Source organism: Elaeis guineensis, chromosome 4, assembly GCF_000442705.2.
Source record: "Elaeis guineensis isolate ETL-2024a chromosome 4, EG11, whole genome shotgun sequence".
NCBI lineage: Eukaryota > Viridiplantae > Streptophyta > Magnoliopsida > Arecales > Arecaceae > Elaeis > Elaeis guineensis.
This window is the reverse complement of record NC_025996.2, coordinates 130,789,668-130,850,615: the sequence shown is the minus strand read 5'-3', so window position 1 is coordinate 130,850,615 and position 60,948 is coordinate 130,789,668. Positions and strand designations below refer to the sequence as shown.

Sequence of the window (60,948 nt, the reverse complement as noted above, 5' to 3'; positions counted from 1 at the left end):
TATTTTGAAAATTTGATTTCATATTATCGATAATCTGATTGTCATACCAATATATCACTTAAGATTCTCAGTAATTTTACTGTAACATTATCTGTGACAATCTATCTTGAAAGTAATTCATAATCTTTCAAAATTGTCTGGTGATGCACCAAACATAATCTTAAAATCATGATTTTATTGAATAAATACAAAGTCTGTGATGGATACCAAATTAAGACTTTAAAACAATTTTCATGACATAACAATCTGATAGAGATTAGTTCCACTTGAATAAAACTTTGAAAGAATTACACATCACCCACCAAAAGCATCTACTAGGCACACCTGACATGGTTCTGACATACGACACCGTCAGAAAAGAGTATTAGGGTCGGTAGGAGCCCACTTTACAGTGAACTTCGGGCTTTTTTTTCTTCAATTTCTCCAAGTATCTATTTTAAATTGGTGTAAGGGAGAACTAAACTGATGACGCCGCTGGTAAGAGGGGTCTTTGCCTTTTTTTTTTTTTTTTTTTTTTTTTAAGATAGGAACTAAAAGGAAATATAGCACAACAAGAAGCCAGCCTCATATTTCTCCCTGATGCCTACCCCATATAATTTTTGTTCCTAAAAGGAGAATTAGGTTGGTAGATTTTCAATGTTTTTAGAGAATATTTATGGATTATTATTATGGCCATGTATTCTTGTAAACTCTTTAAAAAGATATGAATTTAAGATATATTTGGTTGGAGAAAGCTACGATCTGAAATAATAATAGAAATAAATGACTCCTATTCCAACCGTTTGATTAAGAAAAATTTCATTTTAATTCTGATTTCGCAATAGAATGGGATAGCCCAATTTTCTTAAAATATAATCCCAACTCATCTTCAAAATTTAAATTTTCATTCCGATTCCGATTCCGATTATGATCACAAATTTAGGAGGTATTTGGTTGGAAGAAATGGGAGTCTAGAATCGAAATCGAAATGGATGACTCCTATTCCAATCGTTTGATTGGGAAGAGTTCCATTACGATTTCGAGGTAGAATGGAAATGGCTCAATCTATATAGAACTCGATCTCTATTCTCCTCCATGGATTCAACTTTTTATTTCAATTTCGATTCCGATTTCGATTCCGGTCACGAACCAAACACTTCGGAGGATTTGACCATTTCGATTCCAAACCATTCTGATTTTCATTTCCATTCTGATTTCGATTGCGAAACAAATACCCCCAAAATATTTGGTTCGTAACCGGAATCAAAATCGGAATCAAAATTTGAATGAAAATTTGAATCCATAGAAGAGAGTATGGATTGAATTCTATATAGATTGAGCCATTCCCATTCCACCTCGAAATCGGAATGGAACTCCTCCCAACCAAACGGTTGGAATAGGAATCCACCATTCCGATTCCGATTTCCATTCTCTCCAACTAAACATCTCCTTAATATTTTGAAAGATATGGCTATTTTAATTTCTATTCCAATTCTGATTTCAGTTGCGGACCAAATATCTCCATAATTCATTCATAGGTCCCTACTCAAAAGCAACTTGATCATTACCACAGACACACATGCATTTGTATCAATTACATGTTTAATTCACCAGCTACCCAAAACCTTTTACGGATGACCAGCACTTGCACGACCGCTCCATGATCAAAACCATCCAATGATTCTGGGAAAAAAGCGCTTCAACGAACGAATAAAGCTTGCTGTGACGTGGGTAAGCTACATGTTGAATGGTGTGGAATGACAATTTGGTACCCCCACAAATGACAAAGTCTCATAATATCTTGCCAAGGAAATTTCCGGTTCGAATATTACCCATTTAGAAGCTAAAAAGAATTTAAATGCAAAACTTATTCCTGTGAAGTGTGTGAAGCTGACAGCACGTGTTGCTCAACATAGAGCAAGCCTGTAAGTTGAGAAAGAATATGAACAAACTGATAAAAGGATTTGCTATCTACAACTCCAGATTCAGAGGACAATGTTGCAGACCCGGAGGTAAGGGTTGTCAAGGTTTACATACTTGGTCCAGTGGTGCCTGTACTTGGTCATAGCAAGATCCAGCCAGGGCTTATAATTCCCATTGTAGTGAATGACAGCTGCCTTCTCAATGTCCGAGGGGCTGATTTGAGGATTGTAGCCCAAACCAAGAACATGCCAACTCCGATCAAGCGCATATGTCAGGCCATAAAATGATACCAGACCTGCAGGCAGTGTCCCAAGCTTCCACAGATTTCGATCTTTGTTCTATAGTGAAAAAAGAAACTTCTGATCAGTGGGGGTACCATATAAATTTCAGCACAAGTGATATCAACATTTAGGGCAAAGCTTAATATAACATGAAGAAAGCGATGAGGCACAACTGATTGTTTCAAGATACAAGTTTAGGCAGATCATGGACACCTACACACAGATGTAAATTTGTGTATTGTCTTCAACAATTTGCCAGTTAATGTCTGAGAGCACTCCGTAGTGCCATTTATACTAACACCATGTCGCAACATACAGAAACAAATTTAAATGAGGTTCTTCAAAATAAGACTCAATAATTATAATCATCAGAGAGACAACAAAAGTGACAATCACAGCACTGAGGAAATAGGTAGAAATTTAATATGCATATTTTCATGATGTTGCGGTGTAGAGTGGAGGGCTTCATTAGTCCCACATTTGATTATGAGTGACTCTAGCTTATATAGGAAGGGACCATTCTTCCTACGTGAGGCGCCTTTTAAAGAATAAAACCGTGAGGCCCATAGATCAGAGCGAACAATATCTCACGTGCTGAGCCATGAGCTCTTGACCGCAATATTGACGCCCACCATAGGGCTGATGCACCTCCTTTGGATCGTGGGACTCCTCCCATCCACACAACAATCTATGGTAAAAATAAGGAGTGTATCTCCCATCCATATACAGACTCCAGAGGCCGTGATAAAAATAAGGAGGAAGACATCTCCCGTCCATACATAGACCCCCCCAAGGGGTTATGGTAAAAATAAACAGGAGGGCAACTCCTGTCCATACACAGACTCCCCTTTGACGGGGGGCTATGTTGTAGTGTAGAGTGGGGGGGCTTCATTAGTCCCACATTTGGTTGTAAGTTAAAAGGGACTCTGGCTTATATAGGAGGGGACCATTTTTCCCATGTGAGGCACCTTTCAAAGGGTAAAACCATAATATCCATGGGCCAAAGCGGATAATACCTCACATGCTGAGCCAGGAGCCCTTGACCGCAACATATGACAATTGGAAAAAACAAACATTTTCTAAATTTATGTTTGATTATATATCACTGCATATTCAAAATCCACTGACTTTAATGTTTAGTTGATTTGACATTTTTGTGGATTCTGCATCAAATGCCTTGTTTTTCTTCTCAAGAGGCAATCATAGTTCATTTTTTTTACATGTGAAATTGCTTTCAAATAGTGAATTATACACTTTAAATAGTGATAATAACCCAGCAACATGAAAATTACCTTAAATTTCAGGAAAAAATATAATCAGAATCATGGGTAATTGAAAATTGTAACTAGAAGAACTCTAGGAATGATATCATACACAAAACTGGAAAAAAAACATCCTTACCAAGTTTTGCCAGTAGTGATATATTCCTGTGATATCTCGTTTCTTCCATTCTTTCAAGTCAAGGATGTTCATTCCAAATGCCCATCCACAGCCTTTTGGGTCAAAGTTATCAGCGATCACTGGGTCTGAGAAGTTGAGATAACCGTTGAACTGATGAAAGCTCCCCTTGCAGGTCTCTACAGCACCATTCACCATCCCCTTCATATCTATAGACCAAAGTGGTGTTAAATCCTTTTGAACAATGACATCATCATCAAGAAACAGTATCTTATCCAGCTTTGGAAATATTTCTGGCATGTAGAACCTTAGATGGTTGAGCATAGACAAGTACTTGGGATTCTTGTACTTGAGATTTTCATCCCCAGCAGAAAGAGTAGAAGGGTGATCTGCTCTGAAGTAGTATTGTTTAAGATTCTCAGATTTAATCTGGTGAAGAACTGGACAGTAAGATGAATTAATCCACTTGAATTCATCAAAGTTCTCCACATGTACTGTCGCATCCAAAGGAGGATGGGCAATGAACCACATCTTCATAGCTGCAAAGTTCATCCTGTCTGTGACAATGTGAAAGATATGTTTTCCTGGTTCCTTCACATGTAGTATGGTAGAGTTGACGACAACTGCTGTGGCAAGAACATTATCAGAGAAGATTGCATAATGGTAGAGGGACGGATCTTCAAGTTTGGCCTTATCTGCTAATTCTTTGCTTGTATGATCTTGTTGGAAGTAATCAGTAGTGAGCTGCAAAGGAAGGCAGTGTAGGGGTGTAGGGATTATCTTTGTTGTAGTGAACTGCATCAAGAACTGGTTTTTCTTCTGTTGTGCAATTATTGTTTCCTCCAAGGACTGTGCCATGGCTCGTAATTTTCTTGCCACCAAAGAACAATCATATAAGTGCTCTTTTGCAAATGATAGAACCCGAGCCATTGCTTCTACATATTCAAGAGCACTGGAAGATATGAGAAAAAAGGGTTTCCACATCAGAGTGAGATTTTTAAATCGAACAGCATTATACAGAAATAGTTGAGAAATGGAATACCCTTTTTGCAGTTCAGCATCTGAGTTTGCTTCTCTAATAGCATTTTGATTTTCTTTAATCCGGTTCATCAAGTACCCAAAAAGATCAAGATTTTTCATGGAACGAGCAATGCTAGCATATACCTTAGCCATTATGATCTGATCTTTCATTAATTTCAAAGTGGAATCTCGGTCATGGTTACGATGGTCTCTCCTCCATATGCTGTAATGTCGCCTGAGTGTGTTGTTGAAATGCAATGAGTGATCCACGGTTGCTATTTTCATCCGTAATTCAGCATCTTTGCTTAGTTGAATCAGCTCTGCAGTTCTTTTTTGCTTCCTTTTTTGACGCAGTTCCTGCAACAAAAGAACCATAAAAGTTCTGACCAACTATGCAGAAGTTTAGATAAAAAATTAGAAAGAAATATGATAATCACCAAACGCTTTAGCTTCTCTGAGCTAATTGAGTGAGCTTGTTGATGTTGATCAGCAGAAGGCTGGTCCTTCTCTCGCGATTCACTTAATTGTGGCTTAAATGACCCTTCTTTCCACTGTCAGTTGTGGGAGATGAACTAATTATCAGGGCATTGTCATCCAACAATGAAGTAAGATTGTTCACTGACACAGGACATGCTAACAAGCTTGAAAAGAAGTATAGGATATAACTAAGAGGCATGCTAACAAGCTAGCTTCTCAACATTGAAATGTATCACTGGTGTTTTTTTTCTCCTTTCTAGCTTCTGATACTCTGAGTTTGTCTTATTTTAAGAGACGTTTCTTTATATTCGGTATTCTCTCAAACTTAATGTCATTCAATATAAATTATTCTCACTTTAAGAAGATCACATTTGTTTCTTTCAAACACAGCACGTGAAGTCAGCAAAGTACCAGTCCACCCATTGGATTTACAGGGATTTCATCATTATTATTCTTCCACATCCAAGAAGCAGATAAATCCTTCGAGTTTACTTTATGCACTTTTAGAGAACCAGAAGCATCTGCATACATAATAGTTATCTCAACATCCTGCACAAAAAATAATGTCATAAAGACAAAGAGGTAAGTCCACTCGCATGAATAGAATGTATTTTGACACTTAACTAATTTGCTGATGGGAGCAGTCCAAATGAATCATCTGTCTAGCGATCATTCTTCTTTTTGGCCAATATTCAGTCATACCAAACAAGAGTATATGAAGGATCATAAAACTTATGACAAAATGCTATGCTCTGTAATAGATTCTAAGGATGCTGCCACTCTAGACAAGACAACAACGAACAATTTTTAAGTTGAAAAATTAACAGATGAAGTATGCAGTATTTCTGTTTTCTTAAGATAAATATTGCTAGTTATGCTTGCTTTTCATCTCTAGATGCTATATTCTTTACCCATCTTGTTCCACTACATTCAACCTGATCTAGGTATCTCCTACCATCTATATGGTTTTTGACCTCCACTGAGGAGTTATGAACTTGTTTTACTTCTCATTTGCCCTCTTCTTTGTAAAATTTAGCGCACTTCTAGTGTTTGGTCCTTTCACCACTTGCTTGCTTTGGAGACTGCTTTGCTCATGGAAACATCTAGGTGGTTCAGCTAAGTGTATCAGACTCCACTTTGACATCATGTTTTAGTGATTGAAGTTGAATAGCTTCGAGAATTTGCCCATATGTGATATTTCAAAACCATCATGCATTCTCATATTCCCAACTAAAAACAATTTAGGAGATTAAAAGCTAATTATTTTATCCTTTTATGAAGTCAAGTATGGTTCATTAGTGGTAGATAGTTTGTGACTGCCAGTCTGCACAGGAGGATGAACAATCAGAAGCTCTTCACTCTAATATCCAGGTTTCGACATGAGATAGGGACTGTAGAGTTATCCTTCCTTACTACTGCTTCATGACCATAAGAAGATTTTTCAGCTTTTCACACTTCTCTTTACTATGAGTCCGTTCAGCAATAGTTATGTGAATGTCGTCCTCTATTTCTAATTATATCAGCTGTTACTAAGCTTGCATTGTAGCAAAGGAGAATTACCTTTAATTTTCTCACAACCTGAGAGGCTCAAACTAAAGAAATGAAAGCAGTAGGCTAAATCAAAATTTTCTCACAATCTGAATAAGCTACAGATTCCTGTAATTTTTTTAAAAATCAATTTTCTAGGAGAAAAACAATTTTCGATGTTTTAAAAGATGGCCAAAGTATATCTGATAGTATAGGATAAACCAGAAACTAACCAACAAAAATTCTAAAAAGAATGCCTCACAATCCTTTAATGGAAGCCAAAAACAGTGGCAATAATCACTTAAGAAACATTAGAACAATATACGTTGTGGAAGAAAACTCAGAAGGAAAGCTCAAAACCTTTCCAGGCATGCAGTGCGGACAACCCTGCAGACGCCTATAGCCTTTGCCATCTCTCTGGCTGTAAAAGATACGTTAATGACATTCAAGTGGGGCTAAAGAAAAGCATTTCTCTCATAAAATTGAACCTAAAAGCCTCCACCAAGGCAACATATACGTACCAAATAATTATCATATACAAATGATATCTTAAGAACCCTTGAGCTATGAGAAAGTGCCATTTTCTACACTAGCATTGGCTGAATACATTGTAAGCCACAAGCAATAATGTAAATATTACCATACAAACCCAAAAACTGATCCTGGTAGATACTTAAAGCTAGTTATGCTATCTTTAGCACAAGCATGTCATGTCATAGCTACACACAATGGTATCATTGCAACAAATAAGACCAAAAAAAAGGAGTTTGTTTGTGTGTATACCCTCCTAAATATTCGAATTTACATGAATATCCTTTCAAAATTGATATTTGCATATATACCCTCATAAAATACTTGTTTTGCAAATATATCTTCTTTTTCCTTGTTTTTTATCATATATACCCACATTATCTAATGCCGTTAAAAAATTAACGGTTTAAAATCTAAATGACCAAAATGCCCTTATGGGTAGATATAAAAAAAAATTTATAAGGATATATATACATGCAAATAGTAATTTTACAAGGGTATTCATGCAAATTTGAATGTTTAGAAGGATATACACGCAAAAGTTTCTAATTTAATTTTTATCTATTTCATATAGATGGATTCGGGCCCTCTTACTCCATAATATAGTAACATATTACATAAGATAACAACATGATAACGATATTATATAATATTTTATCTATTAAAATACTATATTATATTTTATTTTTAGGTAAGATGGGACAATTATATCCATCTTAGAACAACATAATATACCTTATACATTTCACAAAGACATTTTCGATAAAAATTTTTAAAATAAAATATAATAAGATTATAAATTCTCATTGTTACATATGCCCAAACTTACAACTATACTATTCTGTGCAAATGTACAAGCTATCCATCTAATATTAAGTTTAGATAATTTTCTCATAAGCATGTTATTATACATTAGAGGAAACACGGATGGTTATGATCTTGTCTATTTTCTAGATAAAATAATTTTGACCTATCATTTGATAAAAAGATCTTTTTATTGATGTAAGTCAATAAATTAAGTATATTCGTTATTTTAGTTGTGCATGTTAATTTTTCTTCATTAGAATAAGGAAAGAATTAACAAATCAAGAGAGGTGTATTACATGCAAAAGATTATAATTTAGATTTTTTGCATGTATACCCTTTTAAATATTCAAATTTGCATGAATACCCTCATAAAATTTTTATTTGCATATATACCTTTATAAATTTTTCTTTTTGCCTATCTACCCATAAAAATATTTTAGTCAGTTTAATTTTAAACCATTAATTTTTAACAACATTAGATAATGTGGGTCCATATGCAAAAAAAAAATATTTTCTGGGGGTATACATGCAGATATTAATTTTAAAAGGATATTCATACAAATTTTTGATCAAGTATGTCACTAAATGTATGACAGCTAATAAAAAGGAATCAGGCATATCCCAGCAATAATAAGATAAAAACAGAAATACAGGAATCACTACAATGCAAAAAAGAAATTTCAATCTAACTTGATCAGTGACTTGAACCTTAAGATAATAAGTGAACAAAAATATTATTTATTTAACTAGAATCATAGACAGCATCTCAGAAAGGTAAGACAAATGATCAAGTTAGCCACATTTCAATTGAAAATCTTACCCTGTTGAATCATCAGGCACCACTATGGAAACCATTTCTGAAGTCTCTGATCTGACTGCACAGGCAAAGTTCCAAACCTGGAAAATTGCAAAAAGAACATAAAGTTCGAGCTAATAACTTTTTCAGGAAATCAATTTCAGTTTGATCAACTTATTTTCAACTTCTAAAGTACATGAGTATTTGATTTATTTAGAAAATTAACAAGAAATAGCCAAACAGCTCATGTAAATATATAGAACCAACAAATAAGTTAATAATGAACTAAAGGTATTCCCTGTCATTTTCATTTACCAAAATTAACATAAAACTCAACACTATATTTGAATACGAATAATAAATTTCTTAACTAGATATTCATGAACAATATGTTAGTTGGTCATGTCTATTATCCTGGATGGTGATGAGGAAGGTGTCTTAAGAACTAGAGATAACAAATATATACCATATAGATGGTAAAACAGACATATAGTCATTATGATGTGCTTTTACCAACAAAATGATGATCTGGTTGCTTCTTGCAATTTGCATTTAGGAGAGACCCTAGGGGAATTAAAAGCAAAATGTAGCAATTGGATAACCAGCGGCCATCAAATCCGCCATGTCCACTAAACCAAACTCAGGAATTCCACAATATGTGGTGCAAAACTATGCAAAGAATGGATTTTGATTGCAAAGGGACTAAAAGGTCATGACAAACACATGCACCAGCAGATGACATAATCACCATTTATGAACATACGCGTGTATCCTACAGATCTACATACATATGTATGACCATACACACATACACAAATAAATGCACGCATATACATATAAACACACACACACACACACACACACACAATAGTTTTTGGCAATTTTGATGTGGATGCTTTCTTTGAAAAGGGCCTATTTTCCAAGAAGAAGGATTGTTAAACTGTCAAATGAAAAACCCATCCAAGGGTAGGAAAGGCTTCAGAGTTCAGTATCATGCTAGACTCTGGGGGTTTCTCATTATAATATGACTATGTACATATGCATGCATGAATCTGTGCATGTACGTATATTATATATATATGATTTAGCATTCACAATGAGGCCACACAACATAATTAATGATCTCAAAGATTTAAATTGCCTCGAAGCTATAAGTCCAATCTTTATGCATTAGCATTTTAATGGGATTTTAATTTGTCAATATTATAATACTGATATATGATAAAGTTCCATTACACATTGCAAATGACAAAACAACAACCAACAACAACAACAACAACAACAATAATAATAATACAGTAACATTCCTTCTCACAAAAATAACAAAAATTTCCTGTCTGCCAGCAATCCTTAATGCTCTACATCTCTGCAAATCATCTCTCTATTGAAATGAGAAGAAGAAAATCTCGAAATTCAGATAAACTGAAATCTCCTAATAAACTCACACTTTAACATGCATCGTTTCCCAAGAAAACATATCCAATGCTGAAATTAATGCATGGGAACCTGAGTCCAAGAAAAAGCTGATACTTAATAAGAAAAAAGATCCATAAGCAGCCATTACAAAGAAACAAGGAGCTCAATCAGATAAAAACTATGAACCGGTCAAAACTAAACAACAAAATCATGAGCACAAGACAATCCGAATCCTCATCCAGCATCATTACATCCCATCAACACCTCAAGAATCAAGAAACATACAACCCTAAACGCGGGGCCGTTCTTCATCAAAGCAATTCAAACCCTAAGACGCCAAAACAAGAACATAATCAAGAAAAGGACATCCGACCCAATCATCGTTCCCACACACTCCAAATCAAACCATCTCCTCACAATGTGCCCCCGGATATGCGGAAAAGAAACCAAAAGAGCGACACAGAGGTCATGGACGAAGAATCTGGCGATCAAGAAATCCAAGGCATCGAACAAGACTACGAAAGAACGGGAGAACCTCGAAAGAGGAGGAGAAGAAGAGTTGTTCTTGCCTCGAAGCACCAGAGGAGGAGAAGAAATCCGCAGCTGGAGAAGCATCGGTCTCCACGGCACGCCATCTGGGCGAGAAGAGAAGGGAGCGAGAGAGGGGGAGGGAGAGACGAAGAGGGGAAGGGAGAAGAAATGAAGAAGGCAGGTGGAGGACTCGAGCGGAATATTTATAGGTGCTGTCTTGCTTCACTCCGGCGCTGCTTGGGAGGACCGCAAGGATGGGCCGGGCGGGAATCACCGTATCAAATACAAATAGTTGTGAATGGATGGTCGAGATTGGAAGATAGATGAGGTGGGTGAGGTTCTGGGTATGATTGCGGGGAATTTTTTATCAAATTAATATTAATTTTAAAAAAATTATTAAAATAATATTATTTTAAAATTATTTATAAAAATATTATTTAATATAAAATCGTTCTATGATAGAGCTATTTTTCATGCTTAGTCAACCGTCATATCGCCAGCTGAGGAAGAGGTGGACGACAGTATGAGTCATCCTATCCTAAGGCGCCTATATGAGTTGCTTTATGATAGAGCGACTCTATAAGTCACCCTATCATAGGACTACTTTGATACGTCCTGTTGCTCATGATACAGCGGCAATTTGACACAGGTCGACCCATGGGTCGACTCCTGCTGTGCTATAAATCAAAACAAAAAGTTTATTTTCATAGATATAGCAAAGATCAACCCATGGGTCACCTCCGACATATGGATTGTCCCATCTTAAAACATGCCATCCTTAAAACATCCATACCAACATGCCATCCAAAAAGGAACGACCTAATAGTCGCCTCTTCATATCCAAAATTGATTTTCTCCCAATTTAATTTTTGAAACTTTCAAAAAATATTATTTACATCTCCAACACGATGAAATGTTAATTTTGGCATTCTCCAAGCATTTTTATCTATTCAAAAATTTTTGATTTTCCTGAGATGCAAATTTAAATTTTTTCAACCTTATTTATAATTAACATGATAGGACATTTAAAAATAATAGACAATTCCAAACTCCAACAATATAATCTGTATCAAGCTCAACAATTAATTTTTTGCACAATCAAGAAAAATTGTAACATGTGCATTCATATTAAAAAAATTTGTAACATTAATTTTAGAATAATATAATTCAATAGTTGATGATTACAAAATTTTTTAGTAAAAAAAATATATACAAATATCACAACTATCGAGAGGTGTATATATCAAGATACTGGGACCTCTTCCATGTCTGCCTCTCATAAATGCGTGTCACCTCTGGCTGCTTCGTGATCATTTAGACATGGTATCGATGGGTGGGGAGGTGTTGGCATGCTCAGCCTATCAACATGTATCTGGTATCTATCTTGAAAAACTCTCAGTCGATCCTTGCCTCTGGCCTTCCAATGCTGATCGACGCGCTGTTTATCGGGTCAGTACGACGTATCTACTGGCTCGCTCATCCTCTATGATATAGATGCATCATCTATGGGGAGGTCGAAGTTTGAGAAGTCAGGTATGAGATGTGCTGGGCATATGATGAGGTACTCGGATCATCTGCCGCTGGTGCAGTTTGAAGTCGTCTATCCTCTGAGATGACTCGCATAGTATCGATAAGATCATCCATAACATTGGCAAGTGCTCGATCCTTTCATCCAACAGTGACAAAATGGAAGCCGCTCCTTACCCGATGGTATAGCGATGTGATCCTTTGAAAGTGTCAATATGAAAAGAAAAACAAATATTACTCGTAAGTATAACAATAACAATATAACAAAGTAGGGCAAAAGTAAAATGTACTTACCACAATATCCATCACGCTGTCTGAAGGATGGAACTTCATCTCGAGCTGCTAGCTCATCAATGATGAGATGAATCGTCTAGTGATGCTCTTGTACCACATCAGATATGGATCATAATAATCCATCATGGGGAGCATGGGTGGGCCATCCATGCTCACATACTATTCACTATCAACCGAAACTCCTACTGCTACTGGCTCGATAAAAATTTTAACTGTCAGAAAAGTCTTTTGTGATGGGATGTCTAAGATGGTATACGTTGTCTAATCATCTTCAATAGATACAGCTAAATATTGTCCAACCATATGAATTGAAAATCTATACATTAGGAAAACTCCACATTGATTGGGGTCTCATTTAGTGACAGCATAGCAGATCCGCACAAGTTCTTGATATGTGGCATTATGATTTACCATGACCATCTAGGTCCTTCTACCATCATAATAAGCACTGTTAGCATCATGACTGATTCTTCTATCCTAATGAAAGATAATAGTGATAAATTTTGGATCCATTTTTTGAAAATAATTGTGAGAAGTAATTGCATAAACATATAAACATATGTTTACTAGGAGGAAGTATTTAACACCGATATTATGATTGGGATCAAATTCTTTGCATATATTGAATAAAAGATATTGATTAGAGCCAAAATCTATTATTGAATTGCTCATTCAACGAGCATTCTCAATATTATGCCTTGAAAAGGATCCGAACCTCCACACTCTTTAGTATGAGATTTTAAGTCTCACGTATCTACCATTTCACTACCAAGACATCTTGAAAATGAATAATATCCATACTATTCATAAATATTTATTTTTATATTTATTTTGATATCATTTATATTATCATGAGAATAAAATCCATAATTTATAAATTTTTATTGATAAAGAAGCATCTTTTTGATAAAAAATCTCTAAAACCCAAATCCTAAGACTATGCCATGCTTCTAGCAAGAATAAGCTCTCAAAACCTCAAAGAACCCACACACACCATAGGAGCTCTCCTTCCCCACATCTTAAAAAAAAAGAAAATAAAAAGAATAAGAAGCATACTACCACAAAATAAATGATTAATCTATGTGGATAAAGATCTTACCTTCTAATCAACGCATGGAGAGGAGCTGAAAGAGGCTGCCCATGGATCAGAGATGGGGGAGCTGAGAGAGAGGGAGAGAGATAGAGAGAGAGGGTGAGACCAAGCACCCTTTTGCCCACACGAGAGAGAGAGAGAGGGATAGAGACAGAGAGAGAGAGGGAGAGACGGCCGTCCACCCGCACAAGAGAGAGAGGGAGAGATGCCCTTCCATCGGCATTAGAGAAAAAGAGGGAGAGATGCCCTTCCACCCACACGAGAGAGGGAGAGGGAGAGACCAAGCGACTGTCACAGGGTTTTGGAGAGATAGGGCCGTAGGGTTTTGGAGAAAGAAACCAAGAGCGAGCGACTCTCGGGTGTTGGGTCTCTGAGTAAGTCACCCTATCAGAGAGAGGGAGAGATCGAACGATTGTTGCAGGATTTTGGAGAGACAGGGCCATGCGGTTTTGGAGAAAGAAATCAAGAGCGAGCGACTCTCGGGTGTTGGGTCTCTGAGTAAGTTGCCTTATGATAGGGCAACTTACAAAGTTGCCTAATGGTAAGCCGATAGGGCTGTAGGGTTTTGGAGAAAGAAATTGAGAGCGAGGAACTCTCGGGTTGGGGGGGTCTCTGAGTAAATTGCCCTATTATAGGGCGACTTTGTAAGTCACCTAATACTAAGGTGACCCATAGAGTCACCTTATGGTAAAGAGAATTAGATAGGTGATTTTCATGTTGTCATCCATGTTGCCCGAGCTGGCTAAGTCAGCACAGAAAGTCGCTTTATGATAGGATGACTTTTTGTATGAGCAGTAATTCCGTAGATACTTTAGGAGGAGCATTATTTTGGTAATTTATTTTATAATAGGCATCATTTTGGTAAAATTACTGATTGTGGGAATTTCTCAATCAGCAGTATCAAATCTTGACTATTTACCTAAATAATGTTAATTTAAAAAAATTATGAAAATAATGATCTTTTCAAAATATTTATCAAAATACTATCCAAAATAAAATTGTCCTATGATAGGATGACTTTATGTGCTGATTTACCATAATTCACATCATGTGGAAGATAGAGTCAGCAACTAGTAAGTCATCCTAAAATAGAATGACTCTATAAGTCGTCCTATCATAGAGTGACTTATAGAGTCGTCTTACGATAGAGCGACTTATAAGTGGGGAAGGCGATATGGATGGTTGGATCATGGAGGTTGTGGTTGGAAAAATAATAAAGTCGTTCTATCATAGGGTGACTTACTAGTTACTAACTCCACCTTCCACATGACATGAATAGTGGTGAGTCAGCATATAAAGTCACCCTATTATAGGACAATTTTATTTTGGACAGTATTTTGATAAATATTTTAGAAAGAATATTATTTTAGTAATTTTTTTTAAAATTAGTATTATTTAGATAAAATTGTCATCAAATCCCGATTAATATACTCTAGAAAGAAGCATGTACACATTTTAAGAATAAATTTACCAAAATAATGTTAATTTTAAAAAAAATTATAAAAATAATGCCCATTAGAAAACTTTTAACAAAATACTGTCCAAACAAAGTTGCCCTTTCAAAGGACGACTTTGTTTGTCCACTCAACGCTCAGTCACTGACTGATTTAGCAAGGGGGATGGCCACGCAATGAGTCTCCCTAGTCGCCCTTTCAAAGGGTGACTTTTTGAGATGACCATTTTTCTCGAGGCTTCCTGAGAGCAAACAAGAGACCCACCTTATGATACGGCGACTCTCTACCATAGGGCAACTTAGTGCTCAGAACTTAAAACACAAACCCTCCCTCCCCACTAACCCTCCCTCTCCTCCCTCCCCTCTCGGTCACTTAGAAAAAAAAAGAACCTAAACCCCCCTCTCCCCTCTCTCCCAAAGTCATCCCTCCCTCCCCTTTCTCTGATTCTCGATCCCCGCTGCCCCTCCCTTATGTACTTAATTATAAACTTTTTCCTTGTTTCAACACTCGTCCTCATCTCTGGTCAGCTCTGAAATGGATCAGCAAGAAGGATTACATACATGCAGAGATACATTTCTATCTTAACTTTCATGGGACTCTTAAATGGCAGGTCCACCAGGATCTGGCAAGGGGACCCAGTCACCAATAATTAAGAATGAATATTGCTTATGCCATTTGGTCACAAGCGATATGTTAAGGGCTGCTATTGCTGCCAAGACCCCTCTTAGGCTCAAAGCAAAAGAGGCCATGGATAAGGTATTATTGAGTAATAATAAGGATAATAATAGAAGATGCTTGATCGCTATCGTAGGTGGTCAAAAAAAATAAAAAATCAACTCAAACTATATAGATAGGGTGAGTCGGGTCATTTCGAGATCTAGAATAATTATTTTTTTTTTAAAAAGTAATAAAAGAGAATTGATTGTGAAAAAATTTAAAAATAAAACAGCAAGAATTAAATTACAAGTGTAAAATAATTTATGAATGAAAAAAAGTCAAAGAGATAACTCAAAAATTTTGAATCCACCATGCAAAATAGATTTTATTTTCTTCTTTTTTTAATGTTGTAATATTAAACTTGTGATTAGGGTATTAGTATAGTTTATCTCTAAAGGGTAAGAACTATATCCTAAGATCACAGCTCATCCGTTTGGAGTATAAACTATCTAAATCTAATTATAAGATATAAAATTTAATTTAACATACAACAATCTATCTCTCCTAGGTATGCACCGTATCCGGAGATCATGGCACATCTATGGAGGGTATGGAGGGTATAGGTTGTGTAAGCTAGATCAATACCTCAGAAAAATAAAAAGATATGAAATATAAGCATAATTTTATTGCATAAAAATTAAATATAAAAAATAAAAATTTATTTATAGGCTTCATCGTATTTCTGAGTTGAAGGTGTCTAGCCATGCATAGGGATCTCCAGCTCTTCCTCCATATTTTTTTCTTTCTCCCAAAGCCTAAAATAATTAACTAGAAAAGAAAAGAAAAGCTCTACTCCCGCTCTCTATTTTCTGTGGCCTGCTTCTGCTCTCTCTGTTTGGATGCCCCTTCTTTGTATGCTTGGGGTCCCTTAAATAGGTGTTAGGAGGGAGGGGGTCCTGTGATTTCACCGATGTGGGACTAAGAGAATAGTGCTAGAATGACATATCCCGTGAAGAAGAGCAATTCTATTGATTTTGGTTTTTGAATCTCGATCAAAATCTATGTTTGGATGGCTTTAAAACACTTAAAACGGCCTGAAACCCACTTCCGCGACCCACAAACCTGCAATGCAGCAGACCAAACCCGCTTCCGCACATGTGAGCTGTGATAAAAAACCACCGGCACTGTACCGATGGACCGCGCATGGACCGAGTGCACATTGGTCTATGGATCACTGTAAACCGTGCCACTATAGCTGTGGATTGCCATGGACTAGATAGCTTAATGGGCTGGGCTTCTTCTGATTTTTGGATCATTTTAAGCTGATTTTTGGGGATACTTTGAATCTCCTTTCAAGATCTATTTTGAGTCCGATTTGCTCTCAATTTTTTTTTTAATCTACAAATCGAGCTTTTTGTATTGGTGATCATCTTTTCTGCAAAACACAAGCAAAAGTATCAATTCTTAAAAAATAAAGATCAATTATTACATACTTTGATGCTTTTATCGGGATATTTATTATGCTTATCGATGCTCGAGTATGTTTTTACAATTTTTTGTTTGTTTTGCTCTTTCCTTTTTAGGGAGAACTTATCTTTGATGACTTGGTGGTTGGAATAATTGATGAAGCCATGAAGAAACCATCATGCCAAAAGGGCTTCATTTTTGATGGATTCCTAATGACTATTGTCCAAACACCCAACCACAGGAATGTATCATAGATGCCCTATGGTAGTGAGTCGCCCTACTATAGGGTGGGTCTCTTGTTTGCTCCCCCACAACATGAACATGTCAGCCCTCAAGAAGCCTTTTGGGAAAAATGGGTGTCTCAGACAGTCACCCTTTGAAAGGGTGACTCACTACGTGGCCATCCCGGCTCGCTAAATTGGTTGGTGACTAGATGCTGAGTGGACAAACAAAGTCACCCTTTGAAAGAGTGACTTTGTTTGGGTAGTATTTTGGTAAAAAAATTTTAATGGACATTATTTTCATATTTTTTTTAAATTAATATTATTTTGATAAATTTACCCATTCTAAGACTACTCATTTACTTCTTATTTTTGTTCATCTTTCAATTGAAGAGACTACACATTTTATAATATTATTAGAAATTTTTTCTTGATTCTTGTTGATATGTGCCCCTAAAAGGTTCTCGGTCCCAAGGTTGCCTCATTTTATTGAGAATGCTTAAATTTGGATAAGTAAACCTCAAATTTGATGCATATACACATCAAATCATATGTGTAAACATGCATACGTATATCAAATTAAATCTTAAGTGTGTATATATATATACACATGGATATACATACATATATACATGTATACATGTATAAATTATACATAAACATAGATACATCCATATATGCATACTTATATATATTTGTGTACATACATATTGTTGCCGCAGATTTTTGGCTTGGGTCGGCTTAGCTGGAGTTGGACGGCAATTGTAGGATTGCAATAGCTAGACTTGTAAAATAAGTCCTTGGTCGGAGTTGGCACAGGTGGGACCTGCTGATGCTCTAGTCAAAAATTTGGAATGGATGGAAAAGAGTGAGTGAGAGGGAGAGATTGCATCCCTGATATCCCCTGTAAACCTCTATTTATAGATAGAGGTGAGAGCCATGAGAGGGCAAAGGTGCGGAAGGTCTCCCCAACCATTTCAGACGCATTGCCTGTGATATTTCTAACCTGATTTTTCGAGATCTGATGGTTATCTATTGCCTTATCTACTTCATTGCCGGTTGTTTTTGATGATTGTGGGATTTAAAAATCCATGCGGGAGCCTAAGGTCAAGCCTTCCCATTATATCGGATAAGGTCGGCTAGAGCATTATGGATCTACAAAAATCAAAGTCAGTCGAAGCTAGGGTCAGTAGTGACTGAGGTAGCTCGCATCTCCAGCCTAGGAGGTAGGATTTTCTATCCATATCACATGCCTCCTACTCCTGAGTTCGGACCAAGATTGGGTTGGATGAAGAGAGTATGGCAAGCTGGCTTTGCAGATCCAACCGATGACATATGCCGTAATTGTATTCCTTTAGGAAGAATAGCATGTTTGCATCCCTTTGACTCGGCAAAGCATGGCATCCAACGGTCAGCACAGTTAACCAAAAGTCATCAGGCAATGGGCATTAATGAGCACATCTATTCCAAAGTGTCGCACGTACCATTCAAAATGCCTTCATAAATCTATCATCCGGCATGTTCGATTTGACCAATTGGGTGATGCTATGTGGCTACTATCTGATGGTTCTAGTCGAATCAATGCTTGATCCAAACTATTCGAGGACTTTATAAATAGGGCTCCACCTCTTCACATTTCTACCTTTACCATTGCATCATCAGAGCTTTGCGGCGGCATTATTCTATAAAGAACCTCCTAGTCCCTCTTGGAAATTTCCAACAACCTTTTCGGTTGCTCTCATCAATCGTGTCAGTCAAAGGTCGGTCCCTCTGATTTCTTTATTCTTTTATTTCCCTATTTTCTGATTCTGAGTCCTTTTTCTTCCATTCTTCATTTGTCTTCTGATTGGCTTTCTGCTTCTCTCTTTTTCTCCCTTTCCATTGCTTGCAGTCCTTTAGCCTTAAGATGGGTGAATCGGGGAACACAGTAGGGGGCTGGTCCTCAGATTCAGCTTTTTTTGGGTACAGTCTGAATGAGTCGGATGTCGGGCATAAGATAGAAGAGTCCTTTGTACCTAGACATTTTCCATTGGAACTGGACTTAGACGACCTAAGTCTAATTCGAGCCCAGTTCAGGATTTCGATCGAGTATGAGCTAAAACTTTCAAGGCTAAGTGGTCAGATCTATGACCCTTTGCCAGATTGACTTGGACTATAGAAGGAGTCATTTAGAGCTGGGCTTAGACTTCCTCTTCATCCTTTTATCATATAGCTCTTCAAGTTCTTAGATATATCCTTGAGTTCGATTGTGCTGAACTTTTAGTGCTTTGTCTGTGGCTTCCTCTTGCTTGCTTCTTGACTGAGGTTCGACTGATAATTTTTTTATTCAAGACTTTCTTTCCTATCAAAAGGCATCCTTATACTAGTGACTAGTGGTACATCTCCCCATGAAAGGAGATTACTCTTTTGATCAAGGGCATTCCTTCCTCTATTCATAATTGGAAGGGGCACTTTCCATTTCTTGTTCTTTGATCAAGAATTGGGGATTTGCGTATTGGGGCTGACTGAAGAAGTCGGTCTGCTAGATTCTTGTACCAAGAGACAAAGATACTCAATGCTTCAAGATTTTGCATGAGTATAAGGTTTTGGCATTGAGACAGTTGCTATCGGAGGAGACACTCTTCAATGTTAGTCTTAACCTAGCCAACCTCCAAGGTGAGCGTTGGTTCGATAGGTTTATTTTTTTTGGAACTAACTTGTCTCAGCTTGGTGCAGATATGAAGCTTGAAGTGCTTGAGCAGCTGAAGAAGAACACCTAAAAGAAGAGGAAAGCTTCGGCTATGGCCGAGGCTCAAAAGAAGTAGAGAGCTGCCGCGGTTAAGCAATCATCAGGACAGCTTGCCTACGGGGGTCCATCCACCTCAATCGGGATAGTTCTCGCTTCTCTAGTATAGGCTTGTTTACTAGAGCCCCGACCTCTGACCCCCACTTCTGCCCCCCAAACTAAGGGGCTTTGTCAACTATCTTCTCAAGTCGAATAGGTCAACTCTGCCTTGCTCCAATCGAGCAAGGATCAGATACCTCTTCAAGTTCACCATCCAATTGCACCCTAGAAAACTAGAGGGTTGCTCATGATCTGCTCTAGAGGATTTTCCTCCCAGAGGACCTCTTAGAGCTTGAACCTTCAACAGAGAGACATGATAAATTTCTTCATTCGAGTAAGTCTTCCCTCAACTCATTCTTTGTGCGTGCTTGCCATAATTAGCTTACTTTTTCTTATGTGCACAGTTAGGCCACTATATTATAATTTTTACAAACTCAATAAGGTTGGCTCGGTTGGACGCCGTCGATGCATGTGCCCATGCCAAGGCACTCCAGTGAAAATATGAAGAGGTAGACTTGGCTACAGCAAAGGCTGGATCAGCAGCAGAGAAGGTCGAGGTTGAAGTGAAGCACCTCAAGGAAGCGCTAGTGAAGGCTGAGGCATCATGAGAGGAGGTCATGGCATCGAGGGTAAAGACTGAGGCAGAAATTACTTTGGAAAAGAAGAGGTGTCGAGCGGCATGGGAGAAGATTGCCAAGATGGAGAAGAAGGTGAAGGCCAAATCATCGAGGCCGGTCATCTGGTGGTGGAAACCTTTTGTGCATCACAAGAGTTTTCGAATGAGAAGATCAAGTTCAGCAAGGAAGCCTTCATCATCGAATAAGAAGGGTGCTGCCAGAAGATATCAGGCCTCTTCCTCAACTAGATCTATCTTTCTTGGATGATGAAGAAGAGACTGATGAAATCATCCTCAACCAGAGTCCACGGCCACTAAAGGGCAACTACAGTCAGAGCCTGCGACTACTGAAGGGCAACCATGGCCAGATCCTATGGTCATCGGGAAGCAGCCTTCGCCAATGCTAGTGCCCACCGAGGAGACTGCTCAGCCAGCCATCGATGCTCCTATGGATTCCTCGATCGATTCTCAGCTTGAGGTTGTTGATGCCTTGACTGAGGTCAGAATCTTGTGTAATCTTTTACTTCATCTTAGCCTATCAACCCATGTAAAGATGAATTTTTGTTTAATGAAAAAGTTTTACCTTAGAAGCTCTCACTATCTCTTCTCTAATATCCCTGTGCCTTCATTTATCTTCACATAGTCGGGCCATTATGGATTTTGTGGATGCTCGATTATCCATGATTGTGTTGAGTCATTACTGAAGAGCATGGCTTGGTTAATTGGCATTCAGGTGAAGTTTTTAAGGGAGACGCTTGTAAAGCAAAGAAGAGGGCCTTTAAAATAAAGCAAAGAGTCTTGGAAAAGGAAAGGGCTTGCATTGAGGCCTTTGTAGAGGTGAAGCACCTAAAGGAGGAGTTAAGAAAAGTTGACAGAAGATCTACTTTAGAGAGAGCTTGGTTAGTCGAAACTTGTGTGAGGTCGGCCAAGGCAGCTGAAGAGGGGAAGAGAGGCACTGTGGAGAGGGTTGCACAACTTCGGAATGAGCTCCATGCGGCTAGGGAAAGGATTGCTGCCTTGGAGTGGTTGGTTAGTCAGGGAAGGTCAGTGGTGATGGAGCTTACACAGAAGGTGTCGACTAGTGTCGCTGAGGATATGATCAAACAAATGAAAGCCAGAGTCGCTGTCAATTAGATCAAAGTCATACTCGGAATGGTAAAAACCTTAGTTATGACTTATAGGGTCGGCTTTAGGAAATACAAAGCCTTAGTTAAGCAATTTTTTTCTGAAATCGATGCTGGTCTTCTTGAGGTTCCCTTTCCAGATGAACTTGAGGTACTCAAGATAAAAAATGCACCGGATTCCACCATTGAAGATCCCACTTAGGCCAAAGGTGGTCCTGCTCTAGAAGCTTAGGATTTTGTCATGTAGATGTGTACTCTTTTTCTCATGTTCTCTCTTTCTTTTTGGCCACCCATTATTCATCGAACGAGTATTGTAGTTGGTTCATCCGACATTGATGAAATGAGAATTCTAAAATATTTTGTTGATGCTGCTGTTTGTTAACTTTGTTAGGAAGCTTTAGGCTATTGTTCTCGATGCTCATGGTTAGGCATTCCATGATTTCGTGGGGTAGCCATTGGTAGTTTTAGGGTTGCATCATCCATATTGGTACTCAGTCAGCCTGGGTGGCTTTTTTTTTTTTGAGTGACCTTGGTTGATCATCGTCCGAAGGATGGTTCAGGGGCTTTGAGGGTTCTTTTGGATTAATCCTTACTTTCCGAACATATGGTCTTTCTTCAGCTTGGCTTACTTATGAGCATGGGGCCTTTGAGGCTCTTTATAGGTTAGCCCTCACCTCCTGCATGATCAAGATTTTTTTCGGCTTAGCTCCTTTAGGTTAGCTCTCGCTTTTTGGTCATCCAAGATCTTCGAAGTGAGTGACTTGAATTTGAGAGCTTCGAGGGTCCTATATAGTTAGGCCTCGCTTCTCGCACGATTAAGATTTTCTTCAGCTCAACTCGCTTAGGAGCGAGGGGCCTTTAGGTTAGCCTTTGCTTCTTGACAACTCAAGATCTTCGGTCTGAGTGACTTGGATTTGAGGGCTCCGAGAGTTATATATGGTTAGTCCTCACTTCTCCCATGATCAAAGTTTTCTTCAGCTTAGCTCACTTTAGGAGTGAGGGGCCTTCAAGTGTTCTTTAAGATAGCCCTCGCTTCTTAGCTGTTTGAGATCTTTGGCCCAAGTGACTTAGATTTGAGGGCTTCGAGGGTCCTATATGTTAGCCTTCACTTCTTGCACGAATAAATTTTCTTTGACTTAGTTTGCTTTAGGAGCGAGGGGCCTTTGAGGGTCCTTTAGGTTAGCCCTCACTTTTAGCCATCAAGGTCTTCGGCCCGAGTATTGTCACAAGAAGAACGAGGTTTATGATTATTTACCAAATTTGTGGATTAGAAAGAAAAATCTGCTTTTTATTGAAAGAGTGGTTGTTACACTATTGGTAGCACGTCCCTAGGTTGTCTGAGTTCTAGGGTCGTTATAGTGGTGTTCCATCTAGCTGCTTTAAGTAGTAGGTCCCGGATCTGATGACCTCATCCACTTGATAAAGGCCTTTCCAGTTGGAAGATAGCTTTCTTTGTTCACTTGGTTGAGATACCTCGGCTTGACATAGAATCAAGTCGTCGATCTGGAATATCTTGTCTCGGGCTCAGGAGCTGTAGTATTTTATGATCTTGTGTTGATAGGCTGCCATCCTTACTCAAACTCTTTCTTTGACTTCTTCAAGCAAATCCAAGTTTGCTCGGAGCCATTCAAAATTATTTGGTTTGTTGTACTTCTCAACCCATAATGAGGAAATCCTGACTTTGACTAGAATGATCGCTTCCATCTTGAAGGTGAGGCTCTTCGATGGATATTCTTTGTATGGTTTGGTAAGCCCAAAACATATGATTAAGCTCATCAGCCCATGAGCCTTTAGCACGATCCAACTTGGATTTCAAGCCCTGTAGAAGAGTCTGATTAGTTACCTTAGCTTCCTTATTAGCTTGGGGATGGCCTATCAATGTAACATCATGTGAGATACCCAAATCTCAACAAAACTTGACAAATCAAGCATCGATGAATGGGCGGCCATTGTCTGAGATCAATACTCGAGGAAGGTCAAATCGGCATATGATGGACTTTCAGATGAAGTCCTTTATCTTGGCTTTAGTGATGCGAGCCAGTGGTTCGACCTCCACCCATTTGGTGAGGTAATCTATGATGACGAGTAAAAATTTCTATTGGTCTAGTGCTCGAGAAAATGGAATGAAGATATCCATTTCCCACTGCATGAAGGGTCAGGGCATATTGATGGGGGTTAATGGTATGGCAGGTCAGCACTGAATATTCACATTCCACTAGCACCGATCGCACTGTCTGACCAGGTTGGTCATGTCCTACCATATAGTGGGCTAGTAATATCTATATCGAAGTACCTTGTAGGCTAGTGATATGGCTCTTTGGTGGTTTTTGCATATCCTTTCGTGTACCTCTCATGGAGCATAATCAGTTTCGGAGGGACATAGGTGTTAGATGTATCCCTAAAAGTAAATCTGGCTGACACATTTACTCTTTCTAAGATATAATTTTATACTTGATTTTATCATTCATTAATAAAATAGATACTTTATTTTCATTCATGTTGTGTATGTATCCATAAATCATCTAGAAAATTAATAAGATGATGATATATATTCTCAAGAGTTGAGAATTTGAGATATATATCATTGATGATTAATTTCTAAATTGATCTCAATCGATGGATTATCATAGGGATGGTGATTGATCCGATAAAATTGATGCACGGATCGCTTTTCTTAAGGTAGACAAGTCTTGAGTTTATGGTATGGGAATACTGAAGTAAGAGTGTTGGTGGTTGTTAGAGATTAAGGATATCAAGCGTGACCAACATGAGAAGTCACTTAAATGTCTACTCACTTGTCAGTGACTTTCTTGATGTTGTAGTAGTGTGACTGATTTTTTAACTTGTAGTGCCTCGACTACTCACAATAGAGTTACTATATTTTGACTGTGCATACACTTGATCCCTAGCTGTTCAGATCCTTGCAGTGTAGATTGGCTGCAGTAGGTTTATTGTAAAAGTAGAATGTACATCTAGATGAAATCTAACGATTTTGGTAGATAAGAAGTGATCCTATGTGAGTTATGAGATTAAGTTCTAAAGATCATGGCCATGATAGAGTGAATAATAATAAAAAAATTTCATAAGATTTTACATAATGAATTCAAATCGAATAAATCTTACATATAATAGATAGGATTTGATAAATTTTTTATAACCTTTATCTTATTGAAACTTACGATAGAAGAACTGTATCATATGGTAACTATACCTAAAGGTTCATTCTTTCCGTTCTACTGGATTGCCACTATATACTGCTAGGTGTCACTGATGGATTATGAGACCAACGAGAATTATTTTGATGGTCAATAATTCTCATTGGCTGAATTAAAATTATTTCAATCCATTAAAAGAAGTTTCAATGATATTATTGATGGTAATCACAATATATCTTACTACCAGATAGAATAGAGCTTACAGAATCACACACATAAGAAAATTGGTCTAAGATTTGACATTGGGCTTTGGAAGTTTTAATTGGATTAGGATTTATGAGAAATCCTAAAGGGTTTAGGTTCTCTATGCTAGCACATGATTAAACTCTAATTTTTTATTAGACTTGGACTTCTTATAAGATAGATGTTGTGCGCTGATACCACTTGTTGGGCGAGAAAGAAAGAAAAAAAAGAGAGAAAAATACCACAAATAAATCAAGATAATGTGGATTGGCCTCAAGCCTACCTCTACGGGATGTGCAACCTTCATTATGAGAGAGAAAATTAAATAAATATAAGAGAAACTCATCACTCAATCTTTGTACAAAGATCTCTCAACAAGAAGTCCCAAAACCATCACAAAAGCTTTTTGAAATCTCTCTTGAAGTCTTTTTGCACTATCAAAATGTCACCAGCTATCTAACGCAATAAATAACTCATCAATCAGAGCTATAGAGGCTCAAAAATCATCAAAACTATATTTTTCTAGAATACTAAGCTCAAATCAAGTCCTAAAATCTTTTTGGACTGTCCGATCATGACGGATTCAAACTAGAGCTGTCTGATCATGCAACTGGCTCCATTAACTCTTGATCAAACCCAAAAGTGATCTGGACCATCTAATCATGATCGATAGCTCTCTGGACCATCAGATCATACACCATCCATGCATGACCTATGAGCCATGACAAAGCATGGTCCACCATGTACAATAAAGGATAAATGGGCCTGGGCGCCTGTGCTAGGCCAGGGCCACACCCGCATGTGCCCGCACACCTATAGTTGGCCCGCACATGCCTACGTGTGCTTGGACTGGCCCATGTAGCCGCCTCCTGTGCCGGCTCGTGGGTCCCTCCGATAGCCTGTGGGTCGTACCAGCCTACTGTTGGCCTTCTCTCGCACGTATCTCCTCCATTTGGATTCTGTTTAGGTTGTTTTTGAGCTCATTGGATTTTATTCGTCATCCTGGACTTCATTCTAGGCTTATTATAGACTGAATCTTGAGATATTTTTCTCAATAATCTCCATCTCGACTTGGTATTCGGCCTCCATCTATCTTTAAGAGCCTGTGATCTATCTTGCCCCCATGCCCTGGGGCATGCCTACTGTCTCATGGATGGAAAAATGTAGGAGTCGAGCCAAGCCACTCGATCCCACCTCTATCATGGGCTGTGTCCACTCTGACCAAAGATACGCTCGGAGAAGTCTCCTACGATAATAGGAACTTCACTCTGCGATGTCGTCTCACGTCCTCCCAAGTCTCGCATCTCATGTCCGATCCTCCTCCACTTGGAGCTCTGTCTCACGTTGGGCTCCCCTGGCTCCCGAAGCTCTACTTCGTATTGGACTCTCCGTCAGATAGTAATATCTTCTTGTCCTCTTTTTTTTCTTCAGAATAATCCTATCGTCATGCATAACCTTCAGGATTCCATCACCAGCTACCCACCTATAGTCATTTGAATCCAGTTTGCTTAGTGAGATAAGATTCTATCTAAAATTGGGTATGTATCGGATCTCGTCCAATCTCCTCACTGCACCATCATGTGTTCTCCAGCTGACTGTCTCGATATCTTTGATCATATTGCTCGATCCATCTGACAGATGAACAGTGCCCTCGCTGTTCTCTATGGAGTCAAACAGCTTCTCTCTGTAACATAAATGATAGGTGCATGTAGAATCTAAAATTTATTACTGAAAAAAATAGATATCTTGTCAGATATCAACAGGACATCATTCTTTGACTCGCTACTAGCCATCGTTGCAGTAGCCCTTATCCGATCTTTGAGTTGAGGGCAATCTCTGACATGATGCCCCAACTCATTATATCGGTTGCATTTGATCTTGTCGGGATCTCTCATCTTAGACCTGGATCATCCTCCTCACGATCTTCTATCTCTCCGTCTGCTGTCACCTGCTTCAGAAACTATCAAAGCTAAGTTGCCGCCATCTGAGCTCAAAGTTTGATTCTCCCATCTGAGAATCTCATTCTGAAAAATTACCGAGATGATCTCATCCATCTTGATGGTGCTCTCTCTCATTAAAAGAGCAATCATCAAGGACTCATACGGAGAGAGCAAAACTTGCAAGACTAATACCCTGGTGTTCTTCTCACCTACATTAAGAAGATCGATGAGAATTGTTTAGAAGTGACTGAGATGCTCTTGCACGCTCTGTCCCTTATCCATCCATAGTTGGTAGAACTATCTCCAAAGAAAGAGAGTGTTGGTGAGGGACTTCATCATGTATAACTTCTCGAGCTTCGACCATAGTACCGTCGAAAAAATCTTATCAAGTACATAAATCACCACCTCATCTATCAGGTATAGGCAGATGGTACTCACCATCTACATCTATAGCCCCTTCCAGATCTTCTTTTCTATGGTGGCTGGATTCTTCTCATACAAGAGAGCATCGATCAACCCATGTTGGATGAGCACATCCTTCACCCTCGTTTGCCACAAGAAGAAATTATTCTTCCTATCGAATCGGTTGATCTCTACCTTGATTGTGTTTGTCTTCTCCATCTTTTATCTCGATCAACACCATTTTTGTTTGGATCATCTGGTACCACTTGTCCATGATAACCAGGCTCTGATACCAATTATTGCCATACCACCTTGCTTTGATGCCAATTATTATGCTCTGATATCACTTGCTGGGGAAGAAAGAGAGAGAACAACATCATAAATAAATTAAGATAATGTGGATTAACCTCAAGCCTACCTCTATGAGGTATGCAAGCTTCACAATGAGAGAAAGAAAATCAAACAAATATAAGAAAAACTCACCACTTAACCCTTGTACGAAGATCTCTCAATAAGAAGTTTCAAAACTCTTATAAAAGCTCTCTAAAACCTCTCTTGAAGCCTTTTTGCACCATCAGGACATCACCAGCTATCTAACGCAATGAATGACTCATCAATCAAAGCTATATAGGCTCCAGAATTATCAAAATTGTGTTTCTCTGAGATACCAAGCTCCAATCAAACTCTAAAAATCTTCTAAACCGTCCGATCATGATTGGCTCAAACCAGAGTCATCCGATCATGCAATCAGGCCCTCTTAACTTTTGATCAAATATGAAAGTGATCCGAGTCATCTGATCATGATTGATGGCTCTTTGGGCCATCAGATCGTGCATCGATCTATATGCGGCCTGTGAGCCACGACAGAGCGCAGTCCACCATGGATTGTGAAGGACAAATGGGCCTAGGTGCCCACACTGGGCTGGCGCCATGTGCTAGGCCGCAACCATGCTGGGTCAGACACCCACGGTCGACCCATGCATGCCTGGGCTGGCCCATGTAGCTGCCAGCCTGCACTGGCCCGTGGGTCCCTTCGGTGTCTCGTGGGCCATGCTAGCCTGCTGCTAGCCTTCTCTCGTATATATCTCCTCCATTTGGACTCTATTTGGATTGTTCTTGGGCTCGTTGGATTTTGTTCATCATCTTAAATCTCATTCTAGGTTTATTATAGATCGAATCTCGAGATATTTTTCTCAACAATAGAAAGTTGACTAGTCAAAGCACACACAAAGATGCGCCAAGTGTTGGATGCCTAACACCTATTCCACGTGAAACAAGGAGAAGGGGTGGTGTCTAAAGTGGTTGCATGCTCAAGAGAAGAGTGATTGAGAGTCCTTCTAGGATTGGGATTTTGATCTGGTCAAAGTCCCATGCAACAAGGACTCTTAGGGATCTATTTAAATCTCAAACCCTAGTAGGGTTTGAGATAAGAGCCAAGAGAACCCATGCCCCACTTAGCCTCACGCCCTCTCTCCTCATGCCCTCTCTCTCTCATGTCCTCTCTCACATACGCACACAAGGAGGAGGAAAAGGAGGCATCCTTCTTTTTTACACGCCAAGAGAAAGAATTATTCTCTCTCTTTTTCCTTGCATCTGGATCAAAAGTTGGTTCGAGTTTGAGAGCTGAATCTGAGATTTTGTGTACTAATTTTTCTTGGAGAAAAAAGATCAAAATCAAGGGAACATCTTAGATCATTTTTTGTGTGGATATCTATAGAGATCGGACGCATGTGCGGCTTCAAAGAAACCCGTGAAAATATCCACGATCATTGAATCGCAATGAAGGTCTACCCACATAAGATGAAGATCAGATTTTTCTTTAATTTAGTTTTATCTTAATCTTAAAATATGAGGGATCCTAAATTTTGAGATACAATCTTATGCCTGCATGTGTGAGAATAAATCTAATTTTATTCTGCTACATTTCAAATTTTTTTCTGCATGCTGTCAAATTTTCTTTAAGTGATATCAGAGCCACCTTCATATGATTAAGATGAGGATCTTAGATTTGATAATAATTGAACATGTTTGCTGATTTTCATGGTTTTGATGCTGTGATGGCTGATTACAAGCAATCAAAATTATGATCCCTATGATCAATAGATCGTTTAAAAGCATACAAGTCAATTGTATTCAGATCTGAAATTCATTTTTCATGTATTGGATACACGAGGTGATGATCATGGATAGACACTTTTAGGTGTGTGATGTGCTCTATGATTAGATTATGGTGCTTGCACATATCAAACGATGGATGTATTTGGAGGCCTATGCATCTCATTAGATTAGATCTGATATATGTATATTGGGTGCTTGCGTGCATCATATGGATTAATATAATTTGGAGACCTATGAGTCTCATTAAAAAGATTGTAATAATTATTGTTATTATCTTCTGGGTTGTATTATGTGATGATTATGCACGTCAAAGATTGATCGAATTGCAAGCTTGTTGTATACGATGGACATGGATCGATCAGATGGTTGATCGACGGAGGATCAAAGAGTTGATCATGATCGGATCAAGAGTGCTCGGAGTGCATCAAAGAGTTGAAAACGATCAAATCTTTTGACGTGCATGTGATTGTAATAGTGACCCTAAGACCCAATTTGACTCAATGGCTCGAGCTTGAATCATAAATCCATGATCATCACCAGTTATATTTATGTTTTAGCTAATTAGTTATTTGCATGTGATGTAGATAATTGAATTAGCAGATTAGTTATTTACATAAGATGTAGATAATTAAAATTAGTTGCTTAGTTACTTGCATGAGATGTAGATAATTAATAATTAGTTGAGACCTAAATTAAAACCTCTTCATACATATTAAGTCGAGCAATCTTTCATCGTTGTAGATGTGCGGATATTCTACTGATGTTGACTATTCTTGATTGGATACAGTGGTTCAGTTATTTTGAAAAGATACAATCACTCTATTAGCATAAGATGCTGTGAAGTAAAGATGGGGCTAGGTCCAATAACTATTATGTAAGGGATTCAATGACGACTTTACATCCATGTTGAATGGACAGTCTGACTTAACTAAGGAATGGGGTCAATAACTATTAGGTGAGGCCTACATAACTTAGAGACTGGATATTACTGTAACATGCTTAAGAAGTATTGGACAAGAGTTGTCCACTCATTGATTTGCATGTTATCAATAACTATTAGGTGAAGTATGCATAGATCAGTAGGACCGCAATACTCACTTGAAACTCTAATCACAAAGAATTTTCATCTCTCTACCTGAGGAGTGTAAGAGATTTATAGAATAGTGGGAGGTATACTTGTTTTAAAAGATTCTAAAATAAATTTAAAAATCAAGTATGAATATTTATCTAGAATTTTTATTCTCTACTGTTCACTATGTCTGCTTCCAATCCTCTAGCCTGAATCCTCAATAACAATCATTTAATTGGAATGAACTATAAAGATTGACTAAGAAACTTAAAAAATATTTTAAGTTTAAAAAAGCTTAGCTATATACTTGACCAGAATACCTTGATATTATCAAATCGTTCAACCACTAACCAATTGAAAGTGCTTGAAAAATGGATAAATGACGATAACAAAGTCAGGTGCTACATTTTGACATCAATGTCTAATAAACTCCAATGCCAGTATGAGGATATGAAGACTATTAAGACTATGTTGACTCACCTATAAGAGTTGTACGGTGAAGAGAGCCGATCTGCGCACTATGAAGTGTCCAAGAAATTTTTCAATGCCAAGATGATATATGGGCAGTTTGTTCATGATTATTATTTGACAATGATCAAGGATCTCGAGGAGCTTAAGAAGCTTGAGATGACCATGCACAAAAAATTATAAGTGGATTTGATCTTACAATCCCTCACTAGTTTATATAGGTAGTTTATAATAAACTACTATATGAATAAGATTGATTGCATATATGCTGAGTTGTTAAACATGTTGATAATTATTGAAGAGATCTTGAAGAGTTTAAGGGATATAGTTCTAGCTATGGAGCAGACTTTCACTCTCTAGAGAAAGTATACTTGAAAGAAAAAATTTGTGAAGAAGCAAAGGTCTGAAAGCAAACCAAAAAAAGAAGCTTCTAAGAAGACTGTTGACAAAGGAAAGTATTTCTACTGCAACATTGACGGCCATTGAAAAAAGAATTATTCTATGTATCTAGAGAGCCTGAAGAAAAGCAAAGTAGATACACCTTCAAAAGGTATGTTAGATATACTCATTATTGAAACTAACCTCATGATTTCTTTTACTTCTAATTGGGTTATAGACTCTAATCAAGTGCTCACTTGTGTACCTCAATACAGAGTCTAGAAGAAAGTAAAAGGCTGAGGGAAGGTAAAGTGATCCTTTGGATTGGCAATGGGGCAAGAGTTGCTGCTATATCTATGGGCACATATTTTCTGTGATTATCATCTAAATTTAGTTTAATACTAAGAGACTATTATTATATACTTGTTACTAGCAGAAATTTAATTTTTATTTCTTCTTTAGCATAGAATAATTTTATTTTTAATTGTAATCAAGGCTACTGTATGATTTATTTTTTAAATAAATTAATTACACGTAGTTTTATAATTGACAGTATTTATCACTTACATATGGATGTATTTGTGAATGTATCTGAGCAAGTAGTGAGTGCCTTTGGATCTAAAAGATCTAGAGATGAGATAAACTAAAAGTATATATGGTATCTTAGGCTTGATCATATTGGAGATAACAAAATAAATAAATTGAAAAGGCATGGTCTTTTAGGCTCATTGACTTCTGAGTCATATCCAGTTTGTGAATCATGTCTTTAAGGAAGGATGATCAAACTATCTTTTGTGGGAGAAGAGAAGAGGACTACTGAGATATTTGCCCTGATATATACTGATATATGTGGTCCATTTGATGTGTAAGCCAGAGGTGGTTATATCTACTTCATTACTTTTATCGATGATTACTTACGGTATGGGTATATGTATCTTATGAGACATAAATTTGAAGTTTTTGAAAAGTTCAAGAAATTCAGATATGAAGTAGAGAAGCAAGCTAAAAAATTAGGATACTTTTTCATCTATGCTTACGCTAAAATCCATCTGTACACTGCTTGCTATTGTCGCATACCATAATGAGATCTGGTAGATGGATGTGCAAGCTAAAATAGACTAAATCAAGCATCTCAGAGTTAGAATACTCATGTCAATGATGTGATCAAATAATTTGATTTCATCAAGAATAAGGAGGAACCATGTGTTTATAAGAGGTTCAGTGGGAGTGCTATCACGTTTCTTGTATTGTATGTAGATGACATCTTTCTAATTGAGAATGATATTTTCATACTGACTTTGGTTAAAATATGGTTATCTAAGAAATTTTTCAGGAAAGATCTTGGAGAAGCATCTTATATTCTGAGAATAAAGGTCTATGAGATAGATCTAAGAGGATGATAGGTTTCTCATAGAAAATGTATATAGAGGATGTGCTGAAGAGATTTAGCACATGAGCTAAATCTCTCATATTTGACTATAGGAAGTCTCATGTATGTCATACTATCTACCCACTTAAAATAGCCTTTGTTGTGATTGTCATGAGCAGATATTGATCAAATCTAAGCTAAGAGTACTGGATAGCTGTGAAGAATATTTGTAAGTATTTGAGAATGACTTAGAAAATATTCATGGTCTTTGGAGGAGGAGAAGAGATGAGGGTAAAGGATTCATAAATTCAGACTTTATGTCTGATGTTGATGGTAGAGAGTCTACATCATGTATTTTCTTAAGCAATGGAGATTTGAAAGAGTTCCAAACAACCAATTATTACTGATTTCACCATGAAAGCAAAGCAAATTACTGCTTCTAAAGCTGCTAAGGAGGCCATCTGGTTTGAAAGATTTATTGTAGAAGTTGGTGCAATGTCATTAGATGCCATAGCACTATACTGTGATAACAATAGTGCCATAGCTCTGGCTAAGGAGTCCAGGTCTCGCTAGAAGTTCTAGCACATAGAGCGATGATTTTATATTATATGTGACTATCTTGAGAAGTACTTCAAAGAGCAGCGAGTAGACTTCATATATAATGTGGCAGACCCACTGACTAAGCCACTAAACTAGCAAAAGACTGAAGCATACCATGAGAAGATAGAGCCAAGGTACATGGCGGATTGGCATTAGTGCAAGTGGGAGAATGTTAAATGTATGTCCTAGAAGCCAATCTAGCTGACATATTTATTCTTATTAGGATATAATTTTGTACTTGACTTTATCATTCATTAATATAATGGGTAGTTTATTTCTATTCATATTATGTATGTGTCCATGAATCATCCAGAAAATTAATAAGATGATAATGCATATTTTTAAGAGTTAAAAATTTGAGGCACATGTCATTAGTGATTAATTTTTAAATTACTCCCGATCGATGGATCATCACAGGGATGATGATTGATCCAATAAGGTTGGTGCATGAATTATTTTTTTTCGGATAGATGAGTCTCAAGTCTACTGTGTAAAGACATTAGAGTAAAAGTATAGGTGGTTGTTAGAGAACAAGGATACCAAGCGTGACCAATATGAGAAGTTACTTGGATGTTTACTCACTCATCAGTAACTTTCTCGATGCTGTAGTAGTGTGATTGGTTCTTTGATCTATGATGCCTCAGCTACTTACGATGGGATTGCTATAGTTTGACGGTACATATACTTCATACCTAGCCATTCGGATTTTTGCGATGTAAATTGACTGCAATAGATTCATTGTAGGAGTAGGGTGTGCACCTAAATGGGATCTATCGATTTTGGTAGACAAGAAGTTGTCTTATGTAATTTATGGGACTGAGTTCTTAAGACTATGGCCATGGTAGAGTGAATAATGAAAAAAAAATTTTATGAGATTTTACATCTTGAACTCGAGTCGAATAAATCTTATATATAATAGATAATGGGGTTTGACAAATTTTGCATAACCTCCATCTTGTTGGAACTCACGATAGAAGAACTATATCACATGGTAACTACATCTAGAAGTTTATTCCTTTCATTCTACTGGATTGCCACTACATACTGCTAGATATCACTGATAGATTGTGAGACCAATGAAAATTATTTTGATGGTCAATAGTTCTCATTGGCTGAATTAGAATTGTTCCAATCCATTAAAAGAAGTTTCAATGATATTGTTGATAGTGATTATAATATATTTTACTATCAGATAGAATAGAACCTATGGGGTCACACACATAACAAAATTGATCTAGAATTTGACATTGGGCTTTAGGAGTCCTAATTAGGTTAGGATTTTTGAGAAATCCTAAAGGATTTAGGTTCCCCATGATAGCACTATTGGATTAGGTGGTTTCATGCAAGTAATTTCAAAACCTTTTTGAATTAAGCAGTAGAAGTAAATTTAGATTAAATAATTTAGTCTAAATATGCATTAGATCTGATCTACAAATCATCTATAAATGGATCTATGATATAAACATAACCATGTATCTAAAATCTGATCTAACATTTAATCTACCAAGAAGAGATCCAATCTCCATACCTTTGTGTGGATTGATCTACACCATAGCCGATGATCATAGATATCTTGATTTTTCGAGCTGCACAAGCATCTGGCATCTACAAGTATCCACACTAGGTCTTAAACTGATCAGAGACTTTTTGATCTCTTCAGGGTGCTAGCTCCCTTAAAGAGATAATTTTCTGATGGTTGATTGAAGATCTTCTTCGCTTCTCTCAGACTCTCTCAGAGAAGAAGAAGATTTTGGAGGAACAAGAAGTAGAAGATAAAGAAGAGAACCCTTCCCTTTTTCTCTCCCTAAAACCCAACGCCACAAAGAGATGTGATGCTAAAGGGTTATCCCATGCCTAGATATCTCACACCCCCTCTCCCTTTTTTTCTTATTTTCCGTGGTGAAATCAGATTTCACTTATGTGCCACACCTCTTGTTTTCTCCTTTTATTAGGCATCCAAAGGAGCAGATAAGGATAATTCTTATCCCATAAGAATTTGAATTCAAATTGAATTCATCCATAATCAAGAGGAAAAAGAGGGAGCGTTGAGGAGTTGGGCATGCACTTTCTTCATGCAAAATAAAGTGGGGTGCAAGAAATGGCGTGGAATTATATGGGGCGATGCTAGGGAGAGAGTCTCAGTCCATTGGGACTCCCATTTTAGGTGGCTAATTAATTTCTAACTAATTAGAAATTTAGTTGCACCCAAGAAAGAAAAAATCCTAGTCTAATTAGAAATCCAATCAGATCCTAATCTAATTAGAAAATTAGTTGATCCTAATTCCTAATCAAATCAAAAATTAGTCTTCCTTGTAATTGGATTATCTTATTACTCAATTAGGCTTGATCTAATCAAATCCAAACTAAGCCAAATCAAATCTACTTCAATTAGACTTGATGCGAATCCCATTGCTCAATCAGATTGAGTCAATTAGCAATCCAATTATTAATTAATCCTCTTACAACTCACTAACTCTTAGTGCATTGAATCAGTCATCAATTATATTGATGATTAAATCTTATTATGATTTATGATCGCTAATCAACCATCTGATTAGTTAAGAACCTCTATTGTATATAATCCTATAGGTTCTATTCTATCGAGTAGTGAGATATACTGTGATTCCTATCACAGTATCATTAAAACTCCTTTCAATGAGCTGGAATAATTTTAATTCCATCCCTCAAGGTCATCAATCATCAAGGTGATGCTTGATGAATCTCACATTCCATCAGTGGCACCTAGTAGTATGTATTGGCAACCCAGCAGAATGAAAGTATTGAATCTTTAGGTATAGTTATTGTATGATTTAGTCCTTCTATCAGGAGTTTTGATTTGATGAAGGTCATGAAAAACTTGTAAAATCTCAATGTCAGTTATTTGCAAGATTGGCTCGACTTGAGTTCATTCGTAAATTCTCATAAAATCTCTTTTTTAGTATTCACACTTACTTTGATCAAAAACTTCTTGAACTCAATCTTACGAATCATATAGGACTACTCTTTTTCTACTAAGATCGATAGATTCCATCTAAATGCATCCTACTCCTAATAGTGAATGTGAACCCACTGTAGCCAATATACACCATAAGGATCTAAATAGTTAAGAGTCTAAGTTTATGTACAGTCAAACTACAGCACCTTCACTGCGAATAGTCGAGGCATCACAGATCAAAGAATCATTCACACCACTGCAGCATCGAGCAAATCACTGATGAGTGAGTAGACATTCAAGTAGTTTCTTTTGTTGGTCATGCTCACTGTAAGTTGTTCTCTAATAACTACCTGCACTCTCATCCTAGTTTTTTCACACTGTAGACTTGAGACTTATCTGTTCGAAAAAAAAATAATCCATGCATCGATCTAACTGGACCAATTATCATCCTCCATGATTATCCCTCGATCGGGAGTATTTAGAAATTAACCATCAATAATATATGTTTCAAATTCTCAATACCCTAAGAATAAATATTATCATCGGTTAATCCCTTGGATGAATCATGGACACATAAAAATATGATTGAAATAAAAATGATCCTTTATTAATAAATAAAATTTATAAGTATAAATTTTATGCCTTAAAATTTATAATATACTACCAACAATTGGCTTCTAGGACACACATCTAACAAACTCTCACTTGCACTAAAGCTAATTGGCCATAAACCTAAGTTCTATCTTCTCAAGATGAGCTTCGATTATTTATTGGCTAAGAGGCTTCGTCAACAGATCCACCACATTCTCTGTGAAGCCAACTCTCTGTACCTTGATGAACTTTTTTCTCCAGATATTCACGTATGATATGAAAAACCACTGCTCTATGTGCTTGAACTTTTGATGAGATTTTGGCTTTTTAGTGAGGGTTATGGCACCGTTGTTGTTGCAGTGCAGTATAATGGCATTCGATGGCATCACATCAAGCACCACAATAAACTTTTTGAACTAGAATTCTTCATTAGCAGTTTCAGAGGAGGTGATATACTCAGCTTCTATGGTTGAATATACGATGATCGATTTCTTGGAACCCTTCCAACTAATTGAACCTCCATTACATAGGAATACACACCTCGATGTTGACTTTCTATCATCAACATCAGACATAAAGTCTGAATTGATGTATCCTTCCACTTCCAGCTCAGATCTTTTTCTAAAGATTTCAAACAAATCTTTAGTCCTTCTCAAGTATTTAAGGATGTTCTTTATAGCTATCCAGTATTTTTCATCTGGATTCAACTGATATCTGCTCGTGACACTCACAGCAAGGACTATATCAGGTCGAATACATAGCATGGCATACATAAGGCTCCCCATAGTTGAAGCATAAGAGATCTTGCTTATGTATTAGATCTCCTTAGGTGTGTCAGGGTACATCTTCTTGGAGAAATAAATCCCATGCCTAAGGGGTAAAAGTTTTCTCTTGGAGTTTTTCATGCTGAACCTCTTCAGTACCTCTTCTATGTATATTTTCTATGAGAGACCTAACATTCTTTTAGATCTATCTCTATATACCTTTATTTCAAGAATGTATGATACTTCTCTTAGGTCTTTCATAAAAATTTTTTTTGACAATCATATCTTGATTGAGGTTAGCATGAGAATGTCATTCCCAAGTAGAAGGTTGTTATTCACATACAGTACGAGGAATGTAACAACGTTTCCACTGACCTTTTTGTATATACACGGCTTTTCCTTATTTTTAATGAAATTAAACTATTTGATCACATCATTGAAGTGAGTGTTCCAACTCCAAGATGTTTGCTTAAGTCTATATATGGACCTTTACAGCTTGCAGACTTTGTGATTACTATCACTAGAGGTGAAACCTTTAGGTTGCTCCATATAGATGTCTTCTTCAAGATATCTATTTAGAAAAGTAGTTTCACATCCATCTGTTAGATTTTATAATCATAATAAGCTGCAACAGTGAGCAGTATTCGGATGGATTTCAGCATGACTACAGATGAAAAATTTTTTGATAGTCAATGCCTTCGTATTGACTATAACCTTTCACTACCAGTCTTGTCTTATAGATCTCTACCTTACCATCTGAATCTATTTTTCTTTTGTAGATCTATTTATATCCAATAGGTACTATATTTTTAGATGGATCTACTAAAGTCCAGGCATGGTTGGAATATATGGAGTCAATTTTTGACTTCGTTGTTTTCTTCTATTTCTCGGAATCAACATCTAACATTGCCTCATTATAGATTTTGAGATCATTTCTATGATCCCTATCTTCCATTAGGAACACTTCCTTTACATCCTCTATAAGTACACCTAAGTATCTTTTAGAAGGATAAGAGACCCTACTAGATCTATGAGATGGAGGAGATACCACATCTACTAGCTCACTATAAATGAGTTCGGACTCTAGGACTCATTGCTCTTTGAGACTCTTTCTTCGAGCTCAATTTTTCTTCCATTACCTCCATCCTAGATAAACTATTTTTTTCAAAAAGATAGCATGATGGCTCATAATCATATTGTGATCTTCTGAAAGGTAAAAGTAGTATCTCATAGATTTCTTAGTATATCCTATGAAACGAGCTCTAATTAATCTAGCCTCTAACTTATCTACCTACTGTCGCTTGATATGGACCGGACATCTCCAAATCTTGAGATAACCAAGACTCAATTTTTTATCATGTTATAACTCATATGGTATAGTAGGAACATATTTGAGAGAATCTTATTTAAAAGATAAATTATAAAAAGTAATACATATCTTTAAAGAAATATTAAAAGATTTGTAAAGCACATCATGGATCAGATCATATCCAATGAGATCCAATTCCTTCTCTCGAATGCTCTATTAAGCTGAGGTGTTTCAGCAGATGTCCATTGTGAGACTATGCCATTATTCTTGATATAGCTTTGAAATTCTCCACTAAGATATTTACCTCCTCAGTCTGATTGAAGTGGAGGCTTCAAACTGAACTTTTTGAACTTTTCAAAGACTATCCTATTTGTTTTCTTATTTATTTCTCCACCTCATATATGAACTCGAACTTTTCAAAGGCTTCATACTTATGTCGCATTAAGTAAACAAAACCATACCGTAATAATCATCAGTAAAAGTTATGAAGTAGCGATAACCACTCCTGACCTACACATTAAATGGGTCACACACATCAGTGTATCTCAGGACTCACATCTAAAAGAATAATGCCCTACAAGTCAATTACATATGGGATGCGATAGGATGTTTATTATAATTTATCTTTCAGATTCATATAATTGATATTTATATTATTACTAAAATAGATATTTTTCATTCATTATATGCTACATTTTATTATTCTTAAGATTATAATAAACTCCATAGGTCTGGACAATGATTTTAGGGTCGTGATGAGATCATCCCAGTGAGACCTAAATCCTTGATAGCTCTGACCTAAAATATTTCTAAATATTGGTACATTGAGTCGGAGATCAATGATACCGGTAAGACTAGAATGTCCCATGTATGTTTAGAAATAAGGGTGGTTGATCTCACTACCACTTGTGTGGTGACACTAATACAAGGATATGGGTGCTCATTAAAGAATGAGTTTACTAAATTGACCTGCAAGAGAATATCAGATAAAGTCTTATTTACATATCAATTGATGATTCTCTAGCGGGAGTTGTGTGAGTGATCTTTTGACTTGATATCATCATGGTACTTTGTGTACATGGATCCATATTTTGGTTCCCTACCTAACTTGATTCTCTGATCCTTATGTGGGGTGTTCTGGATATGGTGAAGTATGCATGAAGGTCATGAGTGATCAATAACAGATCAGTCACACTTAATAAGGAGAGCAAACATCCTATGTGATCTCATAGATCGTTGATTTGAAAGTCTTTGGCCAAAGTAGGATGATAATTAGAAAAAGATTTTTAATGTATCATCAACTGAATCATCATCTTCAGATCGAGATAAATAAAGATAAGTGATTGAGTTTGATATATTTTCTTGTCTATAGCTAATCTGGGATATTGTTTGACTGAAGGATTGAATTACATGGTAACTTATCACTGAAGGATATTTTGATAATTTTTCATCAAAATTTTAAATCTTTTGGATAGTTATGATACATCGCTAGATGTCAATTTTGACTTATGGATTCATTAGAATTAAAAAATTTTAATTTTGAAATCAATTAAGAAGAGTTCAAGTTGATTGAAACTCTTCGAGTGATCTAATCTCATTGGATTAGGGTTACGTCGAAAGTCTTGATCCACTGCTAGTTAGATTTAGAATCCAATGGGTCACACATTTTAGTATTTAGCTTTGATCTAATTTAATTAAAATTTAATATAAATTTTATGGGTTAATTTGATATTCTAGTACGTTGTATTAATCCAAATTCCTAAATTGGTTTAGATCAAAGTGTTTGAGCTAACCTAAACCAGTTGCCTTTGACTTAATGGGATTAGGTCAATTTAGATTGGATCCTTATCCAACTTAAAATAGTTTCAAGTGGAGAAGGACTCCTCCATGGCCACCAATAGCCACACCAAAAAATAAATGCTGCCCCATCTCAAATTAGCATGTGAAGTTGGAGAGTCCTTCTTCACGAAGGCTCTTAACTATATGCATTGCCTTAATTACTCAATCAAAAGTCCTTTGATTTGTCGCCAAATTAAGTGAGACTTTTATGGCATGTAGAAGAAGGAGAGTCCTTCTATGAGAAATCTCTCATGTACCATAATTCATACTCAATGAATTTATTCATCACGTGAGAAGTTGGAGCACCAAAGGTTGGTGCCCCTTCAGCCCATGACACATCCTTTGGTCTCTTATTTATATAGGACGTCCCATATGGCTACCTACTATGATTTTGGGTTGAAACCAAAGATTAGTATGTGAAAATCATAAAAAAAATTCTAAAAAAAATTTGAGAAAAAGACAAGAGAAAATTGAGTGGCAAAAATTACAAGAAGGGTGGTGAGATTTTTAGCAAGTGTTGCTTATGTGCCCTAGGGTTTGATTTTTCCATATGTTGGAGCCAAAAATCAAATCCTAAGTTGTGAGATATCTAAAGAGTATCTTCTTGATGTGATTTTAATGGTAAGTTCAGAAGCAACTGGACTTTGACGTGATCGTACCATAAGTTCGAAGCCGATAGTGTTCTTGACAAGAAAAGGCTGTGGCAGTGCACCGGTTAGGAAGGACCTTGGCTAACTTCTATGTGGATCACCATTGGAGGGCTTCTACTTTAGAGTCTCATAGAGAACACCAACATGCCACTTTATCCTTTTTGATGAAAGTAAAAATTCTATCTCTTTTGCATGCTTGTTTTTGTTTTATTGATATCGGCAAGGTGATTCTAGGGTTTAGATTTTGGCTCGATAGTTTTATTTGATGAAGCTATTAATTTATTTATTTTTAAAATTTTTAAAATTATTTTTTAGTATGTGGTCGGAATCCAACAGGTATCAGAGCCATCCTTGTCTAATTCGATCAGACAAATATAAAATTGTTGCATAGAATTGTTATTGATCATATATCCTGCTAAAAATATTGCATTGATTTTTAGCATCGATCTTTAATCTCAAAAAATATTTTTGACTTTATTTCTATCATGATATTAAATTTCAATTATTAGAATTATGAATTTATGATAATTTAAAATTTTTATTATCATAGTAGCATGATGCTTAAATCGATGTATGGTTAAGGATGTTATACATGCCTAATAAGATTAGGGTTTGTTATATTATTTGAATATGCTTGTCATGTGTTATGTCTTCAAATTGCACCCTTGTTTGTTTTTTGGCATGATTATATGTTTACTATTATGTTTTGTGATTTCATACCAAATTGCATAATTTGTAATATACATTTTATATAGTCGTAGTTAGGATGTGCCGAGACCAATTCAAAGACCCTCTTAAAAATTATATTAAGTTATAATGTCAGGATTCACTTTTAAATCAAAAGTCAAATTCTTTAAGATCAATTGGTGTCGAAGAAAGTGTGAAAGATGATTTTCTAATTAGGTCTGTATGCTGGCCTGGCCAACTCTGTTGGTGTCTATGAAAAGCTATGGAGAGCCTCCCACCTACTGATCTGGCCATTTTGATCTTGTTGAATTTTGGACTTGGATTGATTAGTAATGTAGACACTACAAGAGCCTTCCTTCAAACTTGATCAATAGAGTATGTCAAGATCTTAGTGAGCTTGTTATGTTATCCACAAAGCTTACTATAAAAATTGCCATGATGTTGATCGAGTGCATATTGATGCTTATGGTATATTTTGAATAGTGTTACTTTGTTGTGCTATCCATAAGGGCAGCATTATTTAAGTATGGCCATAGGGGATTGAAGGGTCAACTTAACTAGAACACTATAATTTGTTGTGCTATCCACAAGGTTATATGTGATCTAGAGGTTAGAGAGAAAAATATTGAGAATTGTAGAGGTACAATTGGTAAAGAGTTACCTTATCTTGAACTCATTAATACTTGTTGTGCTATCCACAAGGTGTTTGTGAGGAATAGGGATCTCAACCCCACTAAGAAACATTAGTATGTTTTTTGATTTTCATATTTGATGGCTATGAAGTTCGATAAAATAGTGGGAGACATAATTAAATAAAAATCCTAATTTAGTTGTGAATATCATCATGAGTCGTCTGCTTATATTGTATTCTTGTTATTATAAATTAACTACATACATGGCATCCTCACTTTCACTTAAAGGCATCCTCACTCGTCTGGGACAACTGGGTTTTGTCATGGATAGTGAATTGAGCCAGGATTTGATCCTGCAATCTCTCCTGACTTCTTCTTTCAGTTTGTCATAAATTATCATATGAACAAACTGAACATCAGCCTGCCAGAACTGCTGAACATGCTGAAAACAGTAGAGAGCTATTTCAAGGGTAAAAAAGATCCAATTCTTCTTATTGATAAGATCAACAAGAAGAAGATAAAGAAAGATTCTAAGAAAAAGATGAACCCTAAGACTGGCATCGCCAAGAAAAAGACAAAGAAGGTCTCCGTTAGAGGTACTTACTATCACTGTGGCAAAGAGGGCCACTGGAAGAGGAATTGCAAGGAGTACCTTGCAACCGAAAAATCGATAAATATTGCTAATGATTTGTATGTAATACAAACTAATTTATCATTAAGTACTTCAATATCAGATTCTTAGGTATTGGATACAGCCTGTAGCTCACACCTTTGCAAATCGTTGCAGAGTCTATAGAAAATAAAGAGTCTGAATAAAGATGACTTCGAGCTGTTCGACGCTAGTGGAGAGTCCATTTAGGCTGAAGCTATAGGAACTAGAGTTTTGAAGTTGCCTTCGGATAAAGTTTTAGAACTAAAGATTTGTTATTATATTTCAAATATTGTTAGATATATTATTTCTATATCATTGTTATTGGAACAAGATTTTGAAATATATGTAAAGAATAATGATTGTTCTATTTGAATATTATGGAAGTACTTTTATTGATAATGGTCTTTTGTTTCTTTTACTTAATGATAATGTACTTCATATTGATAATATAAAGAAAAAAAAGAGAAGATGTGAATGTCACACACCTCTGGCATTGTCGACTTGGCCATATAAATGAGTCAAGAATTAATAAGTGATATAAAGATAAATTCTTTGATCCTTATGATTATGAATCATATGAAACTTGTGAATCTTGTCTCATGAAAAAAATGACCAAAACTCTATTTACTGGGCATGAAGAAAGGATGAGTGACATATTGGACCTTGTACATACTGATGTATGTGGTTCAATGTCGACTTAGACCACAAGTGGATATTCTTACTTCATCACATTTATGATAGGTCTAGGTTTGGATATATGTATTTAATGAAATACAAATCTGAAGTATTTGACAAATTTAAAGAGTATCAAAGAATGATTAAGAAACAAACTGATAAAAGTATTAAAACTCTTCGATCTGATTGAGGAAGAAAATACTTGTCTAGTGAGTTTCTTGATTATTTAAAATAAAATAGAATACTCTCTCAATGGATACCTCCTTATACTCCACAATTAAATAGAATTGCGAAAAGGAGAAATTACACCTTATTAGATATGGTGAGGTTCATGATGTGTTTCATTGATCTTTCGATATCTTTTTAGGGATATGCTCTCGAGGTTGCAGCGTATATCTTAAATAAAGTGCCTTCTAAATATATTTTTAGCACTCCATATGAAATATGGAAAGAAAAAAATCCAATCTTAAGCATCTTAAGATTTAGGATTGCCCAGCTTATGTGAAAAACGTTGATGGATATAAGCTGGATGCTAGATCAGAAAAATATAGGTTTATAAGTTATCTCAAGGAGAGTATAGGATACTACTTCTATAATCCTACTCAATAAAAGATGCTTGTTGGTAGATATGCCATTTTCTTAGAGAAAGAGTTTATCCAAGAAGGAGGCAGTGGGAGGTCTGTCGAACTTGAGAAAATTCAAAATCTACAATCCATCCAGGATTCACCAAATAGTTTTCCACCAGATGTACCCATTGTTGAGGCATAGCCACTACACACACCTTTTCTCTGAAGGTCAGGTAGAGTGCGTAATATACCACTCAAAAATGGGTTTATCATTGAGAATGACAACATGTCCTACATCATTGGGAATGATGTTCCTATGACCTATTCGGAAGCTGTTATGAGTAGTGACTCTGACAAGTGGCTCAATGCCATGAAATCCGAAATGGACTCCATGTATGCCTACCAAGTATGAACTTGGGTTGATGCGCTTGAGGGTGTGACCCCAATAGGTTACAAATGGATCTTCAAAAAGAAGATTGGAGCAGATGGCCAGGTAGAGACCTATAAGGTCAGGCTGGTGGCAAAAGATTTCAAACAAAAACAAGATGTTGATTATGAAGAAATCTTTTCACCGGTAGCCTTACTCAAGTCTATTCGGATAATGCTTACTATTACAGCATATCATGACTATGAGATCTGACAGATGGACGTCAAGACTGCCTTCCTCAATGAAAATCTTGAGGAAGAAGTCTATATGACTCAGTCAGAGGGATTTATCTCAAGTGGAAGAGTAAATCAGGTATGCAAGCTAAATAGATCCATATATGGATTAAAGCAAGCATCGAGGAGCTGGAACATCTGTTTTGATGAGACAGTCAAATTGTTTGGATTCATCAAAAATATGGATAAATCTTGTGTGTACAAGAAGACTAATGGGAGTGCTATTATCTTTTTGGTCTTATATGTAGATGACATACTGCTCATTGATAATGATATCCCGATATTGCAATCGATCAAGACATGGCTATCACAAAAAATTTTTATGAAAGACTTAGGTGAGGCATCCTATATACTTGGTATAAAGATTTATAGGGATAGATCAAAAAAGATGCTAGGCTTATCCCAGTCTAGGTACATTGATCTTGTGTTGAAGAGGTTCAACATGGAGGGAAGTAAAAAAGATTACTTGTCCATAGGTCATGGTATACAACTCTCTAAGAAGATGTCTCCTAAGACACCTGAAGAGAGAAATAGAATGAGTTCTATTCCATATGCTTCGGTAGTAGGATCAATTATGTATGCTATGTTATGTACCAGACCTGATGTAGCTTATGCCTTGGGCATTGTAAGCAGATTTCAGGCTGATCTCGAAGAAGATCATTGAAAAGCTATGAAAAACATACTCAAGTACTTGAGATGGACTAGAGATATTTTTCTGATATATAGTGGATCTGATTTAAAACTAGAAGGTTATATAGATTCTTGTTTTCAATCTAATCCGGATGATAGCAAATCTATATTAGGATGTGTTCACCTTATATGGTGGTGCAGTAAGTTGAAAAAGTTTCAAACAGCAAATTATTGCTGACTCGATCACTGAGGTCGAGTATAATGCTACTAGTGAGGCTACTAAAGAGGCCGTCTGGATGAAGAAATTCATCACAGAGTTGGATGTAGTTTCAGAGATTGAACAACCAGTGCTCCTTTATTATAATAATACTGGGATAGTTGCTCAAGCCAAAGAATCAAGGTCTCATCATAAATCTAAGCACATCCTAAGACTGTTCCACCTCATTCGGGAGATAGTCAAAAGACGTGATGTGATCGTGAAGCAAGTTGACACCAAGAACAATATAGCGGATCCATTCACTAAGACTTTGTCAATGCAGCAATTTGATCGCCATCTTGATAGCATGGGTATCAAGTATAGGGACGATTGGCTTTAGTGAAAGTGAGAGATTGAAAGAATAATATCCTACAAGCCAATCGCATATGGGATGCGATAAGGTGTTTATTATAATTTATCTTTCAGACTCATGTAATTGATATTTATATTATTAATAAAATAGATATTTTTGATTCATTTTATGCTGCATCTTATTGTTCTTAAGATTATAATGAACTCTATAAGTCTGGACAATGATTTTAGGATTATGATGAGATCACGTCAGTGAGATCTAAATCCTTGATAGTCCTGATCTAAAATATTCTTAGTCATTGATACATTTAGTCGAAGATCAATGATACCGATAAGACTGGCATATCCTATGTATGCTCAGAAATAAGGGTGGTTGATCTCATAACCACTTGTGTAGTGACACTAATAAAAGGGTAAGGGTGCTCATTAGAGAATGAGTTCACTAAATTGACCTGCGAGAGAATATCAGATGGAGTCTTATTTATATGTGAATTGATGATTCTTTAGTGAGAGTTTTATAAGTGATCCTTTGATCTGAGGTCGTCATGGTACCTTGTGTACATGAATCCATATTTTGATTCACTACCTAACTTGATTCTCTAATCCTTATGTGGGGTGTTCTGGATATGATGAAGTATGTATGGTGGTTGTGAATGATCAATAAGGGATTAGTCAGTCTTAATAAGAGGAGCGAATATCCTATGTGATCTCATAGGTCGTTGATTTGAAAATCTTTGACCAAAGCAGGATAATAATTAAAAAAGAATTTTTAATGTATCATCAACTGAATTATCACCTTCAGATCGAGATACATAAAGATAAGTGATTGGATTTGATATATTTTCATGCCCACAGCTTATTTGAGATGTTGTTTAACTGAAGGATTCAATTACACGGTAACTTACCACTGAAAGATATTTTTATAATTTTTTATCAAAATTTTAAATCTTTCAAATAGTCATGACACGTTGCTAGACGTCAATCCTGACTTATAGATTTGTCAGAATTAAAAGAGTTTAATTCTGAAATCAATTTGGAAAAGTTCAAGTTGGTTGGGACTCTTCGGATGACCTAATTGTTGAATGTATGCCCTAGAAACTAATCATGACTGACACATTTCATATTTTTAGGATATGATTTTATACTTATTGGACAGTTATATTACCATTCATGTTTATGTGTCCATGAATCATCCAAGGGATTAACAAGATGACACATATTCTCAAAGAGTTGAGAATTTGAGGCATATGTTATTGATGGTTGATTCCTAAATTACTTCTGATCATAGGATCATCATGAAAATAGTGATTGATCTGGATAGACCAGTGCACGAATCACTTTCTTCAGACAGATGGATCTCGAGTCTGCAGTATAGAGACACTGGAGCGAGAGTGCAGATGGTTATTAGAGAACAACTAGCACTGAGCGTGATCAACATGAGAAGTCACATGGATGTCTGCTCACTCGTTTGTGACTTTTTCGATACTGCAGTTGTATGACTGATCCTTTGACCTGAGATGATACTACTGCTCGCAGTGAGGTTGCTGGAGTTTGACTGACACATCAACATAGGTCTTAAGGAGCCCTTGTAGTGGATGTTGGCGACAGTTGGTCTACTGTAGGAGTAGGGTGTGCATCAAGATGGAATCTATCGATCCTAGCAGAAAGGAGTAGTCCTATGAGATTTAAGAGGCTGAATCCTTAAGTCTATGGTCATAGTAGTATAATTGATGGAAAAGAGTTTTCATAGAATCACATATGGACTTAAGCTGATTGAATCTATCATATGACCGATGTTGAGGTTTGACAATTTATCTATGATCTGCTATCTAGTCGGGACTCACGATAGAGGGACTGAATCATACGTTAACTACACCTAGAGGTTCATTTTAGTTCTACTGGATTACCACTACATACTGCTAGGTGTCACTAGTAGATTGTGAGAGCTCACTAGAGTTGTTCTGGATCGATAATTCTTGTTGAGTTAGAGTAGAATTATTTCGACCCATTGAAAAGAATTTCAATGATACGATGATAGAGATCATTGTACATCTCACTATCAGATAGAATTGAATCTATGAGGTCACACATCAAAGGGATTAGGCCTAAAATAAGTAATTGAGCTTATAAAGTGTTAATTGGGTTTAAAAAAATCTATTGGGTTCACGGTAATCTTACTAGCACATGGTTAGACCCAATTCTTCTTTCAGTTAGGATTACTTATTTAATAAGTTAATTCTAACTTAATTATCTGCTAATAACCTACATGAATAAGATTCATGAGACTCAATTGTTGGATGTCCAAGATTATGGATCACATAAATTAAGGGTGCAAGTCCCTTATGAATCTCCTTGATAGTTATTATGGGATGCCACCTTGATTTGATCAATTTGGACATGTCCATTGATTAGAGGGCCTTTAATTTTTATATGGGCATCTCTTGGGTGTGTTTCTTTGGGGTGTCTAATTATGGGTGCAAGGGCTCCAATTGTTGATGCCTAATGGACTTCCTAATGTAAGTTGGATAACTTAAGTTAATAAAAATCTTAATGCAAGTAAGACATGTATTATGAGATTGAATAAGATTCAATCCTTATGTCTATTTAAAGGGACATCCCCTAAAGCCTCTAGAGTATCAAAATCAGTAGCCCCTCACACCCAAAGGCTCTCCTCATGCCCTCTCTTCCTCTCCCTTTCTCTCCTCTTAGGTGTTCTATACACCCCTTCCTTGCGATGCGCATCATATAGAATTTCATGCTGAAAGAAGTTTGGGTGCCTCTTCCTTGCTGGTTTCTAACATCTGGTAGCAGCACATAGCAAGAAAAAACTCTAGAAAAGAGGAGAAGAAAAAGATCAAGGAGAAAGATCAAGTGTTGATCATGATCCAGATTTTGTTTAGATTCAGCAGGCTGAATTTTGAAGAACCAAAATTCAGATTAAAGGAGACTGTATCAGACTGATCCCGAGTAGATACTCGTAGAGATCAGATACTTGTGCAGCTAACAGAGAACCTCATTTCTTTCAGATTTAGATTTGAAAAAAAAAATTATGAAACAGGTATGTGATTTGATCACAATCTAAATTTTAGCACATATCAATTTCAACATATGAAATAGATCCATGTGATTTTATATTTTTATGTATGCAAAATTCTAATTAAAAATATTTAAATCTTATTCTCTGCTACAGTATTTAGAAAATAAAAGTTTTGAAATACATATGCATGCACCAAACTCCAAAATCCAACAATGGTATCAGAGCCACGGGTTTTCATATGCTAAATTTTAATATACATATTTTTAAAAAAATTTTAAAATTAGTTTTTTTTTGATACATGAGATATATGGATAGATCTTCAAATCTAAAATTTAATTTTAAATTTAATTTTAGAATATATAGTTGATATGTTGAGGCATGCATGATTTGAAAATTGATCTAGAAAGAGTTCTAGTTCATGTGAAATAGATACATGCATGAAACCTGAATTTTTTTGTAATCTAAATTTTGATTCATATGTATGATATATGATTGCATATTTAGATTATAAATTTGGCTTTAATCTGATCTATGATTAGTATATGAGATATATGATATTATATTTAGATCTTATTTTTCATACATATATGTGATATATGTTTATATGTTAGAATTTGAAAATTATTTTTATATTTTAATACTTATTTTTATGCAAAGTATTTAGATCTGAAATATAATTTTAGAATCTAAAATTTATGTTTGTGTATGAGGGTTTTGATCATAAAAATATAAAAAATTAGGTCATGTAATAGGATTACATCTAAGATTTTTGATTTGGGACATATGGGTCTAATTCAATTAAGTAATTGGTTAAATCAAGTTAAATATTGAATTGAGTTAGATCAATTAAGTTAATGATCATACAATTATTGTTGCTCAAATCGATTGAGTCTCATATGTAGAATCGATTAACCTAAGAACTTAATTTGGCTTGTTGACTTGAGTCTGATTCACTTGAGCTAACCAATTCTTATCAATTATCCAATTAGTGTGTAAGATAAATAATTGAAAGGTGGTTATTTAATTAATTTTGTTTGCTTATCTGATCAATTTATTGATATTTAAGAAAAACAATAGGGGGACCCCCATCAATCTCCACTTAGCTGGTCAATTTGAAAGATTGAGTCACAAATATGGTTGCTTGATGGTTTGATTTAGCCCATGTCAATTACATCAGTCATATGATGACTGATTAGATAAGATCTAAATTCAAATCTCATGACTGATTAAATAAAATCTAAACCCAAATCTCTCCATAAAATATTAAGTCCAAGATCTTCCACCATTGAGATGTGCGGGCGTGCTACCGGCGTTGATTATTCTCGGCTGGTCACAGTGGTTCAGTTGTATCGAGAACATGCAACCACTCTATTAGCAAAGAGTTATCATGGGGTAAAGATGAGATTGGGCCTAATAACTGTTAGGTGAGGGACCCAATGATGGCTTTACACCTGCTTATGAACGGTGGGTCTGACTTAACTAAAAAGTACAGGCAATAACTATTCGGTGAGCTGACATGACTTAGAAACCAAGTAGCTGCAATATGCTTAGAGAAGTATCTGGGCAAAGAGTTATCCACGTATCGATGTTTATTCATGTTACCAATAACTGTTAGGTGAGGTGCACGGTATTGGTGGGACCGCAGTACCCACTAAAAATCCAATTATCGTGTTAGGATTTTTATTTCTCCACTCGGAGAGTGTGGGAGTTATGATAAAATAATGAGAGTCTCTTTTTATATCTAAAAATCTCTAGAGTAAAATTATAAAATAAATACAAACATCCAATTAGAATCTTTGCTCTTTGCTGTTCATTGTGTCAGCTTTCAACCCTCTAGCTTGAATCTTAGATATCAATCGATTAATTAAAATTAAATATATATACTAACTTACAAACTTAAAAATTATTCTTAATTTTAAAAAATTAAGTAATATTTTCTATCAGATTATTCTAATATTAACAATCCGTCCAATCCATAGTCAACGAACTATACTTGACGAGTGGATGGACAATGACAATAAAGATAGGTGCTATGCATGAGTATATATATACTGTCAATGATATGTTGATTCATCCATAAGTATTGTGAAGTGATCAGAGTCGCACAGTGCATGTGATGCATGATGGGTAGTCAGTCTAGGATCATTATTTGATAATGATCAAGGACATTGAAGAGCTTAAAAGGCTCGACAAGACCATGCATAAGGAATTGCTTATAGATTTGATCTTACGATTTGTGATTAGTTTATATGGATAGTTTATGATAAACTACCATATGAAAGATCATCATGGCACTTTATCTGAATTGATCAAAGTGTTGATAACAAAAGAATTTTGAAAGAGTTCTGTGGTAAATACCTGGAGAGCCTAAAGAAACAAAGACACACCTAGAGTAGATATATCGAAATTGCTCAATACTGTCCTTACAATTTTTTCTTTCGCTAGTTGAGCTATAGACTTTAGTGTAGAGTCGATGGAAAGGTAGAGGGCTAAGGAAGTAACCCTTGAATTAACTGTAGAACAACAGTTGCTGCTACGGTCATGGGTATCTGTCCTTTGTGATCATTGTTTGGATTTAGTTCTTAGAGACAGTCTCTACTATTTGCATGTTGATGCATATGTGAACTTAATTGAGCAATCAGTGAATGCCATTGGATCTGAGAGATCTAAAATTGAGATAAAATTTAAAGTATATGTGGAACCTATAGCTAAGTCATATTGGAGAAAAAATAATTAACAAACTGAAAAATTATGGGCTTGGGCTCATTGACTGTGGAGTCAAATCTAGTTTGTGCATCATCTCTTTGAGAAAATATGACCAAGCTCTCTTGTGGAACAAAAAGAAAAGAATCACTGAGATACTTATCTTTGTACACATTTGATGTGTGTAGGCCATGTGATGTGCTAACCAAGGAGTTATCTCTACTTTGTATATGAGATATAAATCTAAAATATTTGAAAGATTCAAAGAATTCAGATGTAAATAGAGAAACAAATCAAAAAATTTCTGAAGGTACTTTGATCGGATCGAGAATACAATACTATTGAAAGAAATTTCTCGATTATCTCATAAAATGGTATTATTTCATATTCGACCCCTCTTAATAAATCTCAGCTCCATGAGATAAGAAGAGTCATGGGACTATATGAGATATGATCTAGTCCATAATGAAATTCACTAATTTATTTATATTTTTTTAGGGACATGCTTTATTTCTATGAAATTGGCTTCTCTCTAAACTTGTTCCTACCACACCATATAAGATATGATATGGTGAAAACTGAATCTTGATTATTTTGAGATTCAAAGATGTCCATCCTGTATCTAAGATAGTAGGTGGATATATTAAAGGATAGATCTATAAAGCTCTTTTAAAAAGAGTTTGAAATATTACTTTTCGATGGGATTATAATGTGATTGTGACTCAATACTATCTTCTTGAAAAACTGTTTAACCAAGATGAAGTAGTGGGAGAAAAGTTAAGCTCTAAGAGAGTATCTCTGAAGAGCAGGGAGCTTTGGGACCTTAAGAACATATTGATCATGAGCCAGTAGACATGTATTTCTCTTCCACCTTGTACACATATTAGGATCTCCAATCCTCTCGAAAAGTACTTGAGTATGCTTAACAGAGGATGTAGAGAAAATTATTTCTCATGGGAGATAGAAAATATAGAGATGATCCCAGAACCTACAACGAGGCGATGTGAGACATCGACTCTAAGAAAGAATGTGAAATAGCTTTCCTGAGTAAAGATCTTTTAAAGATTGCTATATGGAATAGTCTATGAATTTTACTTCTTGTGATAGGTGATCGCGAAGACCACAATATCTTTAGAGTTGAAACATTCATTTCAATGATATGATCAAATTATTTGATCAAATATGAGAAATTATGGGTTTCAAAAGGGTCAGTGAGAGTATCCAATACTGACATCGATTAAAATATGGTTGAATATAGATTTCTCCATGAAAGACATAAAGTAAGCATCCTAAAGATCTATAGAGATAGATGCAATTAGATGTTTGTGTTTTCACAGATAAAGTACAGAGATCAAATGCTGAAAGTATTCAGCATAGAAATCTTGGAGAGGGGTCTGCTACCCTCTCGGGCATAGTAGTATACCATAAAGTATTTGAACTGATTATACCATGATTATCACAAGTAGATATCAGTTGTATCTAGGCTGTGAGCACTGGATTGCTGTGAAAATATCCTTAAGCTTTTAAGAAGAACTGAGGACATGTTCGGAGAAGGATCAAAGCTAGGAGTAGGTAGATACACCAATTCAGATTTTATGTCTGATGTTGATGGTAGAATGTTTACATCATGAGAGTGTTCCTATGTCGATATTTTGGAAGGATTCCAAATAATCGATCAATAAAAGCTGAGTACACTATAGATGTGTAGGATGTATTCTGATTTTAATGTTAGTTATAGAATTGATTGTCATACCATCAGATGTCGTGACACTATACTGCAAAACCAATAGCACCATAGCTTTTGCTACGGAGCCTAGGTCTCACCAGATATCCAAGCACATAGAGCAGCAGAACACGCGACCACCTCAAGTAAAAATACATAGAGGTGCAGAGAGCAAACTCCATATGTGATGTGGATGATCCACTGGTAAGTCACTTAGCTAGCCTAAGACTATAGCTTGTCTTGTGAAGACAGGGCTTGATATATGGCAGATTGGCTTTAGTATAAGTGAAAGATTGTTGGATGTATGTCCTAAAAATCAATCTTGACTGACATAATCTATATTTTTAGGATATGATTTTATACTTATTGGACAGTTATATTACCATTCATGTTTATGTGTCCATGAATCATCTAAGGGATTAACAAGATGATGACACATATTCTCAAAGTGTTGAGAATTTGAGGCATATGTCATTGATGGTTGATTCCTAAATTGCTCCTGGTCATAGGATCATCATGAAAATGGTGATTGATCCGAATAGATCAGTGCACGAATCACTTCCTTCAGACAGATGGATCTTGAGTTTGCAGTGTAGAGATATTGGAGCGAGAGTGCAGGTGATTGTTAGAGAACAACTAGCACTAAGTGTGATCAACATAATAAGTCACATAAATGTCTGCTCACTCATTAGTGACTTTCTCGATGCTGCAGTTGTATGACTGATCTTTTGACCTGAGATGACACTACTGCTTGCAGTGAGACTGTTGGAGTTTGACTGACACATCAACATGGATCTCAAGGAGCTCTTGTAGTGGATGTTGATGACAGTTGGTCTACTGTAGGAGTGGGGTATGCATCAAGATTAGATCTATCGATCCTAGTAGAAAGGAGTAGTCCTAGGAGATTTAAAAGGCTGAGTCCTTAAGTCTATGGCCATAGTAATGTGATTGATGGAAAAATTTTTTTATAAAATCACATATGGACTTAAGCTGATTAAATCTATCATATGACCGATATTGAGGTTTGATAATTTATCCATGACTTGTCATCTAGTCGAGACTCACGATAGAGGGATTAAATCATACGTTAACTACACCTAGAGGTTCATTTCAGTTCTACTGAGTTGCCACTACATACTGCTAGGTATCACTAGTGGATTGTGAGAGCTCACTAGGATTGTTCTGGATCGATAATCCTTGTTGAGTTAGAGTAGAATTATTTTGATCCATTGAAAAGAGTTTCAATGATACGATGATAGAGATCATTGTATATCTCACTACTAGATAAAATTGAACCTATGAGGTCACACAACAAAGAGATTAGGCCTAGAATAAGTAATTGAGTTTATAAAGTATCAATTGGGTTTAGAAAAATCTTTTAGGTTCATGGTAATCTTGCTAGCACATGGTTGGACCCAATTCCTCTTTCAGATAGGATTACTTATTTGATAAGTTAATTCTAACTTAATTATCTGCTAATAACCTACATGAATAAGATTCATGAGACTCAATTGTTGGGTGTCTAAGGTTATGGATCACATAAATTAAGGGTGCAAGTCTCTTATGAATCTCTTTGATAGTTATTATGGGGCGCCACATTGATTTGATCAATTTGGACATGTCCATTGATTAGAGGGCCTTTTGTTTTCATATGGGCATCTCTTGGGTGTGTTTTTTTGAGATGTCTAATTATGGGTGCAAGGGCTCCAATTGTTGGCGCCTAATGGGCTTCCTAATGTAAGTTGGATAACTAAAGTTAATATGAATCTTAATGCAAGTAAAACTTGTATTATGAGATTGAATAAAATTCAATTCTTATGCCTATTTAAAGGGACCTCCCCTAAGATCTCTAGAGCATCAAAATCAGCAGCCCCTCACACCCAAAAGCTCTCCCCACGCCCTCTCTTCCTCTCCCTTTCTCTCCTCTTGGGTGTTCTATACACCCTTTCCTTGGGATGCGCGTCCCAAAGAGTTCTTTGCCCAAAGAAGTTTGGGTGCCTCTTTCTTATTAATTTCTAATATCTGGTAGCAGCATATAGCAAGGAGAAACTCTAAAGAAGAGGAGAAAAAAAAGATCGAGAAGAAAGATCAAGTGTTGATCGCGATCCAGACTTCGTTCAAATTCAGCAGACTGAATTTTGGAGATCCAAAATTCAGATTAAAGAAGACTGTTCTAGGCTGATTCTGAGTGGATACTCATAGAGATCGAATACTTGTACGGCTAACAGAAAGCCTCGTCTCTTTCAGATTCAGATTTGAAGAAAAAAATTACGAAGCAGGTATGTGATTTGATCACAATCTAAATTTTAGCAAATATCAATTTCAGCATATGAAATAGATTCATGTGGTTTTATATTTTTATGCATATAAAATTTATATTAAAAATATTTTAATCTTATTCTCTACTATAGTATTTAGAAAATAAAAATTTTGAAACACATATGCATGCATCAAACCCCAAAATCCAATACTAGTCTCATTGGATTAGGGTTACATCGAAAGTCTTGATCCATTGCTGGCTAGATTTAGAATCCAATGGGTCACAAACTTTGAAATTTAGTCTTGGTCTGATTTAGTTAGAATTTAATATAAATTTTTAGATTAATTTGATATGCTAGCACATTGTATTAACCCAAGTTCTAAAATTGATTTAGATCAAAGTGTTTGAGCTAACCTAGACCAGTTGCCTTTGACCTAATGGGATTGGATTAATTTAGATTAGATCCTTATCCAACTTGAAATAGTTTTAAGTGAAGAAGGACTCCTCTATGCCCACCAAAAGTCACATCAAAAAATAAATGCTGCCCCACCTCAAATTAGTGTGTGAAGTTGGGGAGTCCTTCTTCATGAAGGCTCTTAACTATACATGTTGCCTTAATTACTCCATCAAAAGTCCTTTGATTTGTCATCAAATTAAGTGAGATTTTTATGGCACATAGAAGAAGAAGAGTTCTTCTGTGAGAAGTCTTTCATGTGCCATAATTCTTACATGGTGAATTTATTCACTATGTGAGAAGTTGGAGCACTAAAGGTTGGCGCCCCTTCATCCTATGACACATCCTTTGGTCCCTTATTTATATGGGATATCCCACATGGCTACCTACTGTAATTTTGGATTGAAATCAGAGATTAGGGATGTGAAAATCATAAAAAAAAATTTGAAAAAAATTTGAGAAAAAAACAAGGGAAAATTGAGCGGCAAATTTTGCAAGAAGGATAGTGATATTTTTAGCAAGTGTTGCTTGTGTGCCCTAGGATTTGGTTTTTCCATATGTTGGAGTCAAAAATCAAATCCTAGGTTGTGAGACATCTGAAGAGTGTCTTCTTGGTGTGATTTTGGTGGTAAGTTCAGAAGCAACCAGGCTTTGGTATGATCGTACCATGAGTTCGAAGCTGGCAGTATTTTTGAGAAGAAAAGACTGCGGCAGCACACCAGTTAGGAAGGATCTTGACTAACTTCTGTATGGATCACCATTAGAGGGCTCCTACTTTGGAGTTTCATGGAGAACACCAATGTGCCACTTCATTTTTTTGGTGAAAGTAAAAATTCTATCTCTTTTACATGCTTATTTTTGTTTTATCGATATCGGCAAGATGATTCTGGGATTTGGATTTCGACTCGATAGTTTTATTTGATAAAGCTATTGATTTATTTATTTTTAAAATTTTAAAAATTAATTTCTATTGCATGATCAGAACCCAATAATATCTCAGTGTTTCTTTCTCCATATCCCGCAAAGGACAGCTTAGCCATCTTTTCTTGAAGACTGAACTCACAAATTGGATAAGACTCAGAAGTCAATGGCCCGAGAAGGCTTTCTTTCTTCAATTTGTTCATTCTATCTTCTCCTATATGGCCTAGCCTAAGATACCACTGATATCTTTGGTTTAGCCTATCTCTTGGTCTCTTAGACTCTATGGCATTCACTACTTGCTCATTAACATTTATCAATGCATCAACATGCAAATGGTAGAGACCATCAATCATAAAGGCATGTGCAATAATTTTATTTTCAAAATAAATTGAGTACTAATTCTTTTTAAAATTGAATATGTAATCATCCTGTACTAGCATAAACATAGAAATCAAATTTCTTCTAGCTACAGGTATATAAAAATAGCCTCTTAGAACTAAACTAAATCCTAACAATAATCACAAAGAGTAGGTGCCTACGGCCATGGCGACAACTCTTGCTATATTGCCGACTCTAAGAGTAACTTCATCTTCTCTTAGCCCTCTACTTTCTTTTAGATCCTGCATTGAAGTGCATAAATGTGTACTAGAACTAGAATCTAAAATCCAACGAGAAGAAGATAAAATCATAATGTTAGTTTCTATAATGAGCAAGTTAGACATATCTTCAGAAGGTATGTCCTTCTCCTTATTCTTTAGACTTGCCAAAATAGAGCCCCTTGAATTCTTCAAGGTCCCTTTATCTGTCACTAACATGTTAAGTAATTCGGGTAGAGTGCTATCAATCTTATCCATATGATAGTTTACAATAAATTATCCATATGGTAGTTTACAATAAATTGTCCATATGAATCGAAAAAGAATTATAGGATCAGATCCATCTGTAAATCCTTGTCCATGGTCATACCAAGCTTCGAAGCTCTTCGATGTCCTTGATCATTGTCAAACAATGATCGTGGATTGACTGTCCATCACACATCTTCGCTCTGAAGAGTCTCCTGGAGACTTCAAAGCGAGCTGTATGACTCTGATCAGTATACAACTCTTACAAATGAATCAGCATATCCATCACAGTCTTGATATCTTCATGCTGATGCTGAAAATTGTTAGATGTGGATGCCAAGATGTAGCGCCTATCCGATTATCATTATCCATCCACTTCTCAAGTGCAACTCATTGATCAAGGGATGGATGAGTCAGCAATATAGAGATTTTTCAATCAAGTACATGGGTCAATTTTTCAGAACTGAGAACTATTTTTAGATTTCTAAGCCAGTCCTTATAATTGGTTTCGATCAACCTGTTGGTCTCTAAGATACGAGCTAGTTGGTTAGAAGTCGACATGACTAACTGTAGAGAGTAAAGTTTTCTAATTAGATGTTTGTACTTGATTTTGATTTATTTTAGGAACTTCAAAAATAAATACTACTCCCACTATTTCTTCGAATCTCTCACACTCTTTGGATGAAGAAATGAAAACTTCTATGCGACTAGGATTTCAAAGGGGTACTATGCTCTCATTGATTTAGGCACACCTCACCTAACAGTTATTGATGACATACAAATCAATGAGTGGATAATATTTTATCTATTGTTTCACTAAGCAAGATGCAGTGACACCGATCTTTAAGTCCTGTGGCCTCACCTAACAGTTATTGACATATTTCTTAATTAAGTCAGACCCATCATTCACCAATGGACGTAAAGCCATCATTAGGTCCCTCATCTTACAGTTATTGGGTTCAACCCCACCTCTATCCTGGAGTATCGAATGCTAATAGAGTGGATGTGCCTTCCTGATGCAACCAAACCACTGTGACCAACCAAGAATGATCAATGTTAGGAAGACGCCCGTATCTCTATAACGGTGGAAGACTGCTAAACTTAATATATGTGAGGAGATTTATTTAGGTCTCTTTTAACCATTTATATCTCATGTAAATCTTTAATTGAATAGGGCATGGGTTCAGCTTAAATCACTAGGTACTCAAATCAAAATTGATCATAGTTGGCCAAGTAAGCAAGAGATTGATGGGAGGCACCCCATTGCCAACGGCAACGGTCCTAATTAAATTACCATCGCTCAATGTGTTTGCCTTAGACACCAACTGATCTTGATAAATTTCAAATTGGATTAACCTAAGTGATCAAAGCTCAAGCCATTGAGCCAAGATCAGATTATGGGCCAAGATTTTTAACACATGCAAGTTAATCAATTTGATCCTACAACTATTGATTCGATCTTGAGCTGACTAGACCTAATTGCAATCAACTTCTTGATTCGATTTGATTAATTGCTCATCTTGATTGAGCCCAACATGTACCAATCAAGAATCCTACGACTCTAATCAAATTAGAGATCCAAATTGGTCTACCCATGAACCTAATATGTAAAAATTTCAGATCATGACTTAAAAATTTAGATCTGAAACAGATTTCAGATCCGAATGAAATGACTCAAAATCTCTTTAGATCTGAATCTAATTTCAGGTCTGAAAGAAAATAAATTTATTTCAGATCTGAAATAGATTTTAGATCAGAAACAAATACATAATCATATAATGTATTATGCAAAAATTTTAGATCTAACAATTTATGATGTTCAACATCATTCTAGGATAATCATTCAGTATAACTGAATTATGTCAGGACAATCTTGTTTCAGAATGATATTGAAAAATTTAATCAATTTCAGATCTGATTTCTGTAAATCAGATTTTAGATTGCATGCATTCATGTTCATATCAGAACCATGGCTTTGATATCACTATTGGATTAGATGGTTTTGATACATGTAATTTCAAAATCTTTTTGAATTAAATGATAGAAGTAAATCTAGATTAAATATTTTAATCTAAACATACATTAGATCTGATTTACAAATCATCTAATAATGGATTTATGATACAAACATAATCATGTATCTAC

At 36.2% G+C, this 60,948-nt stretch overlaps 1 protein-coding gene across 1 annotated transcript; it reads right to left on the bottom strand.

Annotated features, from left to right (window-relative positions):
- Positions 1-1,563: 1,563 nt before the first annotated feature.
- LOC105042659 (probable galacturonosyltransferase 3) lies at positions 1,564-10,850 on the bottom strand. The gene is made up of 8 exons (XM_019849991.3): positions 10,725-10,850; positions 8,764-8,840; positions 6,966-7,026; positions 5,490-5,627; positions 5,039-5,152; positions 4,624-4,958; positions 3,585-4,533; positions 1,564-2,240 (listed from the first exon to the last, which is right to left on the bottom strand). Exons 1-8 carry the CDS (start codon positions 10,788-10,790, stop codon positions 1,965-1,967), a joined length of 2,016 nt encoding a protein of 671 aa, XP_019705550.2. The 5' UTR covers positions 10,791-10,850; the 3' UTR covers positions 1,564-1,964.
- Positions 10,851-60,948: the final 50,098 nt, after the last annotated feature.

Excerpts from the sequence above, each read along its gene's own strand:
- LOC105042659 (XM_019849991.3), bottom strand. The coding sequence starts at position 10,790 with ATGGCGTGCCGTGGAGACCGATGCTTCTCCAGCTGCGGATTTCTTCTC. Across the intron at positions 5,153-5,489 it reads TAAATCCAATGGGTGGACTG|TGGAAAGAAGGGTCATTTAA; the intron begins GTACTTTGCTGA and ends CACAACTGACAG. Across the intron at positions 4,534-4,623 it reads GATGCTGAACTGCAAAAAGG|TGCTCTTGAATATGTAGAAG; the intron begins GTATTCCATTTC and ends CATATCTTCCAG.